Raw genomic sequence first — 68,923 nt, 5'->3', positions numbered from 1 at the left:
ACCAATTCTAAAAGGTATTTCCCCACACAACGTTAGGCAAGACACTTACCTCAAAACATGCTAACTCAATACACTAGTATGCTTTTCCCGCGATTATCCAACTCCGAACGGCTCGAATCTATCTAAAACAACTTCATACCATAAATGCAAACTATATGAAGCTATTCCAAACAATAAAGTTGCAATCTTTAAAGAGAAACAAAAAGTCAACTCAAAAGGCTAACCCTAGGCTCGCATCTCGAAACTCGATCAAAATTACAAAATATGAACACGCATTGGATAACGAGTCCAACCATACAATAATTACTCAAATTCGACTTCAATCTCAAAATTTAGTTTAAGAAGTTTCACAATTTTTCCTCAAATTGTTTAACTCAAATCACTAATTATATAACCAAAATAAACCGAGCTCTATAGGTCCAAAAAATTTAAAACGAGATGAAACCCTCATTTTGATATTCGAATACTACTGCCCAGTCGTCCTCTATCGCGATCGCGGACAAAGACTCGCGATATCGTAGAACAATTCTCCCCAGCTCAATAAATCACTCTATGCAATCCCATGAAGCCAGTCGCGAACGTGATGACAAGCTTCCTCCACCCACACGACCGCATCCCAGGTCATGCGAATGCGATGCACAAGCATGCCTCAGGCCCAACCTTACCTTCTTTATATGCGAACGTAATATACCTCACGCGTTCGCCATTAACAAGCTCAGCAAACTTCGCGATCGCACCCTTACCTTCGCAAACGCGAAGAGTAAAATCCAGTAGTAGTTGATGACTCTACGCGATCGCGAGAGAACATTCGCAAACGTGTAGAAGGAAACCACAACAGAAAACCAGTAGCTTCAACAATTCAATCAAGTCCAAAAATGATTTGATTTCTATCTGACTCACACCCGAGACCCCCGGAACCTGTCCGAATATATCAACAAGTTCCATAACACATAACGGACCTACTCGAGGCCAAAAATCACATCAAACAACATCGAATTTATGTATTGCAACCCAATTCAAGCTTATTGAAACTATGAATATCCGACTTCCAAAACTAACGCTGAATCATACCAAAACAACTCAAATTTTGTATGACGGGCCTATTACAACTTCAAGAATCGGAATTTGACCCTGATATAAATAAAATCAACTCCTGGTCAAACTTCTCAATCTTCCAAATCTTCAACTTTCTAACTTTTGAATATTCAAGCTGAAACAACCTACGGACCTTCAAATCAATATTTGTACATGCTCCTTAGTCCAGAATCACCATACAGAGCTATTGAAACTGTCAAAACTCCATTTCGGAGTTGTCTACACAAAAATCAAACCACAGTCAATTCCTCAAACTTAAACTTCCAACATAGGGACTATGTATCCCATTTCACTTCAAAACTCACCCGAAACCAAAACCTGCTATCCCAAAAAGTCATATAACAACAATACAACATAAAGGAGGTAATAAATAGGGAATCGGGGCTAAAATACTCAATACGGCCGGCTGGGTCATTATACAAGGTATGCCTTCTCGGCGTCCGCAAGCCTTAGCGTCACCTTCCCTTATCCTTAATTACTGTGTATTTTCTTTTAGATAGTTATGTAGTATATATTATAATTTCACTCTCTAGAACTTATGGCTTAGTTCCACCGGTCTTGGGGAGTGTATTGTTGTGTATTCTGATTTTGGAAGTTTATATGAGATATTCAGCTTTGTTTTTAGTATTTTGATAATTATTTATGCCATGTCTTCATTAACTGTTAGGTTTACCTAGTCGTATAGACTAGTTTCCATCACGGCATCTTACAGAGGGAAATTAGGGTCGTGACAACGTGTGGGCGTGCACTATGGTAATTATGATTCAGTTGATTCTGTGACACCGTGTAGTTGTCTAGTCTTGTTTCTATCAGTTAATTCCTATGTGTTAGAGTAATTGAGTTGTGAATCATGTTAGAAATAATGTTTAGGTTATATGCTTATTCTGTTGGGATCCACTGAGAATATTTTTGCTGTTGAGTTATTTTCGTAAGTTGCAATTATGTACTCAGTCATATTCATTCATTTTCATATCATATCTCAATATATGTTATCATTCAAGGTTACATCATGTTATCATTGTTTGGGTTGAGTGGTATGAGATATGTGATCCCGTTATACTGGAAAGATTAATGACTGAGTTGGGGCCTGAGAGCCATGTTATGAGTAATATTGTGGATCGGGTTGCACGTCGCAGCAGGCCATAGTGGCTTTATATCTATTATTTTTATTATGGACCGGCCTACGCGTCGCAACATGCCTCATTGGATTATTTATTATTATTGGATTGGGTTGCATGCCACAGCAGGCTATATTGACTTTATATTATCGCTTGGGTAGGATTCGCCCCTCTAGAGTGCGACATACCAGAAGTGAGCACAGGTACCGTACAATGCTGAGTTATTACTATTATTTTCTTGTTATATTAGTGTTGTCATCATTTTGATTCGGACTGTATCTTTCTGAGCTCGTCACTGCTTTCAGCAAAAAGTTAGTCTTGTTACTTATTGAGTATATTGGATTAGTTGTACTCATACTACACTCTACACTTTGTGTGCAGATCCAAGTACATATGGATGCGGTGATTGCTTGAGTGGTGATAGTACCTGTTCGTAGACCTCGATGTAGCTATAATGACGTCTACAAACCTTGACTCTCCTTTCTTTCATTTTATATCAGTACTATTCTATCTTCTTAGGCAGTTGTACTAGAGTTTTAGACTATGTTGACATTAGTAGCTCATGTGCTCGGTGACACTAGGATTTTAGGATTATTGTAGTTGAGTTGCAGTTGTTTTTATCATTTATTTATGATACTTTCCACTATTGGACCTATTAAATCATGTTTTAATTTGAAATGTGTAGTTATTATGTTATTTTCGTGTCACAACCCAAAACCTAACCCATCGTGATGGCGCCTATCATGATACTAGGCAAGCCGACCATTCAAAAAACACTTTCAAAATTTAACATAAATGATTTAAGACATTTAAAATAACCAGAGTGTTTCATAAAAATGGGGGTAAAACCCAAATAAAACATAAATGCGAAAAAACAGCCCGACATTGGGGTGTCACTAAGTCATGAGCATCTAATAACCAATCTCTAAATGGACTCTACTGCAGTCTGTGCCAAATGCCAATACAAGAGAGAAAAGATAATAAGAAAGGAGAAACAAGGACTGTGGATGCCGGAAGCTACCTCGTAAGTCTCCGATAATCAGCCCGCGCACGAACTCAGTGAGCACTAGAACCGTACACACATGGATCTGCACATGAAGTGCAGGTTGTAGCATGAGTACAGCTAACTCAACAAGAAAATAATTAAATAAAGAACTGAGAAGTAGTGACGAGCTATAAAAATGCAGTTCGTATCAAAAGTTTTCAGTAAATAGTGGACATACTTTCAAATCCAGTGGTATAAGTCAAATCAGTTCGAGCTCAAGCAAAACAAATATGAACCTTCCAAAAATTTCACAACAACAACAGATAACAACTAAGTGCAACAATAAATAAAAGCAAGTACAGCCTCATAAGGCAGCAGTCACTCAACTCATCTCAATAGCACATACTCTCGGCTCTCAGCCCTCAATACACACTCACAATAGGTACCTGTGCTCACTGGGGGTGTACAGACTCTGGAGGGGCTCTTTCAGCCCAAGCGCTATATTGCTGTGGCGCACAACCTGATCTAATATTTATTGCGTCGTGCAACCCGATCTAATATTATTGTGACGTGCAATCCGATCCAATATTGTTGTGGCGTGCAACCCGATCCAAATATATATATATATATATATATATATATATATATATATATATATATAGCCTGAAGGCTTTTTGCGGCGTGCAACCCGATCCATATACTTCACAGCTCGCAGCTCGGCACTCAGTCCCTATCTCAGTCACTAACCTCTCCAGCCTCTCGGGCTCACAGAATATCATAATAACCAGCCCAAGCAGAAAATACGACAAGTATCAACAAGAAATGAGAGGAAACAGAGATATAACACACAAGTAAGAATGTGACTGAGTACAAGACAATAATTAACAGTCAATTCAACAAGTATACGACCATTGCGGGTCCCAACAGTGATATCATATGGCCTAAGCATGATTTTTAACATAAAAAGCAGTCAATTGCTTAAAGACAAGGAAAACAAGTAATAACAATGGCTACTCGACTTTATAGTCTCACAGGACAGACCAAGTCGCAATCCCTCACAGTGCATGCTCGCACGCCCGTCACCTAGCATGTGCGTCACCTCCAAATATTCACATTATACCAATTCTCGGGGTTTGATACCCTCAAAACTAGATTTAAGACCGTTACTTACCTCAACCGCGCAAAAATCCTACTCCGAAATGCCTTTGCCTCACGAATCGGCCTCCAAATACCCTGAATCTAGTCACAAATAGTACGAGATAATCAATATTGGTTACAAGGATCAATTCCACAAACAAACTACAAATATATAGCCCAAACTCCGAAATTGGCTCAACCCGCCCCCCCAGGTCCACATCTCGAAACTCGACGAAAGTCACAAAACCCAAAATCCATTCACTCACGAGTCTAGCCATACCAAATTTATCAAAATCCGACCTCAATTGCCCCTCCAAAACCCCAAAATTTACTCTCCAATTTCCAAGCCCTAATCTCCCAAATCTCACGTAAAACACTCACCAACTAGGTGCAAAATCTGTGCAAAAATACCATTATTGAAGATAAATAGGCACAAGGAACTTACCTCAATGATTACTCCAAAACCTCTCCCAAAATCCCCAAAATCCGAGCTCAAAAATGATGTAAATGGTGAAAAATCTCGAAGTATTCTATTTATAGGTTCTGCCCAGACTTCTCGCACATGCGGCTCCATTTTCGCATCTGCGGAGCCGCATCTGCGGGCAAAGCCCCGCTTCTGCAGAAAAAAATCCCCACGCACTGCCTCCGCTCCTGCGATTAAGTGACCGTATCTACGGTCTTCGCGGGTGCGGGAACTACATCTCACCTGCGGTCCAAACTCGCACCTGCGCCCCTAAATCTGTTTTTGCGACCATCGCAGGTGCGGGAATGCCATCGCACCTGCGTCCTCTGCCCAGATCCTCCTTAGACGCATCTGTGGCTCCTCCTTTGCTTCTGCGGGCTCGCACCTGCGGTTCCCACTCCGCAGGTGCGGTTACACCAGTAGCATCAGCTTCAGCTATAATTCTTCAACTCCCATCAAGCCGTTAACCACCCGAAATCAACCTGAGGCCTTCGGGACCTCAACCAATCATACCAACAAGTCATATACCCCATGCGAACTTAGTCTAACCTTAGAATCACTCAAGACAACATCAAAACATCAATTACACCCGGATTCAAGCCTAAAGAACTTCTAAACTTCCAAATTCCACAAATGACGCCAAAACCTATCAAACCACGTTCGATTGACCTCAAATTTTACACACAAGTCAAAAATGACACCACGAACCTATTCCAACCTCCGAAAATCCAATCCGACCCTGGTATCAAAATTTTCACTACCGTCCAAAATCGCTAAAATTTCAACTTTCGCCAATTCAAGCCTAATTCTACTACGGATCTCCAAATCACATTCCGGACACGCTCCTAAGTCCAAAATCACTTAACTGAGTTAACAGAACCATAAAAATTCAAATTCGAGGTTGTTTCCCACAAGTAGACATCCGATTGACTTTTTTCAACTTAAGCTTCCAATTAAGAGACTAAGTATCTCAATTCACTCCAAAACCACTTCGGACCTAAACCAACCAACCTGGTAAGACATAATACAGCTATAAAGCATAAAAGAAGCAGAAATACGGGAAACAGGGCTATAACCAGCCGGGTCATTATATTTCGGCTTACCTAATAATATGATAGGCGCCATCACGACAGGTTGAGATTTGGGTCGTGATGTAAACTTTTATTTTCCCTTCCCTAGAGATGTTATTGATATAACTAATAATATATATCTTTTTTCTCATTAATCCCACCAAGCATGGTGCCTCTATATGGGGTATTATACCTTGCCAGATACTTTATTGGGTCCTATTATTATATAACTTTGAATAAGATATTATTTTTATTTTATTCGTTATTTTTATTAGTCTTTATTATCTTATCGTTTGACCGACATTATCATCTTACAGTTTCTTCCTTAATTTTATCTTATCCCGCTTTCACTATATTCTCTTTTTATGTCCCTTCATTCTTATTTCACGTGTCCTTATTTTTGTAGAGCCGTTAGGTCGAAGCTCATTCTGGAGTCATTTCCGCATGTATGAAACAAAATATAAGAAGGGGTAATAAATAAGAGAAAGCTAAAAACAAAATAATAACACACACAATACGATTAAATGGCTCCAATATAAAATTTGCAAATATTATTTGCACTTTATTCACTAGTAGAAACAACTGTCCTTATTCATACAGTAAACAACTGGCCAAGAAGGTTAACTAGCTGATGCATAGTAGTAGTACTAATTAAGTACTAGCAGGCTAACTCGTTCACTATAAAATGAGGTTAGGATTAAGTATAAAACCAGTAGGACCTAAACCGACATTAATAAGACCGCCGAAACCGCCAATACCGATATTTACAATTCTCAAGGATGATGCCAAAAGCCCAACAGATGGTAAGCTCGCGTTACATGTTGAGAGTGGAGTTGCAACTACTAAACGACAGTTGGACAATAGCAATGGCAAAGTATTTACACGAGGATCTACCACCAAGGAAAATACTCCCGATCCATTTGTTATTGTACTTGATACCATATTTCTTGTTCCACACCTCAATTGCACTGTTGCATCTGCAAAGTTAAATGATGTTAATATTATTTACGTAATTAGATCAACTTTGCATTTTAGCTGACATGTTGAAAATAAAATTAATTATGTAAATAAAAATATATTATCTCACTTTTTAGACTTTTAAATGAAATGATCATACAGTTTAACATGCTGAAACGTCTTATGATCGGGCCATATGCATCTTATGACTGCGAGTGTAGGATTCATTCGCCTCAAGTTACTCTATATTTATACATCCTCACCCATTGTTATGAAAGGAATAATAGATGTCGTGTTATTTCTCTTACACTTCAAATCATTAAATCTGCATAAATATTAAGAAAGTTTACTTGTAGTTATCTCTTGGATCATCTGACCGTGTGTATATACTCATATATCATAGGTTAATAATGCCACTTACGACATCTATCATAGGATTTAGTGTATATATAGAGCTAATTTATTATTCGATTGGGGAGAGTTCTCTTTTGGTATATATATATATAAATAGGTCTACGTACAAAATAAAAAACTTACTAGAAAAAACTTGGGGGTGAGTCCGTTGATGACATCTAAATTGCCGTTAACGCTACAAAGTACAACCCCACTTATACGTATTGAAACAAGTTGGGCAACAACAGCGGGGGTTGCGATTAATGCAGCCAAAAGGAAAATCATGAACATTTTTGCTAAAGCCATGGCAGTTATTTTGATATGTGATAGTTATTGCTGTAAGAAATTGTGTTGCTCAATTAAGGTGTGTGCATGACTAATTTATAGTAAATATCATCGGCTGAAATTTCAAAACCCCTAATCCACTTGTTGTGAAAGTGGATTATAATGTTATTACGTATATATTTGAATGAACTAATTGAAATTTTAAAAGCCCTAATCCACTTGTTCATTGCTATATGAGATATCGGTGGTCACTCTGGCTATAACTACATACAATTGATGTAAACTTCAATAATCAATAGCAGCACATCCTTTACTTCTAAAAGTTACTTACTTTGAAAAATAATTTATGTTTTTGGCAAATTGTTTTGAAAGTATTTGATAAACAAATTGTGTTTGGTCATGTAATAACCCGATAACTTAAGAGTGAACTTTAAAGTTATTTTGTTAGTTATAATTTATTTAATTTTTATAGGTATTAATATGCATGTACATATATTTTTTTAATTGAAATTATTATTTACTATATAATAATAGAGTGGGCCAAGCCCATCAGTCTAGTTACATGCTAGACCTAGAAGGGAGAAAACTAAAGTAACAAATACTATGTGAATAATTAAATTTAGATAACCAAGAGAAATTCACTACAATGTAAGAGGGCTTTTCGGCAGTGGCATGGAATCTCTTGAACCGTTGGTGGCGTGAACTTAGAGTGCTAGAAATAGTGAAATATTCTTGCAAGTTACAACTCAACCGTGATAGCAAGGTATAGATTTTATTTTATCACTATAGCTGTATTTTTTGAATTAATCTAGGAGAGATATTATTAGTTCTTTTTGTTATAGTGACAAAGATCGAGTTGGGAACAAAGTGGTCATGACAAACAATTTGTAAGGCCTCGAAAATATAAGTATAATTTAGTAATAAGAAACTTACTATTTAGTTAGGGGTGTACATGGACCGGGTTGGTTCGGTTTCTATTAAAATTAAACCATTTATATCGGTTTGGATTGGTTCGACTTTGTCGGGTTTCCAGTATGTTTTTGTTATATAAATTTTATTTTATTTTCTTTTGTTAAATTTTTTATATGTATATATATGTCTAGTAAAAATTAAAAAAAAAAAATAAACATATGATCTATTAAAATAATTTTATGGGAGAATATTTTCAGTAACATATAATAGTTATTTTTTTAACGTCTCACAATAAATTTTTCTTAATGTACACTTTCAAGGTTAACCAGATTTAATAATTAAATATAAAAATTAATATGATACCTAAATTATTTTCTATTTAATTTTAAATTATCGAAATACCACTTCAAATTCAAAAAAGATATACGAATTTAATAGATCTTGACATATTATCACGACCCAAATCCTAACATGTCGTGATGGCACCTATCGTGATATTAGGCAAGCCAAAATTTTCAAAATTTAACAGAAGATGAATAAAAGTAGTTTTTAAAAGACAAAATTCTCATAAACGGAGTAAAAATCCAAAACACAAATGCGGAAACAATTCCCAAATCGGGGTGTCACTAAGGTCATGATCATCTATACGTCACAAGTCTAGAGAAGAAATGTCTATGAAAGTCTGGGTCAAATACAATAAAAGAAAATGATAAGGAAGGAGAAACAAGGACTGCGAACGCCAGACAGCAACCTCGAAGTCTCCAACGATCAGCTGTGCGAAATATCAATACCCACTGTGTCCAGAAACACCTGGATCAGCACACGAAGTGCAGGGTGTAGCGTGAGTATAATCAACTCAGTAAGTAACAATACTAAATAAAGAACTGAAAGATAGTGACGAGCTACACAATTATAGTTAAATTTCAGTAGTCTCAACAAAGAAAGTAGACATGCTTTCTAATCCGGTAATTTAAGTCAAATCAGTTTGTACATGCCAAGTTCAAGTAAAAACCCGGATAGAATATCTCTTAGATGTTTCAAAAAAGTGACATATAGCAGCTAAGTGCAACAATAATGAAGTCAAGAGCATTCTCTCAGAGCAACAGTCACTCCATCTTTCTCAATAGCTTAGCACTCAACACTCGTACTCAGTAGGTACATGCGCTCACTGGGGGGGGGGGTACAGACTCCGGAGGGGCTCCTACAGCCCAAGCGCTATATCCGCACGGACAACTCACGTGCTGCACGGACAACTCACGTGCCACAGTATAAATATCTGGATCCGCACAGACAACACACATACTATGGTATCAATATCTCACAATCAGGCTCTTGGCCTCACTCAGTTATCAACCTCTCTAGTCTCACGGGCTCTCTGAAATCAGGAAAATCAGCCCAAAACAGAAATGATATAATGTATCAATATGGAATAACAGAGACTGAGGTATGATATGCAAGTAAAACAATGACTAAGTACAAGTAGCAATTAGCAGGTAATTCAACAGGTATCACGGCCTCTACGGGTCCCTACAATACCAACACATAGCCTAAACATGATTTCTAACATGATTTACAGTCTAATTTCTATAACACATGGAGAGCATATAACTAACAATAAGTTATTCAACTTTACAGTTCCATGGAATGGACCAAGTCACAATTCCTACAATGCATGCCCACACGCCCATCATCTAGCATGTGCGTCACCGCCAAAACAATCACATAACAAATAATCTGGGGTTTCATACCCTCAGAACCAAATTTAGAACTATTACTTACCTCAATACGAGCCAAAACTATACTCTAATATGCCTTTGCCTCGCAAATCAGCCTCCAAATGTCCCAAATCTAGCAACAAGCAGTATAATACAATCAATACGGGCTAAACGAATAAATTACACAAGAAAAATACGAAATTATGAATCAAAATCCGAAATCAGCTTCAATCCGGCCAAGGGCCCACATCTCGAAATCCAACCAAAGTCACAAAACCCGAAAGCCCATTCAACTATGAGTATAACCATAATAAAGTCATCAAAATCCGACACTAAATCGACACTCAAATCCCCAAAATCAACTATCTAAATCCCTAGCCTCAAATTCCCAAATTACACCTAAAAAACACACTAACTAGGTGGGAACATCAATGGGGAAACATAATTATTGAATTTTTTTTACGACAAGTGACTTACCTCAAGAATTCCTTCAAACTCTCTCTAAAAAAGTCGCCCAATTCCGAGTTAAAAATATTAAAATGAAGCCAAAATCGTGAAACCTAGCATTTATATGTTTGCCCGGTCAAACCGCACCTGCAGTCCAAGAATCTGCTTATGCGGTCCCGCTTTTGCGGTGAAAAATCCGCTTCTGTGGAAGTCACTAATCCCAACTACCTCTGCTTTTGCGCAATCTCAGGTGCGGAAAACCCATCACACCTGCGACCTTTGCTGACTCCCTTCAACTCCGCACCTGCGCTCCACCTGTCGCACCTGCGGCAAAGACCCTCGTAGGTGCAATCACATGAGCAGAAACAAAACATCAACTGCTTCTCAAACTAAATTCCAAGTACGTTAATCACCCGAAATCAACTCGAGGCCCCCGGGACCTCAATAAAACATGCCAACAAGTCCCAAAAACATTATACGAACTTAGTTGAACCTTCAAACCACCTCAAACAACATCAAAAACATGTATCGCAGCCCAATTCAAGCCTAATGAACTTTGAAATTTCCAAATTCTACAAATGATGCTAAACTTATCAAATCATGTCTGATTGACCTCAGATTTTTCCAACAACTCACAAATGACACTACGAACCTACTCCAACTTCCGGAATCCCAATCCGACTCCGATAGCTAAAAGTCCACTCCTGGTTAAACTCTCTAAAAATTTAATTTTTGCCATTTTAAGCCTAATTCTACGACGGACCTCCAAATCACAATCTGGACATGTTCCTAAGTCCAAAATCACCTAACGAAGCTATCAAAACTCCATTCTGAGGTCATTTACACAGATGTTAACATCCGGTCAACTTTTCCAACGTAGGCATTCCATTATGAGACTAAGTGTCTCAATTCACTTCGAAATTTCTCCGGACCCGAACTAACTAGACTTGTAAGTCACATAACAACTGTAAAGCACAAAGGAGCAGTAAATAGGGAAACATAGATACAACTCTTGAAACGACCGGCCGGGTCATTACATCCCCCCTCTTAAACAAACGTTCGTCCTCGAACGGGTCTAGAAACATACATGGAGTCACAAATAGGTGTGGATATCTGCTCTGTATCTCCTCTTCGGTCTCCCAAGTAGCCTCATCCACAGGCTGACCCCTCCACTGCGCCTTTACTGAAGCAATATCCTTTGGCCTCAACTTTCGAACCTTCCGATCCAAAATGGCCCCACCGGTTCCACATCATAAGTCATATCACCATCCAACTGAACTGTGTTGAAATCAAAAATATGAGACAGATCAACGACATACTTCCGGAGCATAGAAACATGAAATACTGGATACACACTCGACAAACTAGGTGTCAAGGAAAGCTTGTAAGCCACCTCCTCAATCCTCTAAAGTACATCAAACGACCCAATAAACCGAGGGCTCAACTTGCCCTTTTTCTCGAACCTCATAACACCCTTCATGGGTCAAACCTTTAGCAAAACTTTCTCCCCAACCATGTTAGAAACATCACGGACCTTTCTGTCGGCATAGTTCTTCTACCTAGGCTTAGCCATGCGAAGCCGCTCCTGGATCAATTTAACCTTATCTAGTGCATCATGAACTAAGTCAGTACCAAATATCCTAGCCTCACCCGACTCAAAAAAACCCACCAAAGATCTACACTGTCTCCCATACAAATCCTTATACGAAGCCACCTGAATGCTCGACTGATAGTTATTGTTGTAAGCAAACTCCGCGAGCGGCAGAAAATGGCCCCATGAACCCCAAAAATCAATGACACAAGCGCGTAGCATATCCTCTAATATCTGAATAGTGCGCTCGGACTATCCGTCCGTCTGAGGGTAAAATGTTTTACTCAACTCAACCTAGGTGCCAAACTCTCATTGTACGTATCTCCAAAACTGCGATGTAAACTGCGTGCCTCAATCTGAAATGATGGACACCGGTACACCGTGAAGTCAAAAAATCTATCAGATGTAAATCTCAGCCAACCGATCTGAAGAATAAGTAGTACCAACTGGAATGAAGTGCTCGGACTTGGTCAGCAATTCCACAATCACCCAAATAGCATCGAACATCCTCGAAGTTTGTGGGAGCGCAACTATGAAATCCATGGTGATCCACTCCCACTTCCACTCTTGAATCTCTATCTTCTGAAGCAATACACCTCGTCTCGGATGCTCATATTTTTTCTGCTGACAGTTAAGACACTGAGCTACAAACCCCACTATATCTTTCTTCATTCTCATCTACCAATAATGCTGCCTTAGGTCCTGGTACATCTTCGCGGCACCCGTATGGATGGAATACCGTGAGCTATGGCCCTTCTCCAGAATCAACTTCCATAGCCCATCTATATTGGGCACACATATTGGACCTTGCATCTTCAACACCCCACCAACTCCAATAGTAACATCTGTGGCATCACCGTGCTGAACATTGTCCTTGAGGACAAGAAAATGAGGATCATCATATTGGCGCTCACTGATGTGATCAAATAAGGAAGACCAAGAAACCACACAGGCTAGAACCTGACTGGGATTCGAAACATCTAATCTCACGAACTGGTTGGTCAAGAATTGAACATCAATTACAAGAGGTCTCTCACAAACAGGAATGAATGCAAGGCTACCCATACTCACTGCCTTCCTACTCAAGGCCTCGGCCACCACATTGGCCTTACTCGGATGATATAGAATAATAATATCATAGTCCTTTAGCAGCTACAACCATATCAGCTGCCTCAAATTTAGATCCTTTTGTTTAACAAGTGCTGGAGGCTCCGATGATCTGTAATAACCTCACAAGACATACCATAGAGATAGTGCCTCCAAATCATCAATGCATAGACAATGGATGCCAACTCCGAATCATGAACATGATAGTCCTTCTTATGAGGCTTCAACTGGCATGAAGCATAAGCAATCACTCTTCCCTCCTTCATTAAGACACACCCAATACTAATCCGAGAAGAATCACAATACACCGTATAAAATCCAGAAACTAAAGGTAGGACTAGAACTGGAGCTGTGGTCAAAGCAGTCTTAAGCTTTTGAAGGTTCTCCTCACACTCATCCGACCACCTAAAAGGAGCACCCTTTTGGGTCAATTTGGTCAAGGGCGAAGCAATAAATGAGAAACCGTGTATGAAGCGACGGTAATAACCAGCTAACCCTAGAAAGTTCTGGATCTCCATAGCTGAGGATGATCTGGGCTAATTCTGAATCGCCTCTATCTTCTTCGGATACACCTAAATCCCCTCACTGGACAACACATGCCCCAAGAACGCCACTGAACTGAGACAAAACTCACAGTTGGAGAACTTGGCATAAAGTTTCTCCTCCCTCAACCGCTGCAACACAATCCTCAAATGTTGGGCATGCTGCTCCTGGCTACGAGAGTACACCAGGATATCATCAATGAATACAATGACAAACGAGTCATGATAAGGCTAAAATACATTGTTCATCAAATGGATGAATGCTACTGGGGCATTGGTCAGCCAAAACGAAATCACAAGGAACTCATAATGAACATAACGGGTCTTCAAAGCTGTCTTAAGAATATCCGTGACCCGAATCTTCAGCTGGTGATACTCAGGCCTCAAATAAATCTAAGGGAACATTATCGCTCCCTGAAGTTGGTCAAATAGATCATCAATACGCGGCAAAGGATACTTGTTCTTTATTGTGAATTTGTTCAACTGCCTATAATCAATGCACATTCTCATAGTGACATCCTTCTTCTTCACAAACAGAACCAGTGCACCCCAAGTGACACACTAGGCCTAATAAACCCCTTAACAAGGAGTTCCTGAAGTTGCTCCTTCAATTTCTTCAACTCAGCGGGTTCCATACTGTACAGAGGAATAGAAACGGGCTGAGCGCGCGGCACCAAGGCAATACCAAAGTCAATGTCCCTGTCGGGTGGCATGCCCGGCAGGTCTGCAGGAAACACATCCGCAAAATCTCTCACCACCGGAACCGAATCAACAGTAGGGGTCTCAGCACCAACATACCTCACAAAGGCCAAATAAGATAAACAACCCTTCCCAACCATCCGCTCGGCCTTTAAGTAAGAAATCACTCTACTAAAACATAGTCTAGAGAACTTCGCCACTCAATCCGTTGCAACCCCAACATCGCCAACCTTATGGACTTAGCGTGACAATCCAAAACAACATGACATGAACACAACCAATCCATACCCAAGATCATATCAAAATCAACCTTACTAAGCAACAAGAAATTAACTCTAGTCTCTAATCCCCCAACAGTCACTACACATGACCGATATACACGGTCCACAACAATACTATCTCCCACCTGCATAGATATATGAACAGATAAAAGTAGGGACTCATGGGGAATATCCAGATAATGAAAAAATATGATGATACATACAAATAAGTGGAACCAATGTCAAATAATACGGAGGCATCCTTATGGATAACTGAGACTATACATGTGATCACTGCATCTGAAGAAATGGCATCTGGTCTGACGTGAAGAGCATAAAATCGGGCCTGGCCACCAAATGATCGGCCTCCTCCTTTAGGGCACCCTATAGCTGACTGAGCCCCACCCCGAGCCATCAGAGCGGGGGAGGGGGGGTAGCTGATGGTGCTGGTGCCATCGGCCGAGAACTCTGTTGTGGAGTCCCACTCAATAACCTAAGGCAATCTCTCTTGATATGACCAAGATCTCCGCACTCGAGACAACCCCTCCTCTGACACAACTACTGCTCTTGATATGCCTAAGAACTACCCGTAGAAACCTGAGCAGACAAGGCATGGTAAGAACTATGCGCTGGTAGTGCACTGAATGAAGGCTGGCCTGAGTGAGCACTATAAGAACCGTGGCTAACTGATGCATCACGAAGAGTTAGTCAAGCTGTCTATGCATGCTTGTAAGGACGACACCTATCATGGTTGAACTGACCCCCGGAAGGAACACCACTAAAACCACCCGATCCACGAGGCCTCCCTCTCAACTCGCTCCTAGCTACAGACCATATTTATATGCCGAGTAATGTCGACAACCTCAACAAAAGTAGTACCAGATACCCTCTCCCGAAGCATAAGCAATCGCAGCTGATATGTGAGGCCATCAATGAACCTCCTGATCCTCTCCCTATTAGTGGGAACCATCCAAACGGCATGACACGCCAACTTAGAAGAACTCATCTTGTACTGCATCACAGACATGTTATCCTGATACAACTACTCAAACTGTCTGCGCAGCTTCTCTCTGCGAGTCTGCGGCACGAACTTCTCCAAGAAGAGAATGGAGAACTCCTGCCAAGTAAGTGATGCTGCACCAACCGGCCTGCGCCTCTCATAAGCCTCCTACCATCTGAAGGAAGCACCAGTGAACTGAAAAGTAGTGAACCAGACCCCACTAGTCTCCAGAAACCTACTATATGGAGAATCCTCTGACCCTTGTCCAAGAAACCTTGGGCATCCTCCGCCTCTGGCCCAGTAAAAGATGGAGGCTAGAGTCTCCCAAACCTCTCTAGTCTCCGCTGCTCATCATCACTCATAACAGGAACCACATGGGCCTAAGCAGCTGCAACCGACTAGGCTTGCAGTGCCCCTGGTGTCTAGAGTCCCTGCATCAGATGCTTTGGTGCATGGGCGGTGGGATTCTGAGTACCTCCCCCAGCCTGAGAAGTGGCTGTTGCGGCTGGAACTGTGATCGCCTGAGCAAGACTGGTGCACATGGTCAGAATCTGAGCTAAGGCCTCCTAAAGGCCTGGGATGACAATGGGTACAACTGGTGAATGATCTGGGCCCACTGGCTCCTCCACAACTGGAATCTGCTCTTTAAATTGGACAATTGGTGGACCTGCAGGTGCTGCCCTAGCTGCTGTACAAGGTGCAACTCTGCCCCTACTTCGTCCTCTACCGCGACCTCGGCCTCTCGCGTCCCTAACTGGTGGTACTGGCGACTGTCCATCCTGCCCAGTAGTACGTGTCCTAACCATCTGTGAGAGAATAGAATAACAGAAGTTTAGTTACCAAAGTCAACAGATTCGCACGACAAGAATTCAAGAATCCTAACCTTGCTCATGAATCGTGAGACCTATGTAACCTAGGCTCTGAGACAAACTTGTCACGACCCAACTCCTAACCTATCATGATGGCGCCTATCGTGGTACTAGGCAAGCCGACATTTCCAAAATTTAATAGAAGATGAATAAAAGCAGTTTTTAAAAGATAAATTTCTCATAAACGGAGTAAAAATCCAAAACACAAATGCGGAAAACAACTCCCAAATCGGGATATCACTAAGCTCATGAGCATCTATACATCACTAGTCTAGAGAAGAAATGTCTATGAAAGTCTTGGTCAAATACAATAAAAGAAAAGATAAGGAAGGAGAAACAAGGACTGCGAACGCCGGGCAGCTACCTTGAAGTCTCCAACGATCAGTTGTGCGAAATATCAACACCCAACATGTCCAGAAACACCTGGATCTGCACACAAAGTGCAGTGTGTAGCGCAAGTACAACCAACTCAGTAAGTAACAATACTAAATAAAGAAGTGAAAGATAGTGATGAGCATAGTCATAGTTTAATTTCAGTAGTCTCAAAGAAAGTAGACATGCTTTAAAATCTGACAATTTAAGCCAAATTAGTTTTTACATGCCAAGTTCAACTAAAAAACAAATATAATATCTCTAAGAAGTTTCAAATCTATGACATATAGCAGCTAAGTGCAACAATAATGAAGTCAAAAGCATTCTCTCAAAGCAACAGTCACTCAATCTTTCTCAATAGCCCAGCACTCGGCACTCTACACTCTTACTCAGTAGGTACCGGCGCTCACTAGGGGTGTAGAGATTCTGGAGTCTCTCTTACAGCCCAAGCGCTATATCCGCATGGACGACTCACGTGCTGCACGGACAACTCACGTGCTATAGTATTATATCAGGATCCAGACAGATAACTCATATGCTACAGTATAAATATCTGGATCCGCACGGACAAGTCACGTGCTATGGTTTCAATATCTCACTACCAGGCCCTCGGCCTCACTCAGCCATCAACCTATCTAGTCTCACGGGCTCTCTAAAATCATGGAAATAATCCCAAAACATAAATGATATAACGTACCAATAAGGAATATCAGAGACTGAGGTATGATATGCAAGTAAAACTATGACTGAGTATAAGTAGCAATTAGTAGGTAATTCAACAAGTATCACGGCCTCTGTGGATCCCTACAGTACCAACACATAGCCTAACATGATTTCTAACATGATTTACAGTCAAATTTCTATAACATATGGAGAGCATATAGCTAACAACAACTTATTCAACTTTACAATTCCACGGAATGGACCAAGTCACAATTCCCACAGTGTACGCCCGTCACCTAGAATGTGCGTCACCTCTAAAATAATCACATAACACATAATCCGGGTTTTATATCCTCAGAACCAGATTTAGAACTGCTACTTACCTCAATCTGAGACAAAACTCTACTCCAATATACATTTGCCTTGCAAATCGGCCTCTAAATGTCCTGAATCTAGCCACAAGCAATATAATAAAATCAATACGGGCTAAAGGAATCAATTTCACAAGAAAATATACAAAATTATGAATCAAAATCCAAAATCGGCTCCAAGCCGGACCCCAGGCCCACGTCTTGAAATCCAACAAAAGTCACAAAACTCAAAAGCCCATTCAACTACGAGTCTAACCATATCAAACTCATCAAAATTCGACACCAAATCTAGCCTCAAATTCTCAAAATCAACTCTCCAAATCTCAAGCCTTAAATCCCCAAATTACATCTCAAAAACACACTAACTAGGTGGGAATATTAATGGGGAAACATAATTATTGAAGAAATTTAACCACAAGTGACTTACGTCAAGAATCCCTTTGAAATTTCTCTCAAATATCGCCCAATTCCGAGTTCAAAATGTTAAAATGAAGCCAAAATCGCGAGCCCTAGAATTTATATATATTCTGCCAAGTTAAACCGCACTTGCAGTCCCGCTTTTGCAGTGAACACTCCGCTTCTGCGGAACTCACTAATCCCAGTTGCCTCCACTTTTATGACCCCTTACCCACATCTACACAATCGCAGGTGTGAAAAACCTATCGCACCTGTGACCTCTACTGACTCCCTTCAACTTCGCACCTGCACTCCACCTGCCGCACCTGCGGCCAAGACCCTCACATGTGCGATCACACCAGTAGAAACCAAACTTCAGATGCTTCTCAAACTAAATTCCAATTCTGTTAACCACCTGAAATTAACCCGAGGCCCCCAGGACCTCAACCAAACATACCAACAAGTCCCAAAATACGATACGAACTTAGTAGAGCCTTCAAACCATCTCAAACAAGATGAAAACACGAATCACACTGCAATTTAAGCCTAATGAACTTTGAAATTTCCAAATTCTACAAAAGATGCTGAAACCTATCAAATCACGTCCGATTGACCTCAAATTTTTCCCAAAAGTCATAAATGATACCACGAACCTATTCCAACTTTCGCACTGAAAGGTTGCTGCGAGTGCAGGAATCTTAGTCATATGAGAAGATCTTGCCCCAGGTTTCTGGGCAAGGCAGAGCAGCACGGCTAGTAGGGCCATCAGCCTATAATGTCTGCACCAGCTACCGCACCGACCATCCGGCCTGCCGAGGATGAGGGAAGGTGGGTAGGGGTCACCCTAGAGGTGGAGGCCAGGCAGCTAGCGCTCCATCTAGGTTCTATGCTATTTCGGCAAGACCAGATGAAGTAGCCTTAGATTCTATGATTGTAGGTATTATGTATGTCTACAGTAGGGATGCGTTAGTATTATTCGTTCCAAGGTCTACCTATTCATATGTTTCCTCCCTATTTTCTCTTATCTAGATTTCCCTTATGAGTCGTTGTGTGTTCATGTTTATTTGTCAACACCCGTGAGCAATTCTATTGTGGTGGATCGGGTCTACTGGTCCTGTATTATGACTTTTGGTGGTTATGAGACCCGAGCGAATCTTCCGTTGCTCGACATGACAGACTTTGAGGTCATCATAGGCATGGATTGGTTGTCTTTGTATCATGCCATACTTTATTTCCATGGTAATACTATTACCTTGGCGTTACGAGAGTTGCCTAGATTAGAGTGCAAGGGTTCTTCCATCAGTGCACCCAGTCGGGTTATTTCATTCTTGAAGGCTCGACACATGGTCGAAAAGTGTTGTTTGGCTTATATAGCATATGTTCAGGACACTTCTATAGAGATCCGGAGGATTGATTCAGTGCTCGTAGTGCGGGAGTTCTCCGATGTGTTTCCTTCTAATATATAAGGCATGCCGCTAGATTGTGATATCGATTTCAGCACCAGGTACTCATTCTATATTTCACCATACTGCATGACTTTGAAAGAGTTGAAGGAGTTGAAGGAACAACTTGAGGAGTTGCTAGCATAGGGGTTCGTCAGACTGAGTGTGTCGCCTTGGGATGCACCCATTTTGTTCGTGAAGAAAAATGATGGGACTATGCGGATGTGCATTGATTACTGCCAGTTGAACAAAGTTACCATTAAGAACAAGTACTCGTTGCCGTGTATTGATGATTTGTTTTACTAGTTGTTAGGTGTCAGAGTGTTCTCTAAGATCGACTTGAGATTTGGGTATCAACAGCTGAGGATTCGTGATTCGAATGTTCCGAAGACGGCCTTCCGGACTAGATATGACCAATATGAGTTTTTGGTGATGTCCTTCGGCTTGACTAACACCTCGATGACGTTTATGGATTTGATGAACCTAGGTGTCTTGAGTTACTGAAGGACTATGATATTACCATCCTTTATAATTAGGTCAAGGGGAATGTTCTTGCAGATGCCTTGAGTTAAAAGGCTTTGAGTATGGGTAGTTTGGCATTCATTGCAGTAGAGGAGAGGCCATTGGCTTTGGAAATCCAGTGCTTGGATAACAAGCTTGTGATGTTGGATATTTCAGAGCCCAGTTGAGTTCTTGCGTGCATCGTGGCTCAGTCTTCATTATTTGAGCGGATCAAGGCTCGTCAGTAAGATGATCCACACTCGTTGGTTCTCAGAGAGACAGTACTACAGGGTAGTGCCAAGGAGGTTACTATTGGTGAGGATGGTATTCTGCGGCTCCAAGGTCGCCTATGTGTTCCTAATGTTGATGGCTTGAGAGAGAGAATTCTAGAGGAGGCACATAGTTCTCGGTATTCTATTCATCCAAGTACAACGAAGATGTATTCTCGACTTGAGGCAGCATTATTGGTGGCGGCGCATGAAGAAAGACATAGTTGAGTATGTGGAGAGATGCCTAAATTGCCAGTAGGTCAAGTATGAGCACCAGAGGCCAGGTGGCCTACTTCAGTAGATGGTTATGCCTGAGTGGAAATGGGAGCACATTACTATGGACTTCGTAGTTGGGATGCCGCGAACTTTGAGGAGTTTTGATGTAGTTTGGGTCATTATCGATAGGTTGACCAAGTCGGCACACTCTATTCCGGTTGTGACTATGTATTCTTCAAGGAGATTGTCCCAGATTTACATTCAGGAGATTATTCGGTTACATGGTCTACCTGTTTCCATCATTTTAGATAGATGCCCTCAGTTCACTTCACACTTTTGGAGAGCAATTTAGAGCGAGTTGGGTACCCGGGTGGAGCTCAAAACAGCCTTTCACCTGCAGAATGACGGGCAGTAGGAGCGGAAAGTTCAGATTCTTGGGGATATGCTCAGAGCACGTGTCATTGACTTTGGAGGTCAGTGGGATAGATTCTTACCATTGGCCGAGTTTACTTACAATGACAATTATTAGTGCAGCATTGAGATAGCTCCATTTGAGGCTTTATATGGTCGGTGATGTCGTTCGCCCATCGGATACTTTGAGCCTATCAAGGCTATGTTATATGGTACTGATTTAGTGAAGGATGCATTGGAAAAGGTAAAGTTGATTTAGGAGCGGCTTCGCACAACACAGTAAAGACATAAGAGTTACGCGGATTAGAAGGCCCGTGATTTATTATTTATGGTGGGCGAGAAGGTTCTCTTGAAGGTCTCGTCGATGAAGGGAATCTTGAGGTTCGGGAAGAAGGGCAAGTTGAGCCCAAGTTTTATAGTTCCATTTGATGTGTTGGGGTGAGTTGGGGACGTTGCTTGTGAGCTTTGTTTGCCTCCAGTCTATCAGAAGTTCATCCAGTCTTCCATGATTCTATGCTCCAGAGGTACTATGCCTATATGTCGCATGTTCTAGATTACCGCACGGTTAAGCTAGATGAGAGTTTGGGTTATGAGGATGAGCCAGTTTCCATTGTTCACAAGCAGGATAGCTAGATAAAGCAAGATGATTGTTGCGGTAAAGGTTCTGTGGTGGGGTCAACTAGTGGAGGAGGCGACTTGGAAGTCCGAGTAGGACATGCGGAGAAGATATCCACACCTATTCGGCACTCCAAGAATGATTCTAGACCAGTTCGAGGACGAACGTTTGTTTAAGAGGTGGAGAATGTAATGACCCGACTAGTCATTTTGCTTTCTAGATCCCTGTTCCAATAATTATGACTCCCCGTATGTTCTTCTACTATTTTATGACTTGAGAGGATATTTAGTTCGTGGTTTGGAAGGTTCGGGTTGAAATCGAAACACTTGGCTCCTTAATAGTGGCTTAAAATTGCTAAGTTTGACTTGAGTCAACGTTTTGAGTAAACGACCCCGAAACCAGGATTTGATGGCTTCAATATGTTTGCATGATGATTTTGAACATGTACGTATGTTCGGATCAGGTTTCGGGTGACCCGGGAACATTTTGGTGCTTATTATTGAAAGTTAGCGCATTGAAGGTTTTCAAATTCTTTAAATTTAGTTTGAAGTAGGTTTTGGTGTTATTGAGGTTCGTTTGGGATTTCGAGACGAGGAATAGTTTTGTATGGTGATTTATAATTTGCACGCAAAATTTGGTATCATTCCAAGTAGTTTAAGTATGATTCGGCACATTCGGGTTAAGTTGGAAGAACTTTAAGTTCATAAGTTGATTCGATTTGGTTTGGGTGTGATTCTTAGTTTTGATGTTGTTTTACGCGTTTTGAGTGTTCAAGCGAGTCCATCTTTTATTTGTGAACTTGTTGGTATGTTTGGGCGAGGCCCTGGGTTCATCAAGTGCTATTCAGATGATGTGCGGAACATGCTTGGACATGGAATCATTGCTGATGCAGCGGCAGTTCTGGTGCATTCGCACCTATGAGAAACTAGATACAGGTTCGAGCCAATGAGCGCAGGAGCGGCTGGGAGTGGACTAGCCAGTGTCCGTAGAATAGGACTCGCGTATGCGATGGGTGGATAGCAGATGTGGAAGGGAGGGCAGATTGGCATGGTCGCAGGTGCACAAGGCGAGTTGCAGAAGTGGACTCGCATATGTGGAGTTTTCCTGTAGGTGCGACCAGTGTTGGATTATGCGTGTTCCGCAGAAGTGGACATTTGCCCGCAGAAGCGGCGAAGCTGCCGCATGTGCAAAATCGCTAGAGGCAGTGTGGTTTATTTAATTCGGACTTAGGCTCTTTTCTTTTCCATTTTCACTTACAGAGGTCGACTTTGGAGCTCTTGGAGAGGAGTTTTCGCCTAACATCGTGCGGTAAGTATCCTACTTAGCGTGAGTTTAATACGCGGATTTTGGGTAGATTACTGTTGGCTTGCCTAACAGAAATGTTGGGCGCCATCACGGACTATAGTGAAAATTGGGTCGTGACAAAGAAGGCTTTTTATATGGGAGATGGTGTCGTTCTCCACTTGGTTGGTTTGAGCCGGGAGAAGCTAAGTTATTAGGCACGGATTTGGTTTGAGATGCCTTGGAGAAAGTCATGTTGATCTAGGATCGGCTTCGTACAACCCAATTTAGGTAGTAGAGTTATGAAGATCTGAAGGTTCGTGATGTTGCATTCATGGTTGGAGAGCGATTATTGCTCCAGGTTTCGCACATGAAGGATGCGATGAGGTTCGGCAAGAAGGGCAAGTTGCGCCCTAGGTATATCGAACCTTTTGAGATCCTTGAGATAATTGGGGAGGTGGCCTACAAGCTTGCATTGCCACCTATTCTATCTGTAATTCATCTGGTGTTCCATGTTCCTCACGCGATCGCATAGCACAAATTTTTCTGCCCAGAAAATAACCCAACGCGATCGCATAAAGTCCCACACAATCGCGAAGCACTAATTCCGCAAACCTACACGATCGCAAACCTCCTCACGCGATCGCGAAGCATTAAGCACGTGGCCAAGCTCCTCCCTAGTTTCCCCTACGCGATAGCAAACAACTACACGCGATTGCTATGCACAAGGTGGCCTAACCTATGCGATCGCGGACATGCCCACGGGATCGTAGAGAACAAATTCCAGCTACCCAAATTACTCTACGCGATCGCGTATAAGAAAGTCAGAAGAACATTTCTAGCAGCTATCAGTAGTCTTCCAAAGGCCAAAAGTGATCCACTAGTCGTCTGTAACTCACCCGAGCCCCTCGGGACCTCAACCAATTATACCAACAAGTCCCAATACATCATACAAACTTAGTCGAACCTTCAAATCACACAAAACAATGCTAAACCTATGAATCATCCTCCAATTCAAGCTTAATGAAACTTAAGATTTCCAACTTCTATATTAGGTACCGCAACCTATCAAATCAAGTCCGATTGACCTCAAATTTTGCACACAAGTCATAAATGATATAACGGATCTATGAAAATTTTCGGAACTGAATTCCGACCCCGATATCAAAAAGTCAACTCCCCAGTCAAACTTCCAAACTTAAATTCTAGTTTTAGCCATTTCAAGCCTAATTTAACCACAGACTTCCAAAAAAAATTTTGAACACGCTCCTAAGTCCAAAATCAACATACGGAGCTATTGGAACCGTCAAATCTCGATTCTGGAGTCGTTTTCTCAAAAATGTTGACCGAAGTCAAACTTGGCCTTTTAAGGCTAACTTAAGGAACCAAGTGTTCCGATTCCAACCCGAACACTTCCAAATCCCCAACCAACCATCCCCGCAAGTCATAAATCATTAAAAGAACATACGGAAGTCTTATTTATGAAAACGAGGTTCTAACAGTCAAAACGACCTGTTGGGTCGTTACATTCTCTCCCACTTAATTATACGTTCGTCCTCAAACGTGCTAAGGACTGTTCCGGAGTTGTCCAAAATCACAGTTTAACACTTCGAGCACCTATCCGTGCTACCACACCCAATTGAGCACATTAGCTTGAGCCAATCTGAAGATTCTCCCCTTTATTTAGGCGATTAAGCCTTAGAGCCCAATTTTAACATCCAGAATTCTCCACCATGCCTGTTTCCAACCTATGAACACCATATCAATCACTACACGATGCACCAATACAGGGTTGCATATCTTGGTTGAATTTAGACCATACGAATCTGATGTTCACAACACACCTCATGATACATATAATTCCTGTTCCAACTCTTGAAATGCTTCCACGATGGAAGAAATGTGTAGAAATTCATAACCAACTACCGAGTAAAAAAATTATTGAGTTTCTCCTTCTGACAAGAACCATTGCCTCATTATGGACTAAATAATACTATTTGCTCTTTACTATACTTCATATAATCCGATCGCACTGATCCCAGATCCAATAATGTCGTCTCACCCAATATAATATGCCCAGGCAATAAGCCACCTCATACACGATCAAAAAGCCTCATATGATGCCAAGCTATGAACTCGATTGCGATACATAAGGAAAACAAAGTCTGGAAAGGATTATTCAACCTACGTGACTAATTAGACAACTGAAAAGGTGTCATGAACCTTCCTCAGAAAATGGGACACAAAACACACAAAATAGAATATAGGGGACTGTACACGACATCACACTGTTGAGGCGTGCAACCCGATCCAAACAACATACCCGTGGCGGCGTGCCACCCGATCTGCACAAAAAGAATCTATAAGGAAATACTTACCGAGCTAGAATGCTCATTACTGCAAAATATCAGAATATCGGACACAAGCACGTTAAGTGCATGATACCATCCCTGGGAGGACTGACAGCGCCATACGCTACAAAACTCTAGCACAACTATGGTATGATATATGATCTAAATCTCGAGAGCCATCCTGCTCACATAACACCATCGCTACGTGGAACCACAACACATAAGAAATTTATCAAGCCGTTTCACAACTCACACGGCACAATATAGTATTATATGAAATAACCGATGACGAAACAACATCCAACGTTCGAATACTCCTCCATAGGGAGCTCTTATACTGAAATGAACACATCCGGCCTGATATAGAGCCCATATTCATATTTAAGTCCATCCACAGATCTCAAGCCGATTTTGATCGCACCGTACTAGGATAATAACCTTTCAAGGATCCATAATAACCCCTTTTACCATAACACACAAGAACATCCATCATAATCGGAACAAACTTCCACAGTCCACAACCAAATGAACCTAGCGCCCTCCAGGCATAAATTCTTGAATCAGCGATATTACCACAATCTTCATACTTGGTTTCAATCTTCACTCAATCAAGTGACTACATGCCACTATTACACAATCTTTCCGTGGGACGCACTTCCACGACCTTCTGCACCAGGTGACAAGTCTGCACATCCATGCCACCGGTCACACTAATATTGTAAAGCATATCAAGAATCCACAAATCAATACACAAGGTCTCTTACACCTGACATCGATCATAGGTGACGCCGAAAACAATACCATCTTACTTTAAATATCTAAATCCTTTTCCTGCTCGTCCTAGCTTGTGACATTCTTGTCAAAACCGAACTGCAACCTCGATCCTCAACATCCAAATTCCCATGCCATTCCCTATACCTAGCATGCCAATACGCAAGATTACAAGAATTCTATCATAACTCTTGAACCACTAATTGACCCAACACGTCATCATATAGCAACCTTTTGCTTCACTCAATTCAGGAGAATCACTGCAACACGCGACTGAATTCCCATATCCGCAGGAAATAAACTCCTTAAGTAGTGGTCTAAACCACCATAACTCTCTCGGAATCCATCTACACATAACATGCCATAATACTTGAATTCCTCCAAATAAAAATCAATTACGGCAGTCGTCAAGCCTCACACGTACCGCCATAAATCACATGCATAACTCAATGCGCTGAAGGAACTGATCATTGCAACCATCATGCCAATTCAACCATTGTTAGCCGACCCGTATTTTTTTTTTCTCAATTTATTCTCAACGTGCCTTAGAAATAATAATAGCTCCATTCATTACATCACGAACTCAAATCCGCACTCATCCCGAGTGACCTTATTTCACGAGACCACGCTGTTTCAAAACACACGAATCATCTCATACCCCTCCTTGTGCGCACTTTTACATCTTCAACTGGTACACACATTCTGATACTTCTTTTATGAATCCGAAGTTATTTTTCTTCCATTTCTCTAATGCTACACCACAACCTGAAGATAACGCAGAGTACTCCAAGTCCCGTTTCATAATCTGCTATAAAAGCTCGATTGTCAACCATACTACGGACTCGAGATCCTTAGGCACCGCACTTAAATTTTTTTTTTTTGAACACACTAAGACCGTTATTGAGAGTCACTTGCTCTGACTTGTTCCCAAACATTATCAACTATAAGGCCCTGCTATCACATGGACACTTTCTCAAGGAAACATCCGACTGTCTTACTTTCCCTGTGCATTACATCTACCCGAAGCATAAACTTTGAGTCTTCCCAAAGCCCAAACATGAATCGATAAGGCCAAATATGGCGCACATTCCTCAAATCATTTACTCATATTACCGCCGATGTTTTCTTTTCTTAATCGTGATGACCCACCAATACACCGATAACCAGAAATCGCACAAGTAGACACTACGTAATCCAATCATAGACGGTGGTGATCTCCCACTAAGCTTGAAGCTATAATTACAAAATTATGGAATCCACCGAGATTCTTTCTTCATCGTTGACATAATCCTGCACACGCAACTCGCCAAATTTTCTCGAAATCCTTCTATTAATCTTTAATAAACACTCCGAACCACTAGCCACATTTACATATTAAATCTCTTACCGGGTAGCCAGTCAAATTCTTCACAGATGCTTTGTCAATACCACGCGACCGCTAACCTGCTCACAGGACATAACCCACCTGTGTAAATTACATGCGACATATTCCAATGTCGCTGCACTGGGTGCAATTACTATGAAACCACTATATCATCCTGAGTCCGAGCTCATTCACCAACTACACCAGTCTGTTCACTCCTCATGGACGTCAACTAGAGGTGCGACAATACATTCCAATCAAAAGTCATGTTGTATCCTTCTTCATATCAAGCAACTCCCTCCTATTGTATCAATCTTCCTCAATATAGCAGCTAATATTACAACTTAAGTTCGTAGACCTAGTCACTGTCCATTCTACATCCCAAATCACACCAAACTTTCCTCAAGACGTGTAATCATCCTACCACGTAACCCATGTGCTACCTTGCCACTCTCCCACTTTGGCCAACCATCTCCTTTAAGGAACTACTCGACTTCTGTTTTCTTACACTTGGCCTTTTCGGAACCTAACCACCGCAAGGAACCTTCTACAGGTCCTTCCTCATCCTTCGCTGCCCAGTTGTTAACTTAACTCAAAATCTGTCTCTGTAGCACTTGAACCAATAGGTCATTACCAGCTTTAAACCTTTCTGAGGATCATCAATCTTGAGCCATCAATACTAGGAACGCTGCTTCGATCCTGAATCACTGCTCACCGCGATCTCTAACGACTTCTTCCCTTATATAAGTTCCTAACACCCAGCCGTGAAGGCGAGTTGAATAAGACCATAACACCGGCAAACATTATCGCATTTAACAAGACGATGACACCACATCAAAATGTCTAAGTATCGTGTAATTATTATTATTATTAAGCACGATTTCTGCCGAGGTCGTACGACCCGATCCAGTGTTTCGTGTACATTGCCGAGAGACATACGGCACGATCCATAGATGCATCTATCCTGCCGAGGCGTTCGGCCCGCTCCACAAAAAAGGTGGACATTTTCTTATGTACCTCCGGAATAAGAGTATTTATTGTAAGATAAATTCAGGAGGATGAACAATTTCTCTTAGCAATTAGTTAATTTAAAAATAAAATCAAGCATATGAGATTTCCATCCTTTAATATCTTTATCTATCTATATATATACATACATACATACCCAATAATATTAATTAAACAAAGAATACAATTTACACAAGTAATTCATGCTTTGAGTCCTAAACTACCCGGACTTTAGCATTAATAGTAGCTACGCACAGACTCTCGTCACCTCGTGCATACGTATCCCCCGCAATTAGCAATAATTATTCAATTTAATCCATATGGGGTAATTTCTCCCTCACAAGATTAGACAAGAGACTTACCTCAACTTACTCCAATTTAATCCACAGGTAGGCCTTTTCCTCGATTATCCAACTCTGTACGGCTCGAATCTAGCCAAAATAATTCGATACAATCACTAAAAATTATAGGAATCAATTTCATAAGAAAATACTATATTTTTCAATAAATATCTGAAATTGATTCAAAAATGGTCCGTGGGGCTCATGTCTCGGAATCCGGCGAAAGTTACAAAATATGAACGCCCACTCAACCATGAGTCTACACATACCAAAATCACTAAATTCCGATAAACAATTCAGCACTCAAATCCTCAAATCTATCCAAGAGGGTTTTCAAACGTTTTCCAACTTAATTCACCAATTAAATGATAAAAACAGTGATGGATTCGGGTAATTTAATCAATATTGAGTTAAGAGCACTTACCTAGTTGTTTTCTCTGAAAATCTCCCAAAAATCGTCCAAATCCGAGCTACCTAGAACTTAAACTCTCTGCCCAGTGATTTCTTCTACGTGATCGTAGACTTCCTCATGCGATCGCGTAACACAAATTTTTCTGCCCAGAAAATAACCCTACGAGATTGCATAAAGTCGCATGCGATCGCGACACACTGATTTCGCAAACCTACGCGATCGCGAACCTTCTCATGCGATCGCAAAGCATTAAGTGTGTGACCAAGCTCCTCCCTAGTTTCCCCTATGCGATCGTAAACAATGACACGCGATCGCAATGCACAAGCTGGCCTAACCTACGCGACCGCGGACATGCCCACGCAATCGCAGAGAATGAATTCCAGCTGCGCAAATTACTCTACACGATCGCAGACCAACTTACGTGATCGCGTATAAGAAAATCAGAAGAAACTTTCCAACAGCTATCAGCAGTCTTCCAAAGGCCAAAAGTGATCCATTAGTCGTCCGAAACTCACCCCGAGCCCCTCGGGACCTCAACCAATTATACCAACAAGTCACAATACATCATACGAACTTAGTCAAACCTTCAAATCACACAAAACAATGCTAAAACTATGAATCATCCTCCAATTCAAGCTTAATGAAACTTAAGATTTCCAACTTCTACATTAGGTACCGAAACCTATCAAATCAAGTTCGATTGACCTCAAATTTTGTACACAAGTCATAAATGACCTAACGGATCTATAAAAAATTTTGAAACTGGATTCCGACCCCGATATCAAAAAGTCAACTCCCCGGTCAAACTTCCAAACTTAAATTCTTGTTTTAACCATTTCAAACCTAATTTAATCACAGACTTTCAAATAGAATTCTGAATATGCTCCTAAGTCTGAAATCACCATACATAGCTATTGGAACCGTCAAATCCATATTCCGGGGTCATTTTCTCAAAAATATTGACCGAAGTCAAACTTGGCCTTTTAAGGCTAACTTAAGGAACCAAGTATTCCTATTCCAAACTAAACACTTCCAAATCCCAAACCAACCATCCCCGCAAGTCATAAACCATTAAAAGCACATACGGAAAGTGTTATTCAGGGAAACAGAGTTCTAACAGTCAAAACGACCGGTTGGGTCGTTAAACGACCAGTCAGCACGGGCTAGCCATTTTTCGGACTGGTATTCGAAAAATAGCCAGCATTTGCAAACTCATTAAAAAATAGCCATTGTTTTGGTGAAACACGGAAAGTTCCATCATAATATGCTGGATTATAGAGCTCCTACGTATAAACTTCCAGTATATTATGTTGGAACTCCAGCACACTGGAAAGTTCCAGTATAATATACTGGATTATGGAGCTACTGAATTTAAATTTCTAGTATATTATGTTGGAAACTCTAGCACATTATGAAATTCCAACACATTATGCTAGAATCTCATATGTAAAAAATTCAAACTCCAGCATTTTATGCTGAAAAAGTTTTGGTTTTTAAGGGTGTTTTTGTTCAGATTTTATCTTTATATTAAAAAGTGGCTAAATTTCGACCACTTTTGAAAAAGCGGCCAAATTTTTATTTGAAGTTTCATTGCCTTATAAATTTTCATTGAAATATTGGCTTATAAATTTTGGAGTAAAATCCACTTTACCCCCTTAACCTTTAAAGGTTGGAAAACAATACCCCCTCACATTTTAAATGGATGATTTTTTTTTTTGGTGAGAGTTTCTTTTTAAAGTAATTTCTTTTTATCTTTCTATCCTTTCAAAGGTGAAGTATAATATTTTTCATCCAAACCAATACTTGAATTTCGTCTTTCTTGCTTGTAAAGTTTAAGATATTTTTCTATTATATTGAGGTTATATTGAGGCCATTGTTAAAAAATTTGCCATAAAGAAAATAAATTTGCATATTCAAGAAATATTTTGAATACACATTCACCATGGATGCTTTAGCATTTCATGAAAGGAAAACAATACACCGAAATAGTAATTTTGCTGACATATATTAGATGAAAGAATTGTTGTTATGAGTAAACAACAGAATATAAAAAGAATATTAATTAAAACAAAAACTAATGATATGTTTGATTAAGATAATTAAAGTAGTCTGAATAATGAAGTATAGAAGAAAATCTATAACCCTAAGTGAACGTCTGAGACAACAATTGAGATACTATCCGATCTCCATCAAAGAAAGACAAATTAGAAACCGTAAATATAAAGAAAGGAGAATAAGATTACCCTTAAGAACCCAAGTCTTGAAAACAGGTAATCCAAAGTCGAACCCGAACTAAAAGGTTCCTAAATGTCTCTCAAGAGTTTTTTTATGTCAAAAATATACTAAGTGGCTAATAAAATAACACTAGACTATTTTAAATACCCAATGAGTAAAATAGGAAAAGTTTCAAAGTAAATTTTCCAAAAACACTCGTCAGGACAAATTGTAGCCTCAACCATAACCCCAACCGTAAAACACAGCTAAACCATGTCAAATTCGAGAAGCTTATTTTCTTCAGCACTTCAGGCCCCTCTTGAACCGTAGCCAGCGGTTGGTTAAACTGTGTCACACTATTTGACTTGGGCTCTGATACGATCCGAGATAAACAAAGCAGCCGAATATGAAAATAACAATAATTAAAGCAAAATCTAATAATAGGTTTAATAAAGATAATCAAATGTAGTCTGAATAATGAAGTATAAAAGAAAATCTAGAACCCTAAGTGAACATCTCAAGAAACAATCGAAATACTATACGATCGCATCTATAGATCGACAAATCAGAAAACCTAGATATAAAGAAAGGAAAAGAAGATTACCCTCAAGAACTCAAGTCTTGAAAACAGGTAATCCAAGTCGAACTCGAACCAAGAGGTTCCCAAATGTCTCTCAAGAGTTTTCTTATGTCAAAATATGCTAAGTGTATAACTCTAGGCTGTTATAAATACCCAATGGATAAAATAGGAAAACTTTCAAAGTAAATTTTCCAAAAAAACTTGTCAGGCCAAACCATAGCCTTAACCGTAACCCCATCCATAACACACAGCTGAATTTTCAAACGGTTTGAAACGTTTTCAAACGGTTTGACCAACCTCTCATTCCAGTCTCTCCATTTTTGTCTACACATTCAACATTATTTTCAAACGTTTAATGACTAATATTATTGATATCTTTTATATTGTGATGTAGTTCAAGTCTTTGTATATTGCATAGCGTATGCATGATTTTCGTAATGGAGTAGAGAGCACTAGTCCCTCTAGGACAATTGATAAAGTTGAAACGATATGTTAGAAATTAAAGACATTGATTTACTTTCTTTCACTAGTTTAACATATAATTAAATAAATAAAAGTGAAATTTTAACCGTTTTAATTTCTATCTGACATGATCAAACACTTTCAAATTATATATATATATATATATATATATATATATATATATATATATATATATATATATATGCGCGCGTGTGATGCTCTACAATTTGAAGTAGAAATGTTTCCTTCAAATAGTTAATAGAGTGATTTAGTAACTACGGTCACTAAAATATTTCAAACTCGTTCATTATATATTATGATTCAAATATTGATTAATTCAGACCTTTATCACTATGACTTTGCTGCCTATTGGAACTTGCTAGATAAAACATATATAGTATAAATTAAGGCAGACAAAGTTGAACTTTTTCTTTTGTTCAAGATTGGTTACTTGGAACTCTAGCTCACCAACTGTGGTGATAGGTTTTCATTAAGCCATGTTGCTCTTAAAGTCCTTTGCAAAAAGACAGACAAAGCTGTGGTTCAAAAATGTGCGTGTGTTTTTTTCTTCTCTTGCAACATCTAATACATGTGTTTTCAATTTTATAAAACTCAAGTTGTCCGTAAGAAATTCTAGTTGAGAGGTTTCTCAACGCGAAGCTTATAAATTTAGCAAAATTAAATGTTATAATTCATCTTTATCTTTTTGTTAGTTAGCTGCTAGTTTAATAATGTTCATCCTTCTTAATATATGTTAAAATAATATTAAATTTTAGAAATAAAAACTTTTAACCATACAATATTCACAAAAAGGAAGAAGAACAAAGTACACATTTTATTCTTCTTCATACGATTAATTTACTTTATACTAAAAGCACCAAAGGACTTCATATTCACTCATAAATATGAAACAACTTAAATTTCATCTCTTTTTTTTATTAATAAATCTCCTTATAAAGCAAAATTTAAACTATTACTCCCACGTAAAAAGAAATTAGAGGAGGTTTAATTATAAGGATTTTCATGTGACATGCTATGCAGTAGTATATATATGAGTTCGTTTGATATATCTGAACCTAGAACTTTTAATCTAGACCCGAATCTATCAATGTAAAATATTGAAATTGCTGAGAATATTGTACTATGCATTCCGAACTCAAATAAGGTGATTGGTCCAGTGATTGGAACCCCAGAATTACAATCATGAATCCGCCCATGTAGTTATGCATCAGTTTACGAAATTACGTGCTAGAAAAATCAACCCCACAAACTGTACTATGATATTATTGAATCGTACCAATTTTTTTGATAAGTCACTGTCGTCGAACTCGTGGTTTTGGGTATGAATATTAATTAGAGTTAATGAATAATTTAATCACACCTATGAAGCAATACAAGTCAGTTCTATGCATTACGACAATTGACACAATTAAATGGATCTTCCTAAACATTTGACCTAATTATTTACCGGGGTCGGCTCTAACAGTGTATGGGGTAAGGCCATTGTCTTAGGCCTCCAATTTTGGGCCCACATTTTTTAGAAATAATATATATTTTATAGGTTTTAAAAATATATATATGTGTGTGTGTGTGTGTGTGTTACTTTTGTACTTTTCATATAAAAGAAAAGAAAACCTTTTAGATATATTAATAAAGTAAAGATTTGACTTAATTAAAAATAGTAAAAACACGTTGGGATAGTCGTATTGAAAGTATTAAAGCAATAAGATTTGATTCTTTTCCAAATGCTTATATTGCTTATAGAATAATGTTATGTCATGACCCGAAATTTCCACCTTCAGGACCGTGATGGCGCCTAACATTTCACTTGCTAGGCAAAATAATTTTAAATTAATTAATAACAAAGAAACAAATGCGGAAATAAAGTCTGAAATAGAGTGAATAATCCATAATAATAGCGATAATTTGTGAACGCGAACTGGTGTCACAAGTACACGAGCTACTAGAATAATACAAATAAAGGTCTGAATGAAAATGAAGTTGTCTAAAAGAAATACACAACTACAATAAAGTGGAAGGGTACTTTAGAACTGCGAACGCGATGCAGTCGTACCTCAAGTCTCCTGCGAATAGCTGAATCCGAGCAAATCTACTGTACGTCGCTGCGACCAACTCTGGTATCTGCACAAGAAGTGCAGAGTGTAGTATGAGTACAACCGACCCCATGTACTCTGTAAGTGCCGAGCCTAACCTCGACGAAGTAGTGACGAGGCTAAGGCAGGCCACTTACATTAACCTGTTGTCACGACCCCAAATTTCCTCCGTAGGATGTCGTGATGGCACCTAGTCTCTAAGACTAGGTAAGCCTATCAATGCGGAATAATAATAAATATCTGAAATAAATAACCTACAATTCAAATAATTTTAACTCCCCAAACCCGGTAGAAATAAGTCACAAGTTTCTAAGAATTTATTCTCAATGTCGATATATAACAGAGTCTAAAAAAATAAGGAAGCAACATAACAATAATAGAAGGGGATTCTGGAGTCTGCGGACGCTGGCAGATATACTTCGACGTCTCCTTGCACAATATACCTCATCGTGCAACCCGCTCCAACAATATAAACTTAAAAAATAAATCCGCTGTGACGTGTAACCCGCTCCAACAATATAATTAAACAATTCTTAAATGTAAAAATACTCCAATAAATACCATATTTAATAAGAAATTATTAGGCAACAAAGCATACAATTATTATGATTTATTTAGGAAACAGGTAATGACAAGTAGCAATTAATTATGAAAATCAGGGAGAAAATAGGTAATTTCATATATAATATGCTAAATGTCAAGTAGCAATTACGACACATAATTCAAATAAGCATGTAGCAATTATAGCATGGATTTAAGACATAATATTGAACAAGGAATTTGAGAGAAATAATTAGTGTAATAATTAATTCATGATTTAAAATAATTTATGATTTTCAGACAGTTATGCAAACAATCAATTTGATGACGTATAGGCACTCGTCACCTCGCCTATACATCATTACACTTGAAATTCACTTAACAAATAATTTAAGGGTTCTATTCTCTCAAGTCAACGTTAACCACGACACATACCGCGCTTTGTAACCAAATTAAAGATTTCAATAAACCTTTGCCTCGCAAATTAGAGTCCGAAAGCTTTAAATCTAGTCACAAACAATTCAATATACTCAACACGACTCGTAGGAATTAATTCCATAATAAATTACTAATTTTCAAGATTAAAATTCGAAATTTATTTTAAAAATCGACAGTGGGACTCACGTCTTGAATACCAAAAAAACTCACAAAATTCGAATAGCTCGTTCCGATACAAGTTCAACCATACAAAAATTATCGAATTCCGACATCGGATTGACCTTCATATCTTCATTTTATATTTTTGAAAGATTTTATAAAAAATTCAATTTTCTTCCATCTAAATCCAAAATAAACGATGAATATAAGCATGTATTTATGAAATATAATCACTTTCGGGTATAGAACACTTACCCAAGTCGAAGTCGTGAAAAACCCCTTTGGAATCGCTCAAATCCGAGACTCAAAACTCAAAAATGAGTAAAAATAGCTAACACCCAATTTTTATGTGTTATGTCCAACATTTTCGCATATGCGGATAGATTTTCGCATATGCGGACTTGTTCGAAATACCAGAACCATAACTGCAAGTTTTAACCAAAATGGTTTGAAACACGTCCGAAACTCACCCGAGCCACTCGGGACCTCGTTCAAATATTCCAATAAGTCCCGTAACATAATACGAACTTACTCGGGTTCTCAAATCACGTCAAATAACGTCGAAATCACAATTTACACTTCGATTCGGACTTATGAATTTCAAACATTTTAATTTACAAAACTCGTGTTGAAACATGTTAAATGAATCCGTAATGAATTCAAATTTGGCACACAAGTCATAAATGACATAACATAGCTATTCAAATTTTTGGAATCTCAATCCGAGTCTAATATCAATAAAGTCAACTCCGCGGTCAAACTTTTAAAATCTTTAGTCTTTAGATTTCTAGTTTCCGTTAAATGGTGATAATTTGAGCTAGAAACTTCCGAATCCAATTCCGGGAATATGCGCAAGTCCCAAATCACTATACAGACCTACCGAAACCGTCAAAATACTGATCCGATTCCGTTTGCTCAAAATGTTAACCAAAGTCAACTCAATTGAGTTTTAAAGCTCTATTTCACATTTTAATCAAGTTTTCACATAAAAACTTTTCGAAAATTTATACGGACTACACACGCAAATCGAGGAATGAAGAATAATGCAATTCGAGGTCATAGAACATAGAAATGAATGTTTAAATTAAAGATGACATTTTGGGTTATAACATTCTCCACCTCTAAAACAAACATTCATCCTCGAACGGAATTAGAAAAGTACCTGAGCTGGGGAAAAGATGTGGATATCTACTTCACATGTCCGACTCGGACTCCCAGGTAGATGCTTCTACCGGTTGACCTCTCCATTGCACTCGAACAAAAGGATAACTCTTAGATCTCAATTGTCGGACCTGCCGGGCTAGAATAGCTACCGGCTCCTCTTCATAAGTCAAATCCTTGTCTAATTGAACTGAGCTGAAATCTAACACATGGGACGGATCACCATGATATTTTTGGAGCATGTATACATGAAACATCGGATGAACTACTGATAAACTAGGTGGTAGTGCAAGCCTGTAGGCTACTTCACCCACCCTTTCTAGAATTTCAAAGAGTCCAATATACCTAGGGCTCAATTTTCCCTTCTTTCCAAATCTCATTACACCTTTCATAGGTGAAACCCGGAGCAATACTCTTTCTTCAACCATGAATACAATATCATGAACTTTACGGTCGGCATAACTCTTTTGCCTAGACTGAGCTATGCGAAGTCGATCCTGACCTTATCCAAGGCATCATGTACCAAATCGGTACCCAACAACCGATCCTCTCCCGATTCAAACCAGCCAACGGGCGAACGACATCGCCTCCTGTATAATACTTCATATGAAGCCATCTGAATGCTCGACCGGTAGCTGTTATTACAGGCAAACTCTGCAAGTGGAAAAAAGTCACGAAATTCGAACACCCCATTCCGATACAAGTTCAACCATACAAAAACTTATCGAATTCCGACATCGGATTGACCTTCAGATCTTCATTTTATATTTTTGAAAGATTTTATACAAAATTCAATTTTCTTCCATCTAAATTCAAAATAAACGATGAATATAAGCATGGATTTATGAAATATAATTCGATTCCGTTTGCTCAAAATACTGATCTGATTTCGTTTGCTCAAAATATTGACCAAAGTCAACTCAATTGAGTTTTAAAGCTCTATTTCACATTTTAATCCAGTTTTCACATAAAAACTTTCCGAAAATTTATACGGACTACACACGCAAATTGAGGAATGAAGAATAATGCAATTCGAGGTCATAGAGCACAGAAATGAATTTTTAAATTAAAGATGACATTTTGGGTCATCACATGTTAACAGTTCCTATAACAATTGCTTCACCAGAAAGAAGTTTTCAAAATCAAAATTGATAAAATCTTACCTAAGATCAACAATGTCTCAAGAAAGATTAAATGACTTGGATATATTATCAATTGAAAAGGAATTATTAGAAAAAAATTGATTAAAAAAATTTATTAACAAATTTGCATCTCAAAAAGCTAGAAGAATAAATTTTAAATAAAAATATATATTATAACGTTCTTATAAATACTTAGGCCCTATATTAAACTTTGACCTTAGGCCCTACATGCGCTTTGGCCACCCCTGTTATTTACGAACTGAGAGACACAACGCAACTCACAGTTGTTGTGACATGACGATGAGAAGATATTTTTCAATTATCAAATTACAATGTAAGAAATATGAAATAAATTGTAATATTTTGTCTTATGTTTAATTTCTCAAACGTGAGATTAATTTTTTTCATGCTTAGCATAGATTCCCTTTGTCCTAATTTGCGTGGCACTGTCGAATTTCGAAAGTCTAACTTATTTTGACCGTGAATTCGGATATAGAATCTTTAAATTTCTTATAATAAAATTTACATATTTGAAAATTATGTAAAAAGTACTTTTAAATTATAATAATTAACAATTTAAAATATTTAAAAGGCATATGAAAAAATAACGGTCAAAATAAAACTTGTTTGACTTTCAAAATTCAAATGGCGACGAAGAGAATAATTCTGAAACGAAGAGAGAAACAAATACAATGTCTTCCAAATGTACTTAATCCTGAGATTTTTAATTTTACTGCTTTATCCTGGGTAACTTATTCTGGTATTATTATTCCACCATCTGGTATGTATAAGTTATCCAGGTACTATTTTTAATCTTGGAATAACTTGTCCGATGATTAGTAACCAAACAAATGACCCCTTAGTATATATTAAAGTTATGGATTCATAACTTTAGTCCAAACCATGCATGTATTAAAAACAATTACTATATAAGTATAAATAACAGATTTCAAATCAAGTAAATCAAATAGAATATAGTAAAATTTTGCAATTTCGAATTCACAAAGTTTAAAATTTTGAATCTGCCTCATCTTAGTACTAAATGCAGGAATAGGATACCAGTGTTTATTTTAGTAAGGAAAAAAATATATATTGGATGGGTCTGTAAACAAAAGACCCATGACCTTATCTTAATACTCCGTCCGTTTCAATTTATCTGAAGTTATTTCCTTTTTAGTCCGTGCCAAAAAGAATGATCTCTTTTCTTATTTGCAAACAATTTACCTTTATGAAAAGATTTATAGTCACACAAAATATATGTGCCTTGTTTTACTCCACTAGTTCAAAAGTCTTTTATATTTTCTTAAACTTTGTGTCCAATCAAATAGATTCAAAAGGGACGGAGTATATACTATATCACAGGCTAAGTAGTAAGACAGAATAGCGCCCACTCTTTGTTTCCTTAGTTCCACTTGGTTTTTAGTTTAGTGTCTTTTTTGTAGTGAGCCAACCAATCCTCACTAGCCTTCGCCTTTGCTTTTGCATAGCAGCAGTGAATAGAAGTTAGGGAGAGTTCAGTACTGTGACAATATTGGTTGAGTCTGCTAAATATTTTATTTTCCACAAATAAAGGAGAATACCATTCCTTTAATTCCATGTATTTGTCTCCATTATCATTAAGGTATGGGTTATCAGTTTACTCTCTTATTAATTATATGGCTATGCATTCTACGGTTTACAGTTCTATATTTCATCTAAACTATTTTTGCAGAAGTAGGGAAAAACATGAAAGTAGCAGTAGTTGGGGCAGGAATAAGTGGACTTGTTTCTGCATATGAATTGGCAAAAGCTGGTGTCAAAGTTGTGGTTTATGAGAAGGAAAATTATCTCGGCGGCCATGCCAAGACTGTTACTGTTGATGGCGTTGATCTTGACCTTGGTTTTATGGTCTTCAATCGGGTACGTACATTTCCTAAGTACAAATATAACACATGGATATGGTTCTTGTTCAACATATGTAAAAAGTGAGGTCTCTAGATTTTTTCTATTTATGTACGTAGAAGGGGAGCTTAGATCAGCTGTTATTGGTCTCCGCGTGATTTATAGGTTGTGGGTTTGAGCCGTAGAAACAACCAATAATGATGGCATTAGTGTAGGTCTGTAACTTGTATAAATCACACTTCTTGAAGTGCGACCTTTTTCCGTACCCTACGTGAATATAAAATGTCTTGTGCACCGGACTAACCTTTGCTTCTATTTATCCTGTGTGAGAGATGATAGGTTTAAGTTTAAGTTTCAATGATGACAATATTATCCTATGTTATATTTGCAGGACTGATAAAAAGGAAAGAATGGAGATCCTCAGCAAGATGTTGTTGTTACATCAATAGTCAATCAAGAGAAGTAAATTTATTCGTCCTCAATCAAAGGAACTCAGATTGCCAATCTCGCCAGCAATTATTCTGTGTCTAGAATTAAGCTCACTCCGGGGGTAAATGGCTCCTTAATTCAAGCGCTGAGAAGGAAAGTCACAATCGAATCTGGACTCTTCAAAGAGCAGGATTCGAAGAGGCACCCCTTGGGTCAAAACCCTTTTGCAAAGATCTCGTGCCTCTGATTTCGCTGAAGACTCAACGACTCTTTTCTCTCCTATAAGAAGGCTGATACTTTCAAGAAGAAGACTTGCGCAACTACATACATTGTATTCTAAGTCCGTCTACTTTTTAGTTCAAACAACGTAAGTTATCAGTGTCTCAAAAGATAGAAAGATCTAGAACACAAAAGAGAATTGTGTCAATTACTCAGAACTCAAGGTGTGATACTGTTCGTTGGTGGTGAACGCGTTAAAACCATCTGTGTTGTAACATTTTCAAAGATCTTAAGGGAACCCTTGTGACCCAAGGGAAATAGGATGTAAGTACCACAACGGTACCGAACCAGTATAAATTGTTGTGTGTTATTTACTCTTCTTTACTGCTTACTTTCATTCTGCATTGTGATCAGTCAACTAATACTTGTGTTAGTCGACTAATTTTTAAATAGTCAACAATTCACCCCCCTCCCCCCCTGTACGTTCAATTGGTATCAGAGCAAGGCTCACAATCTTGCTTAATCGCTAGTGAGGAAAAGATCATGGGATCCAACACTGTTGTTGGTGCTCTTTTTCAAGAAGGAACCTCTCAGGTTCGACCTCCTTACTTCAACGATCAACATTTCTCTCACTGAAAAGTTCCCTTGGAAATATATACTATGTCATATGATATCAAAGTATGGTGTGTGATCAAAAAGGAAAATCTTCCAATTCCTCCCAAGAAAGATGCAAACGGTCAAGTCATCGTATCTACTGATCATCTTGACTTGGATGATTACACTGATGAACAAGTTGTTGTCATCACTGTTAATGAAAAAGCAAAAAATCTACTATATAATGCTATCAGGGGAGAATAATATAAAAAGATATCAAGTTGCGAAAGTGCAAAAGAAATGTGGGACAAATCACTTACGAAGGAACCAACAAAGTGAAAGAGACTAGGATAAACCTCTTGGTTCGGGACTATGAGTTATTTCAAATGAAGGATGCTGAATTAGTAGAAGAAATATTTTTCAGGTTCAGCAAAATACTTGGAGACCTCAAATCATTTGGAAGACCTATTAAAAATGGCGAACATGTCAGAAAGATTCTCAGAAGATTACCTACAATTTGGTAGCCAAAGGTCATTGCGTTGGAATGTCAAGATCTGGACAAAATTTCTTATGACGAGCTCAGAGGTGATCTAATTGCCTTTGAGAAAACTCATCTTGACAGACAAATTCAAGAGAAGAAGAAAACTGTTGCTTTCAAGGCAACTGTGGTTGAAGAAGAAGAAGAAGAAGAAGAAGAAGAAGAAGAAGAAGAAGAAGAAGAAGAAGAAGAAGAAGGACAACAAGATAAAAACATTGCAATGCTCTCTCAAGTCGTAACCAGCATGATGAGAAGAAACAGAAATAACAGAAGAGGGAAGTTCAACTTCAGGAAAGGAAGGATGAGCAATGAAGCTGATAAAAATGATGGAAGGTGTTACGAATGTGAAAAGTTTGGTCACATTTAAGATGACTGACCGGAATTAAAGAAGAAGCTTAGCAGAAATATGCAAAAGAAGAAAGCTTTCGGAGCATGGAGTGATGAGGAAGAATCTGATCATGAGGAAATTGCTAACATATATTTCATGGCTCTAAGTGACAATGAAGATTCAGGAGAACTTGGACTAATGGCATACAACAATGATGAGGAAGACGATTCAAGAGAACCTCGTTCAATGTCAGATGAAGGAACTAGTGAGGTACGTACTCATTTATGCCCTAATTGTTATGAACTTCAAGAATTTATTTATATTTCTCTTGCAGACATAGAAAAACTAGTAAATGAGCTCAGAAGAACCAAGAGAGAAAAAGAGAGAGAGAAGAAAGATCGGGCCTTCAAACTAGAAGTGTGCAAAATTGAGCGTGATATGCTTCAAGATGAAGTAAATGAACTCAAGATTCAATTGAATGGCTTGCAAAAGACCACGAGTCTCAGTCCAGTCAAGTCAAATCAGACTGCTCATCACAAGAAGAAAATTGCTTGTTCTTTTTGTGGTAAAAACGGCCATAGTACTAACCATTGTAGGAACAGAATTAGAGCTGAAAGTAGTACTGGTAACTCCAACAACTCATCCTGCTCCTATTGTGGTAAAAGAAGTAACACCTCAAATCATTGCATGTTCAAAAACAATAGGAGATGGGTCTGGAGACCAAAATCTGCAAATCAAACTAACACTCAGCAGTCTAACCATTCAGGACCCAAGCAGGCTTGGGTACCTAAAAATGAGTAATCTTGTTTTGCAGGAACACCGCAAGAAGAATCAAAAATGAAAATGGTATCTCGACAATGTGTGTTCCAGACATATGACGGGTGACAAACAACTGTTCAAATCAGTCACCAAGCTAGATGGAGGAACAGTTACTTTTGGTAACAAATCCAAAGGAAATGTTATTGGTATTGAAAAAGTTCCTCTAAGCTCGATATGTGATGTAGATGAAGTCTACCTAGTTGATGAACTTGTATATAATCTTCTCAGCATCAGTCAACTATGTGACAACGATTATGAGGTTCGTTTTAAGAAACATGACTGGTTTATAGAAGACAAATCTTGTAATATCATTCTCTCGGGTAATAGAGACAGAAATGTCTTCACTATCAAGAACTTAGAAAACTTTGGGGATCAAATCTGTCTTACATCTATGATTGAAGATCCCTGGGTTTGGCATAGAATACTTGGCTATGCAAGCATGCATACTATTCAAAAACTGTCTAAACATGATCTTGTTATTGGACTCCCAAAACTAGATTTTTCAAAAGATCATATTTGTGATGCATGTCATCTAGGAAAACAAACTCGCTCATCTTTCAAAGTCAAAAACATTGTTTCTACCTCTAAACCTCTTAAATTGCTTCATATAGAGTTATTTGGTCCTACTAGAACTGTTAGTATAGGAGGTAAGAAATATGATTTTGTTATTGTAGATGATTTCTCCAGATTTACCTGGGTTATGTTTCTTAGTCATAAAGATGATGCTCTAAAGAATTTTGAAGTTTTCTGTAAGAATGTTCAACGAGAAAAGGGATACTACATCTCTACTATCAGAAGTGATCATGGAGGAGAGTTTGAAAGCAGAACTTTTGAAAATTTCTGCAACGATTAAGAAATCTCTCACAACTTCTCTTCACCAAGATCACCACAGCAAAATGGAGTAGTAGAGCGTAAAAATAGAACCTTGCAGGATATGGCAAGAACCATGATCGTGGAAAACTCTCTACCTTATCATTTTTGGGCAGAGGCTGTGAGTGCATCATGTCACATCATCAACAGATGTCTAATTCGACCAATTCTCAAAAAGACTCCTTATGAACTGTGGAATGGTAAGAAACCAAATATCAGCTATTTGCACCCCTTTGGATGCAAATGCTTCATCCATAATAATGGGAAGGATAATCTTGGTAAGTTTGATCCAAAAAGTGATGAAGGTATATTTCTTGGTTACTCTCCTTCAAGTAGAGCTTACAAAGTTTATAATAAGAGAATCTTATGTATTGAAGAATATATTTATGTTATTTTTGTTGATACTAACCTTCGTCCAAGGAATGAACATATTCCTGAAGAAGAGGAAATTTCCTGTGCTCCTAAGTAAGTTATTGTAGGTAAGGATCATCAAAATGAGTCAGCTAATCAACAAGCTCAATCAGCTGAAATACCACCAGAAGGACCTTCCCTAGCCAGATCAGTCGACTACCGAAAAAAGGGTGACTCTAGTAAATACTCCAAATTAATGGAAGATTGAACCGGGATATCATCACAAATTAATTATAGGAGATCCATAGGAGGGAATAACTACAAGAAAATTTCAAAAGAACAAATCTCATGTAGCTCTCATTTCTCAAATTGAGCCCAAGAAAGTGGATGGAGCTCTAAAGGATTCTCATTGGATTAGTGCTATGAAAGAAGAATTAGATCAGTTTGAAAGAAATAAAGTATGGGAATTAATTCCAAAGCCTCAAAACTCTTCTGTTGTTGGAACTAGGTAGGTCTTCAGAAACAAATTGAGTGAATCAGGTCAAGTTGTCCGAAATAAAGCAAGACTAGTGGCTCAAGGCTATTCTCAACAGGAAGGAATCGATTATGATGAAACCTTTGCGCCTGTGGCAAGACTTGAATCCATTCGACTACTACTCGCCTTCGCTGCTCACAAAGGATTCAAATTATTTCAAATGGATGTTAAAAGTGTGTTCCTAAATGGTTATATCTCTGAAGAAGTATATGTGAAGCAACCACCTAGCTTTGCAAATGCCACCTTTCCAAATCATGTATACAAGCTGACTAAAGCTCTTTACGGTCTCAAACAAGCTCCTCGAGCATGGTATGAAAGGTTAAGCTCTTTCCTTTTAAATCAAGGTTTCAAATGAGGTAATATCGATACAACCCTTTTCATTAAGCAATCTAGTTCAGGTAATCTTATTACTAAAATTTATGTAGATGATATTATTTTTGGTAGCCTTAACTCTGTTCTTTGTGAAGAATTTGCTCTTTCCATGAAAGGAGAATTTGAAATGAGCATGATGGGAGAACCGACCTTCTTCCTTGAGCTGCAAATCAAGCAGTCCCCTAAAGGGATTTTCATCTGCCAAACCAAGTATACCAAGGAGCTTATCAAAAAGTTTGGGATGGAAGATGCTAAGGCTATTGGTACTCCAATGAGTCCAACTACCGTGCTAGATGAAGATAGCAATGAAAAATTGGTTGATTAAACCATGTATAGAAGGATGATTGGATCTCTACTATATTTAACTGCCAGTCGACCAGATATCATGTTCAGTGTATGCAAATATGCTAGATTCCATTCGGCTCCTAAAGAATTCCATCTCTCTACTGTTAAACGAATTATTAGATATTTAATTATTACATCTGAACTAGGACTATGGTATGATAACTCTAACAATTTCTCTCTAAGAGGCTTTTCAGATGCTGATTTTGCAGGAGACAAGATTGATATGAAGAGTGCCAGTGGGACATGTCAATTGTTAGGAAATGCATTAGTATCTTGGAACAACAAGAAACAAAATTGTGTTGCACTATCAACGACTGAGGCAGAATACCTAGTTGTTGGAAGCTGTTGTACACAAGTTCTATGGATTATGTACCAACTTCTTGATTTTAATTTATCTCTTACATCCACTCCTATCTTTTGTGACAGTACTAGTGCTATTTGTTTATCAAATAATTTTGTGCATCATTCTAGAGCAAAGCATATAAAAACTAAACATCATTTTATCCGAGATCATGTAGCAAAATGTGACATTGTTTTAGAGTTTATTAGTACAGATTCTCAATTTACTGATATTTTTACAAAATCTCTTTTGGAAGAAAGATTTTGCCTTCTCCAAAAAAAAGATTTGCATTGTGCCAAATTTGTAAATCAAATATTTCCTTGAGTGTTTAAAATATTTTGCCCTATACTAGAATATTTTATTTCCTTACTTATATGTGATCTAATTATTTTTCTATGTAAGCGTAATTATTTCAAGTACCGCCGATCAGTCACTTTTGTACCATCTCTTCCGTCTGAACTTCCATTAACCAAGGTGTCTCTCCGATCTTCCTAAAATCTTCAATAAAAACCCCCAGTCTCCAATACTCCTCTCATTCTCTCCCAAACAACCCTTCATATCATGGCCAAAAGAAATCCCTCCTCTGCAACCAGATGCAGTCGAAGATTCCAAAAACCTTTAACACTGAAGAGCCTGTAGATGTGGAGTCGTCCATTGACTCAAATTTTCTCAGAACAGACAATGAAAGCAACAATTCTTCTGAAAATCCTCCCATTAGCCAGAAAAAGGCCGGCAAGAGATCCATGGAGCAACCTCCCCAAAAGGCGGCATGCAAGAAGGGTAAAGTGGAACGCTTGAAATTTGATCCTGAGGACAAGCTAATCTTCTACAGCCCCAGTGAAAAGGCAAGGTTTGAGTCCTACAAGTCAAAATCCATGGCTTATGGACGCTATGTAAGTCTCTCTCTTATGAAAAGTCTTCATTGTGATGTGACTGCAATTATTGATTCTCAGCACCTTTCCCCTCACTTTGACACTATTGGAAACTCTGTGTATGAAGAACATGTTAGAATGTTTTATGCAAATTTTTTCGTGAATGATAAAGATGATTTAGAATCTATGATTTTAGGGACTAGAATTGTTTTGGACTCGTACCTATTTGAAAAGATCTTTTCTCCCAAGTTTAGTGGGTATGATGTGTTTGTCCAAAATTCTTGGCCCAAAAACTTGGAAGTGTCTTTTGATGAAGCAAAATCTTTTCTGTCTGATAATCCCCCTGACATTGGCCCAAAAAATCTTAAGTTTGAACATCGTGTTTTGGCCTACATGATTGCCACTACTCTCCTTCCCATATCTGGGTCCCTTAGCTCTTTGTCCACTAGAGATGACTTTGTCCTCTACTGTCTGGTTAATAATAAATATCTTGATTGGTTTGTGTGGATTAGTCATTATATGCTTGAGAGTGGCCTTTTTGTATAAATCACATTTCTTGAACTGCGACCTTTTTTCGTACCCTACGTGAATATAAAATGTCTTGTGCATCAGACTAACCTTTGCTTCTATTTAGCCTGTGTGAGAGATGATAGGTTTAAGTTTAAGTTTCAATGATGATAATATTATCCTATGTTATATTTGCAAAACTAACAAAAAGGAAAGAATGGAGATCCTCTTGCTACATCAATGGTCAATCAAGAGAAGTAAATTTATTCGTCCTCAATCAAAGGAACTCAGATTGCCAATCTCTCTAGCAATTATTCTGTGTCTAGAATTAAGCTCACTCCAGGTGTAAATGGCTCCTTAATTCAAGTGGTGACAAGGAAAGTCACAATCGAATCTGGACTCTTCAAAGAGCAGGATTCGAAGAGGCACCCCTTGGGTCAAAACCCTTTTGCAAAGATCTCGTGCCTCTGATTTCGCTGAAAACTCAACCACTCTTTTTTCTCCTATAAGAAGGCTGATACTTTCAAGAAGAAGACTTGCACAACTACATACATTTTATTCTAAGTCCGTCTACTTCTTAGTTCAAACACTGTAAGTTATTAGTGTCTCAAAAGATAGAAAGATCTAGAACACAAAAGAGAGTTGTGTCAATTACTCAGAACTCAAGGTGTGATACTGTTCGTTGGTGGTGAAAGTGTTAAAACCATCTGTGTTGTAACATTTTCAAAGATCTTAAGGAAACCCTTGTGACCCAAGGGAAACAGGATGTAAGTACCACAACGGTATCGAACCAGTATAAATTTTTGTGTGATATTTACTCTTCTTTACTGGTTACTTTCATTCTGCATTGTGATAAGTCAAACTAATACTTGTGTTAGTCGACTAATTTTTAAATAGTCAACAATTCACCCCCTTGTATGTTCAAGAGAGAGATGTAAAGGGCCAAAAGCTTCCACGTTTGATTATTAGGTGGACTAGATACTTCAAAACTAATGACAGTACTTTTATTACGACATATATTTTTTATTATTAACCATTTTGTAGCTAGACGTTGTTTTCTTGTGAATTTCTCGAACTATTGGAAGGTAATAGAAATTGAAAATGGATTAGGAATAGGGAAAAGAAATAGCAGACTTATCGCTAAATAAGGGTAAAACTACCATAGTGAAGGTCTCGAACGTGACAAATTGCCTATGCAATAGCCAACAGCACATAAATGTCCAGTGCAAAGTACAAATATCAGTTCCCCCCATTTAGGATATCTCCCATATCAGACACCGTAGCTCATTAGGATGAGATGTTAAACATGCAATCAAGAAGCAACAAGAAATTCTCCCCCATCGGAACGGGATGGGATGGGGAAGTTGGTCTCCTTATATATATAGCTTGAGCAATCCTTATCAGTTAGGATTTTGGGGTTGAGTTAGACCTAATATCTATTTTTTTAACATGGTATTAGAGTCGGACCGGGTGTGCGAGAGAGGTATTAAGTGCCCCACGTTGGTTGAGGGATGAGCCATTTGTCTCTTTTTGTAATATGGCCAATATTTTAGTTAATGTAGTCCATCTCACATAAGCATATTTGCAAAGTAGACTTTGTTGGCAATATTCTTTGGGACCCAAAAGTATTGCATTGTGTGGTGGATATCATTTGCATAAGTTGTATCTTTTCTTTTACAACTAAGAGGTCAATGATTGTTTTGCCTATGAAAGGAGAGGCAATTAGTTTATTTTAAACACACCAACAAGACTTGAATCTTCGTTTCTTATTTCTTTCTTTTCTCCTTTATCAAGGGTGTTTTGTATGAGAGTTAAGTGTTGGGAAGCGCTTGTGTGGACCCTTTCTTTGGAGTGATCTTGTGAGGTTATTCCCTTAGGGTATTTGGGATTGATTTGAGTATTTACTCTAATTTTGTACTCTCTTTTGTACTCTTAAAGGTATAGTAAAATTGCACTTCTCCGCTTGTGGATGTAGGTCACACTCACCGAACCACGTTAAATTGAAGTCTTCTTTATATACTTTAATTGCTGTTATTATCAACTTGCATTGTCTTTGTTATTGTCATTATAACGTTGTTGGCTAACTTCCGCATGACCCGGTTTCCCGATCCTAACACTTTTTATGGTCTTGGACAATCCTCACCTCTTGAGCTAACTTTTGGGGTTGAGCTAGGCCTAAGATCCATTTATCAACAAATTCCAAATTGTGTTGAATTTTTGTCTTGATTGTTTCTAAGATTCTTGAGCAAATCATTATCCTAATGTTTCTGCTCTTGGTATGTTGTTTTTGGCATTCAGCTGGAACTGTTCATAGCTAGCGAGTCCATTTGGTTTCAGCACTAATGTATGTTGAATTGGTGTATTTGACAGGTAACTTATCCAAACATGATGGAATTTTTTGAGTCTTGGAGTTGATATGGAGATGTCTGATATGTCATTTTCAGTGAGCTTGGACAACGGGCATGGTTGTGAATGGGGTAGCCGAAATGGACTCTCTGGTTTGTTTGCACAGAAAAAGAATGTCTTGAATCCATACTTTTGGAAAATGATTAGAGAAATCATCAAGTTCAAGCGGGATATAATAAGGTACCATTACATCCTTTAGCTTTACTATCAGTTACTCCCTCTATTTCAATTTAGATGATACAATTTTCTTATTAGTCCATTCCAAAAAGAATGACACATTTCTAGAATTGGAAATAATTTAACTTTATACTGTTCATTTTACCCATATGAGAAGCTTTAAGACCACACAAATGACATGGCCCCATAAAGCTTTTACCAGGTGCATATCTTGCTCGGATCTTCTTCCATAATTGTACGGAACAATAGCATCGTTGGGGTAGATACACAAATCACCTTAAATGTCTTGCAGTCAAGATCCCTTCTGTCTTTGCACTCGAGGGACAATCTCCCGGCCCGAGGAAACCTTTGCACGCCTCCATTACCTTTTGGGAGGCCTACGCCCCATAGAAACAGTCTACCTGAGACCGTCCCTTGGCCCGGCCGGAAGGACTTCTAGTCTATTAGAATCCCCTAGAGTATTAAAATATATCTTTAGTTCATTTCATATATAACTATCACTAGTCAATATCTAATATCACATATACATGTCTTTCTTCCATAACGTAAACCAAACATTCTTAGGATCACAAGTTTCAAAAGTCTATTTTTTTCTTAAACTCTGTACCTAGTCAAATCACCTCACCTAAATTGAAACGGATGAATAATAAATATAAATCCCTTTGATGTTGACGTTTCATTGTTAGAGCACAGAGTATTCTTTGGTTGTAAAGGACTAAATCATTCTGTTTTGCACCTGTGCTGTATTTTGTATCAAAAAAGAGTTGTCTTTAATGTAGTTTATGTTTCCGACTCCATTGCAGTTACCTTGAGGCACTTGATAACAATCCTGACATTGATCGGAACGAAACGTTAGGACATTTTATTCAGTCACATGGCTATTCGGAGTTATTTTAGAAAGCTTATCTGGTGAGACTTTCGTTCTGTCATAGTTCTTGATTTTGCTACATGCATAGGCCATTTTGTTTCATTCAAAAAATTGATCTTTCTATAAGCAATTCACAAATATGTTTTGACAGATTCCAATATGTGTTTCAATTTGGTCCTGCCGCTCGGATGGAGTAATGGACTTTTCTGCTTATTCCATTCTTTCATTCTGTCACAACCACCATCTTTTGCAGGTAGTAATGAGCATATTTTTTGTATAGCTTATAGCCAATTGCTAAATGTAGTCCATAGCAGATACTGAATTTGAATGCTTCTATATATCATTTTGATGTTTTGAGTGCTTTCATTCTTTCTTTACAGCTCTTTGGTCGCCCTCAATGGCTCACTGTTAGATGGCGATCACGTACATATGTAAACAAGGTGGTATATTATTTTCCATGTACCACAAAGTCCTAGTAATTACCAGTTATTTGCTTTCTTGAGCGATTTGTTAAGCTTCTATCGTCTTTCTGAGTTATATGATGGGTGTTCAAAGCAGGTTAAGGAGGAGCTGGAGAAGAGAGGCTGCCAATTAAAGACTAGTTCTGAAGTAAATTCTTTATCAACGAATGAAGAAGGTCCGCTTTGGTTTTAGCATTTTAAATACCTCTATTTTCTCATGTCTATTTTAAATCCCACAGTTAGGAACTACTGATGATTCTAACTGTAAAAGAAAGAGCGTTTGCAGGTTGTACTGTAGCTTGCACTGATGGTTCCAAAGACGTATGCGATGGATGCATAATGGCTGCACATGCACCAGATACTCTGAGAATGTTAGGCAAAGAGGCAGCATACGATGAAACAAGAATACTTGGTGCTTTCCAATATGTTTATAGGTACTTTCGCCTTCCTTTTCTCATTCTTTTTTACTCTTTTTTTTCCAAACAGCTCATGCTTAGACTGAAGGGGAGCCTTAGCGTAACTGGTAAAGTTGTTGTCATGTGACCAGGAGGTTACGAGTTCAAGCCGTGAAAACAACCTCTTGCAGAAATGCAGGTTAATGCTGCGTACAATAGACCCTTGTGATCTGATCTTTCCCCGGACCCTTGTGATCTGATCCTTCCCCGGACTCCGCGCATTGTGGGAGCTTAGTGCATCGGACTGCTCTTTTTTTTTTAGTTCATGCTTAGACTGATACAGATGATGTAGTTATCTTCCTCTCAGAAATGGCCATAAATGTACGTCCATGTTAGATAAGTAGTATCTGTTACTAGGGGAAACTATAGTCAACTAACACAACTCAACCTACTAAATTTCTAAGGTTAATCTGAAAGTGTTTTCTGAAGGCAGAAATAAAGCTAGCAATACTGCCTCTGAAATTAGTGAATGAATTCTAATGAATGCCGCGTGAAGGGCAGAATATAATGTTGAAGAGAATGCATAAAAGGGCAGTCCGGTGCACTAAGCTCCCGCTATGCTCGGGTCCAGGGAAGGGCCGGACACAAGAGTCAATTGTACACAGCCTTATCTTGCATTTCTGCAAGAGGTTGTTTCCACGGCTCAAACCCGTGACCTCCCGGTCACATGACAGCAACTCTACCAGTTACAAAGATTTTATGATGTCAAAATGCACACTCATTTCTATTCCTCTACGACAGTGATATTTACCTTCTTTGTGACAAAACTTTCCTGCCTCGCAACCCAGCAGCATGGAGTGCGATGCATCAGAACCATTCTAATGTTGTTCAGCGGAAAAGTCTTTTCTCTTGTTAACTGTCCTCTTGTCTTTGAAATGTATAAACCTACAGAATCTTGGTGAGACAGAGCGACCTTACTGTGTAACTCTTAATCCTCCTCACACACCTGAACATACGATGCTTAAGTGGACCACAGGCCACCCCATACCCTCAGTTGCTGCATCAATAGCTTCATCCGAGCTAGATCAAATCCAAGGAAAGAGAGGAATATGGTTTTGTGGAGCATATCAAGGTATGAATCTTTTTCTATATAGATTACGGAGTTGCTTCAAAGTGGATGTTCCTTGTAACCTCCTACAGTACACAAAGTGTATAGCTGCTTTGGCTTTCACCGGTTATTGAAGTTATATTTTTTGCAATATTTTCAGGCAATGGTTTCCATGAGGATGGACTAAAGGTAGAACTATTCCGCTAAATCTTAACAGATTTTAACTTGAAGCATGAGACATATTCCTAAGAGAACAGAAAATATTAATACACATAAAGTTTTCAGCAAAAGGAGGAAGGAAATCCATGAGCACAACACAATGTGTCAATAATAATCTACTTTTTCTCCTTCTCAGGCAGGCGCGATTGCTGCACAAGGTCTGCTTAAGAGAAACTATAGTGTCCTGAACAATCCAAAACACATGGTACCTACCTGGACAGAAACAAGAGCACGCATCCTCGTTACTAGATTTCTCAAGAGTTTCATTTCAACAGGATGCATAATGTGAGTTATAACAGTTTCACCTTGTATAGTTCTAATCCCAAAATGGTTATATCTAACAACATGGTATTTCTATCAATCCAATTTCTCATCTTACAACTGTGATGACCCAAAAGTTCATCTTATATTTTAGAACTCAAATCTGCGCTCTTAAGCCTTAAAAATCTCATTTTTACCCTCCTCGATTTGCGTGCAGATTCCGGGCAGATTTCCGGAAAGTTTTGATTTTGAAAACTAATGAAAATAAGAATTTTTGCCTTAAAAGTTGATTTTAGTTGATTCGGTCAATATTTTTGGTAAACGGGTTAGGATTTATGGGACCTGGGCGTATGCCCGGAATTGAATTCGGAGGTCCCTAACTTGAGTTATGAATTTTTGATGAAAATTAAAAGTTTGAAAATTATTTATTTTTAAGAATTGATTGATATTTGGCATTGTTAGTATCGGGTCCGTATTTTGGTTTCGGAGCCCGGTACAGGTTCATTATGATATTTAAGACATGTCTGTGAAATTTGGTGAGAAACGGAGTTGGTTTGACGTGATTCGGACGTCCAATTGAGAAGATATGAATTTTAAAGTGTTCTGGAGAATTTTATTTGATTTGGTGCTAAATTCGTAGTTCTAGGTGTTATTTTGGCGATTTAATCACGCGAGCAAGTTCGTATGATGTTTTTAGACTTGTGTGCATGTTTGGTTTGGAGACCCGAGGGCTCGGGTGAGTTTCGGATAGGCCACGGGATGTTTTAAACTTAGAAATTTTGCTGGTATAACTAATCTCGCAATTGCGAGATCAGGCATCGCAAATGCGAACATAACAGGGTCCACAATTGCGAGGCTTTCATGGAAATTGCAATCAGAAGCCTGGCCAGCAGTTCTCGCATTTGCGAGGTTACCTTCACAATTGCGAAGGGAGTCTCGGAAGGGCTGGTTCGCAAATGCAAACATTTACTCGCATTTGCGAGGTTCAGTGGTCGCAAATGCGACACTTTTCTCGCATTTGCGAAGGCAGCGAGATTGTGAAGGGCATCGCAATTGCGATTGTTCCTTCGCATTGCGAACTTCGCATTTGTGAAGCTCAGGTCGCAATTGCGACACCTGCAGCTGAGTAAAAGGGGGTTAGACAGGATTTTTCATTCATTCTTCATATTTTCAAAACCCAAAACTTTAAGAGGCGATTTTTCAAAGACCAAATCTTCCCCAAATCATAGGTAAGTGATTCCTAACTCTTTTCTTTCAATCTTTTACATCTTATAACAAGATTTCAAACTAGAATCTAGAATTTTTATGGTGAAATTAGGATTTTTGGGTAGAATTAAGTGGCCTTCGGAGCGAGGTAAGTGTTGTATCTAACCCTGACTTGAGGGAATTAGGAACCTTAAATTACTTGCTAAGTGAAATTCGTGTGAGCGGTGTATATGTGAGGTGACGAGTACTTATGCGCCGCCAATTTACCTATTTTTTATGTTTCTCAATTTTTCTTATATTGTCTCATTCCTATGCCTACTTGCGATGTGTTATACTAGTGTTATTCAATTTATCGTTCTTATCATGTTTACAGATTTTCTGGTGATAATTGAGTTTTTATTTCAAAGTTGAGATTGATGTTATGGAACCAAATATTGAAGTAAGGTTTGTATTTGTTATTCTATCTCCATGTTGATATTAGTGCATTGTATTTTGGTAAGGGAGAGTGTTAATGCACGAAGGGTGACACAGTGCCATATTATGAGTGTTAATGCACGAAGGATGATGCCGTGTCATAGTGTGAGTGTTAATGCACGAAGGGTGCCGTGCCATATTGTGAGTGTTAATTCACGAATGGTGATGCCGTGCCATGATATTAGAGTTAATGCACGAAGGGTGATATCATGTCGTTTCTATTTATTTTATGGTGAGATTGAGAGTAAAAGCACGAAGGGTGATGTCGTGCATTTTCCTTACTGTATTCACTATTCCTGTTGATTCATGGCATATTGACTGCTCTGGTGATTATTCTGTTGTAGTTCTTTATCTTGTGTTCCCCTCAGTATGTTCCCCTCCCAACATTTCCTGTTTAGTTCTTCATTTATGTTATTCGCATATACACTGTTAAATTGTACAAGTTGATTTGTAGGTGCCTTGCCTTAGCCTCGTCACTACTTTGTCGAGGTTAGACTCGACACTTACCAGTACATGTGGTCGGTTGTACTGATACTGCACTCTGCACTTTCTGTGCAGATTTTGATACTGGCTCGGGTTGATCGAGATTTTGCTATTGGTCTGCTCTCCGGAGACTCAAGGTAGATCTGTCGGTGTTCACAGACCTTGAAGTCCCCGTCTATCTTTTCTGTTCTACTGTTTCTTTCATTGAGACAGTCGTATTTCTTTCAGACTATTACTTGTAGTAAATTCTAGAATGCTCGTGAATTGTGACTCCAGATCCGGGTGGCAGTAATTAATACAGTTTTATGATATTCCGCACTTATTATATTTCATCTTAGTTAATTATTGTTATTTACTGAATGAAAATAAGGAATTGGTTTAACGATTTTCTAACATTGGCTTGCCTAGCAAGTGAAATGTTAGGCGCCATCACGATCCCATCAGTGGTAAATTTCGGGTCGTGACAATAACACATGTTAAGAAGCCAAAACTATTTTATTGAAGAAGTATTCCTCTTTCAACGAATCCTGTTTGTTTATAATTTCCTGTTACTTTCTGTTCTCTTATGTACTTATAAACACAAACGAATCATTCGTACATTATTTTTAGACTATATGTTTTCTGTGCTCAGCTTGTTAGAAGAAGGGGGCACGATGTTCACCTTCGAAGGATAAAAGCTCTCTTAAAGTTTCTCTTAGAGTTCATAGTCCGCGGTTTTACTGGAAGGTAATTGAAGTTCTTTGTTTTTTTCCTCTCGTACAATTCCTCAAGCCAATAAAAAGAAAATTTCAAAGAATTCTACAATATGGATAAATTTTTTAACATAAAATAATCTCTTACAGGTTGCAACTCAAGGTGACTTAGGCCTTGCCGATGCTTTTATTCAAGGGGATTTTTCTTTTGTTGATAAGAATGAAGGTCTTCTTAATCTTTTCATGGTGAGGAAATGACTCTATTTCTTTGTAAATAGCTATTTGTTGGTACTTGGCATCCTGAATTCTTTTACAGATTTTCGTTAACAACAGAGATTTGAAAGCATTAGTGACAAGGTCTAGTAAGAAAAGGTAAGTAGTTTATAGAAACTGAAATCAGGAAATTGCAACTTACGTTCATATGTTAAAGGTTTTTCGTTACCTTTGCTCTCCAGAGGCTGGTGGACACCATTGCTTTTTACAGCTGCAGTATCGTCTGCAAAATATTTCGTTCAACATGTTTCAAATCAAAACACCCTGACTCAGGCTCGTCGGAACATCTCTCGTCACTATGACCTGGTAAATAACTTGTTTACTGTATCACCCAAAGCACCTACTGATGTCAAGATCACTAATGAAATTGAAGTTCTCAATGCATATGGATTTTTGCCTGCTGTTTTCGTGTAACTTTCTCATCATAAATAGGTCCATGGCTTCAAGTGTAAATTGATAAGTATATTTGTTGCTTCTTTTCCAGAGTAATGAACTCTTCTCGCTATTTCTAGATGAGACAATGACATATTCATGTGCAATTTTTAAGGTAAGAGCTCGAATTTCAAATATTTGCAACGTCGTCTCCATATCTTAGGCAATCTACATTTCTGTTCTTTAATCTCATTTTTATGTTGATCTATTTTTCCTTTATACTTGTTCTAGAGTGAAGAGGAAGACTTGAAAGTTGCACAGGAGAGGAAAATTTCTCTTCTCATTGAAAAGGTAAGTCATCAACAAAGTAAGTAACCCCTTATTTCGACATAATTTTCAAGCCTAACCTGATTCTGATGCTAATATTTTTAGGCAAAAGTTAGCAAGGAACATCACATTTTAGAGATAGGATGTGGTTGGGGAAGTTTGGCTGTGGAAGCTGTTAAGCGAACAGGATGTAAATATACCGGTATCACTCTCTCTGAACAGCAACTGAAATATGCACAGTTAAGAGTTCAGCAAGCAGGCCTTCAGGTATATAACTTCAAACATCAGTGGAAACTCAAGATGCACAATTCTTTTGTTCTATTCTAAACTACCTAAAGATCGAAAACAAGCAAGGTCTAAAGTCGGGCTAGAGAAGTTATATCATACAAAAACATGCTTTATATCTGTTAAACACTTGAAGCCAATTTTGGAAAATTTTAATAAATACTAAGTTCAACCATTGATGCTTGCATTAGGGTAGGCTGCCTACATCACAGCCCCTTGGGTTGCGGCCCTTCCCCGGACCCTGCGTGAATTGGATGCTTGGTGCACCGGGCTGCCCTTTTACTACCTAAGTTCAATGAAATATATTCACAGGATCACATAACATTTCTCCTATGTGACTATCGGCAATTGCCAAATATGTCGAGATATGACAGGATTATATCATGGTAAGTTTTGGCCTACTAAAATTAGGTCATTTCCTATTACTCATTACTATGCAGTGTGATAACTGTACTAATAATCGTTTTCAGTGAGATGTTAGAAGCTGTTGGTCATGAGTTTATGGAGGAGTTCTTTACTTGCTGTGATTCCGCACTTGCAGGAGATGGCCTTCTTGTTCTGCAGGTAATGATCCTCAACACATTCCACTTTTTTCACTTTTTCCCTTCAATTTTTTTGCTGATTTTTCACAAGTGTTTGCTTTCCTTAGTTCATTTCAATACCAGACGAGAGGTATGACGAATACAGGCAGAGCTCTGACTTCATAAAAGAGTATATATTCCCAGGTGCATGCTTGCCTGCACTTAGTCGAGTAACATCAGCCATGGCTGCAGCGTCCAGACTAAGGTAAGAACGAGTTGATTTTTGATTTTGCACATAACATGTTATCTCTTATTAAAAATCATGTTTTAAATCATATGAAAATGTTGTAAATACAGTGTAGAGCACCTAGAAGATATAGGAATTCATTACTATCAAACACTGAGATGCTGGCGGAAAAACTTCCTGCAAAAACAAAGGTAAGTAAACCAACATCAGTTCTATTGTGTTCAACCTATTTCTCGACTCTGACACTTGAGCATTAATAACTGTGTAACTAGCCAAATTCATGCTTTGGGATTCGACGACAAGTTCATCAGGACATGGGAGTACTACTTTGATTACTGTGCTGCTGGATTCAAAACGTGCACACTAGGAGATTATCAGGTATGTTGAGAATTCTTTGAATATAAGGGCAAAGTGGTCTAAAACTTATTAGTTCTAATCAAATGGACCTTGATCTTCACTTTAGGATCTAAGATCAAGTGACTATGAAATAATAATTAGGATATTGACTCTAACTACACATCCCAAACTTATTATGATACCATGTTGAATTATGTGAACTACTTATTATGCAATTGGAAAGCACGATTTTATTTACCAAATTATGTAAATACATGCATTTATTCAAATTTTTACAAGAAATCTTGAAATTGTCTTACCGAATTTGAGAAGTAAACAACTCAAAGGGGTACTTCAATTCTTGTAGATTGTATTTTCAAGGCCAGGGAATATTGCAGCATTTGGTGATCCTTTCAGTGCAGTGCCTTCAGCTTGTTAGAGTTTCTTTGTTTGGAATATTCGAACTCTGTCTTTGCAAATAAATTGGTTCCTCAAAAATACAACAACAGAAACCTAATGAAGTCATGTGTCATTGGCTCATACCACTTCTCTCTTTTGTAATCTTTGGACTTTTTTCAGTTACCAATTAAAAGTTATTGAGGAATTTTCATAAAGTATTACAGTTTAGAGTTTAATTACCATAAGTAATTATAGTTTACCTAATTATCATTTATAGCTATTGTTCAATGTTAACAACTTGCATCACTTGTATTCATTCGCTTTAAATGGTTGTATCAATCAACACATACAATACACTAAAATACAGTACTACATACAGTTATTGTATCACCATATGTGACTCCATACACAATATACATTGTATTTACTGTTAGGATTTTGCTACCAAATACAATGAGTAGGTACGAGTTGTGACTATTTCAAAGTGTATTTATGTATGGTAAATATAGTGCATAAGTTAGTTAAATAGGAAAGGAGAGCTCAGCAATTGACCGAGTATTCCATTTTTGTGAAGCTTAAGGAAATAAACCAAGATATATACTATTTGATTGGAAAGATTGAAGAAAAAAATGTGCTAGAAAATTAGGCTACATCAATAAAATAGTCGTGGTGTGTACAAGCTAGTTGGATATCACCGTCGAAAAAAGAAAGATTAAAACAATAACTTTAAAACAGGAGGGGAAATAAAATTACAGAACGGTAAAAAAACATGTTGCATGCAATACAGTTTTGAAATTACGGTACTTAAATTCAACTCTCTGACTGTTACATAAAAATATATTATTGAGATGAATAGGAATTACTCTGGTAAATTGATCACTTGATACGAATTAAATCTACGTACCAATTTTTCGTTAAGCCACAATCCCAGCACACGCACGTGATTTTTGAAGAAAATGTGTGGCTTGACAAAACCAGGGATTTTGGCTTGTGTTTTTCGAGTTTTAATTTAATTGACTTTGTGTACTAATATTATATATTTGTTTTTTTACATTGTTAGATTGAGTCGGCCTACGACAATGTATAATAATTCATAACAAATCCACTATGCTAATTTAGCCTAAAAAATATGAATGATATAACTGATTAAATTGCATTAAACATATATAATAGTTTTTTTATAAGTACTATCAGTATATATAAATTAAATTAGTTTTTTTTTACCATTGTAAATATTCAATATTTTTCTTTTATGTGGGGAAGTGGGGCCTACTGTTTGGGAGGAACTAATTCTCAACAAAACAACCATAACCTTATCTGAATATCACAAGGTAAACTTGTCACGACCCAAAATTCATTAAAGGTCGTGATGGCGCCGGACATCGCTGTCAGGCAAGCCAACAATAAATACTTAATTTGGTTCTCGTTTTAATATTTTGAAATCATATTTTCCTTCCATTAAATAGTAAAAGATGGAAATTACAGAGTAAATGATAATATTTTCAACAATTTCAATACAGAACAACTCGTAATCACTCCAAAACCCGGTGTCACAAGTGCATGAGTATCAACTAAGAAGTAAAAATAAAGTACAATATCTGTCCGGAGTACAACTTAGACATGAAAAATACAAATAACTCTGAAAGAGACTCTGCTGGCTGCGGATCATAACCTGAAATGCAGCTCGCGGCAAGTCCCCACATCATCTGTGCCTCCGTGCTCAAAGGACCACCGGACATAAAAGTACCTGAACACAAATGTGCAGCAAGTGTAGCATGAGTACGTAAATCCACGTGTACCCAGTAAGTATCTAGCCTAACTCCGGAGAAGTAGTGACGAGGGGTCGACATCGACACTCACTAGTGGTCCAATAATCCCAGTATAATACGGAGGTGAACAAATATGAGGCAAAGTAAATAAATGAAATATCTGTAAATATTTTCCTGATTCGAATTATAACAACCTATTTGGTGAGGTCCATTATACACATATATATGCTCCGGTTGATGAGGAATTTGCTAATTAAAAGCTTGAGTTTATTGTAAGGAGGATAATTGTACCACATATTTAACCCTGGCTTCTTTCCAAATATTTCACACGATTCCATGAGGATATTTTATTAAAATGTGGAGTCATACGACCCGATCCAACATAATTATTAAACTGTGCACTGCCGAGGGTCGAACGGCACGAACCATAGATGCATCTATTAAACTACCGAGGCGAACGACCCGCTCCCATGAGAGTGTGGTACATAAATCCTGCCGAGGCGACCGACCCGATCCCATTAGAGTGTGGTTCATAAATTCTGTCGAGCCGAACGGCCTGATCCCATTAGAGTGTGGTTCATAAATTCTGCCGAGGCGAACGGCCCGATCCCATTAGAGTGTGGTTCATAAATTCTACTGAGGCGAACGACTCGTCCCATTAGAATAAGAAGCCGAAATAGGTCCTTGACCCCCACTAATGAATAAACATGTGAGTTATAATTTTTAAGGAAAATTGTTCGATGAAAATGCACAATGCGTGAGAAATCCGTAAGAGGAACACCACTATTTCGTGGAAAATCATGAAACCCTCAAAAACTCTACAATAACAAGTCTATCACTCTACACATGTCTTGTCTCAAGTCATAATGTGAAATAAAGAATTAACGAGCAAGGATAATCCCTATAGTACAAGTACAACATGATGTAAATCTAAATCTACCCGGACCATAACATGAGTAACAACGTACGGACTCTCGTCACCTCGCGCGTACGTAGTCCGCGCAACAAGTTACACACATCAAATACATCACCTCCCCCTCATAGAGTTAGATAGGAGACTTACCTCGCTTCGAAGCTCCATAACCGGCTCCAAAGCCTCTCTAACACCTCAAACCAATGCCTGTCGCTCCAAAACTAGTCAAACAATGTGCAAACCCATAAAAATATACTCTAATACTCATAACAAATCAATTTAAACAAATTCCCACTCCACTCGAAAAATCGATAAAGCAACCCTCGGGCCCACATGCCCAGATTCCGAATATGTTCGAAGATAAGCATTACCCATAACATTACGAACTCAAATATATAATTTATTCTCAATTCCATATCCAATTTTGTGGTCAAAATCCAAAAATACCGATTTCTAGATTTCTTTCAAAATCTCACAATTTCTATATATTTTCATGCTTGAATCCATATAAAAACCATGTATTTAACTCACAGTATGTGGGAATTACTTACCTCATGAAGGATGATAAAATGGCACTCCAAAATTGCCCCCAAGGCCTGCTCCAACGAGAGAAAAGAGGTGAAATGAGCCAAAACCCGATTTGGCTAACTTATGCATTCTGCCCAGGCGACTTTCGCACCTGAGAAGCCAAAGGCCGCTTCTGCGGCACCAAGACTGCTTCTGTGGGAAAACACTGAAGGCCGCCCCTTCATACCTGCGGACAACGTCCAGCTCATGCGACATCGCAGGTGGGCAAATACACCTCGCTCCTGCGCTCCACTCCGCTTCTGCGCTCCAAGAGGCCACATCTGCGCCATCGCAGATGCGGAAAAAGTCTCGCACTTGCGGGCACTGCCCAGCTCGCCCAGGACCACTTCTGCGACCCTACTGGCCGCTTCTGATGCTCCGCACCTATGGCCAAAACCTCATAGGTGCGGTTACACCAGATGACAGCAGCTCCAACATTCCTCCAAGCCCAAACTCGATCTGTTTACCATCCGAAATCCTTCCGAGGCCCTCGGGACCTCAACCAATTATACCAACACATTCCAAAATAAAATATGAACCTAGTAGAAGCCTCGAACCACGTCAAACAATATCGAAATCACGAATCATGCCTCGAATCAAACTTACAAATTTCCAAAATTTAAAATTCTATAACTTGTACCGGAACCCATCACATCAAGTCCAACTGACCTCAAATTTTGCACACAAGTCATAATTGACATTACAGTCCTACTCCAACTTCTAGAATCAGAATTTGACCCCAATAACAAAAAGTTCACTCCCGGTCAAACTTCCAAAAACCTCCAACTTTCAACTTTCGCCAAATGACTCCGAAATGACCTACAGACCACCAAATCCACATCCGGCCGTGATCCTAAGACCAGAATTACCATACAGAGCTATTTCCAGGCTCAGAATTCCAAATGGACACCGATAGCATTAAATTACGCTTCAACCCAAATTTATGAAATTTTCCCAAAATGCCAACTTCCCACAATAGGCGCTGAAACACTCCCGAGTCATCCAAAACCCAATCCGGACATACACCCAAGTCCAAAATCATCATACAAAACTGTTGGAACTTTTAAATCCCGATTCCAAGGTTATTTACTCAAAAGTCAAACCTTAGTCAATTCTTCCAACTTAAAGCTTTCGAAATGAGAATTTTCCATCCGAATCGACTCCGAACTTCTCGAAATTAAATTCCGATCAGACGTGCAAGTCACAATACCTAAAGTGAAGCTTCTCAAGGCCTCGAACCACTGAACGACTCACTATAGCTCAAAATGACCGATTATGTCATTACAGAACTGGCACAGACACACTCACCACTAGAGGCTGTCAATTGTCACAGTGTGGTAAGTATCATTACATGAACAAGATTCATGCTCCCCCGGGGTATCTTTACGTTTCTCATTCAACTTTTCTTGTGTCATGCTCTCATAACATTGCAACATATTATTCTTATGAGAAGAAGAATCAACAAGTTTAAACTCACTCATTAAGGAAGTTCTTTCAACAACACAATCATTACTATGAAGTTGAAACAAATAATCAACAAAGTCATGGCCATTAGTACTTTGAGTTATGTCTCCACTTAAAGCATCAATCCCCTCAAAATAAGGTGAACATTCAACTTTCCCTCCTCTTTCAAATAGATTATTTACAAAGTCACCTCACATAAGACCATTGAGTTCAAACTCATATGAGTGATTATTATCTGACTATTGAGATCAACTAGTGAATCATCACAACAAACTTCATGATTTGTAACAAAAAGTAAAGATTCACTAGGCTCACAAGAATCACAACTAACATAAGCACTTAAATGAGAAAAATATTCTCTCCAAGAAAAGGAGTTATGATCGGTGATTATACTTTGAGTTACTCCTAGAAGTTTTTCTTTACCTTTGTTTATTATGCTTAAGAATGAATCATTATTCTTTAATGTTGTATCCTCTGGATTTCCCTGGCCACGTGAAATAGTGGCATCTTGTATGGTTTACTCCAATTTGCCAAAGGTATCCTTTAAGGCCTGCACATTAGAGAAATGCACACTAGACAAAGAAGGCGCTAACAAGTCAGAATGAAGACAAGAAGGATTTTCACTCAAACTTTCTTTTGCAACACTCTCTTCTTCACTTTCGCTCGAATTTTTCTCTTTTGACATCTCTCTCACATTACTCCTCTCAACCTCTCTATTCGCCTCTATTAAATTGTGAATTGTCACTCCCTTACTCCTCTCTTTATTTTGTCTCGCTTGCTCACTGTTGTTTATTGTAGATGGAGTTAAACATGAAGAAGAATTTTCATTAGAAGATCTCCTTTTGGAAGGCTTCCATGCTTTGATGTTCTTGGGTAATCAAAAGAAATAGATTTTCCCCTCATGGAAGTCTCATTCTTCTTGTGCCCCATATCTTTTAAACTCAAAGGTGCAAACTTGCTTCTCAAAAGAAACTTCATTGTATCCCAAGTCTCAATGGATGGACATGAAGTGTTTTAGAGGTAGTTTCATGGTTGTACCACCACAAAGAAGCATTGCAATGAAGTGCTTTAGTAACCAACTCTAATCTTTTAGTTTCCTAACATGGATATGATGCAAAGACATCGTCCACCTTGCTCTCCAAATTAAGGTAGGCATTCAGACCATGAATTCCTTCAAAGAATGGTATCGATATCTTATAGTTTTCAAGGATCAAACTTACCTCACTACCCTTGTAAAATATTTTTTCATGTTTTTCTTTCATGTTTCTTGATTCAACTCCATATCTTCCATGACTAGAATGATGGTTATCATACTTGTTAGTAATTATCACGACCCAAAATCTCACCTGTCGTGATGGCGCCTATCTCACTACTAGGCAAGCCAACGATCTCAATAAACCACCATATCTTTTAAATGCGAAAAACATAATAATTAAATTCAGCGAAAGAAACTCACAATTTCAAATACAATACTCCAAAAACCCGGTGTCACTGAGTACATGAGCATCTAATATGAATACAAAGTCTGACTGATAAAATCACTGTCTGAAAATATAGAACAATACAATAATTTAACATGAAGGGAATCAAGTCTGCGGACGTCAAGCAGCTACATTGATAGTCCCCAACAGAATGAACTTCGAAATCTAGCAGTCACCGTATCCGGGAGCACCTGGATCTGCACACGAGGTGCAGAGTGTAGTATGAGTACAATTAACTCAATAAATAACAAGACTAACCTCTGGGCTGAAAGTAATGACGAGCTCCGCAGGTATAGTCCAGTATAAATAATGATACAAAAATGTAGACATGCTTTCAAATTTAACAGTTAAACTCAGTACAAGTGAAATAAATCAATACTGCATGATATGAGGAATACACATTCTCAGTAGAAAGACCTCATGTAAATACTGGTCACAAATTATCTGGTCACTCAGTAGTGTTTATGGTCAATCTAGCCCAGGGGTGTTCCAACCCGTATATAAATACACATCGACTGAGAGTCAGTCACTCAGTACCGTATAAGGCCAATCCAACCCTGGGTTAATTTATCCCCAAATGTAAATGATACGGACAATATCCATGTCCAGGTAAATTTATTACAATATAAATAAGTAAGGCAAGTCCATGCCTTGGGAAATCCATCCCGAATATACATAATCATCTACGCTGACTAGCGGTGTGTATAGACTCCGGTGGGGCTCCTTCAGCCCAAGCGTGACATAAAGAATATATGGCCTACTGCAGGCTGGAAGTGCCAATCCGTATAATAACAAAGCCTATAAGGCCTGCTGCAGGCGAGTAACCCCGATCCGTATAAAATAGTAAAACATATAAGACCTGTTGCAGGTAGACAACCCCTATCCATATAATAATAATATATAAAGCCATTCTGGCCTGCTGCAGGCGGGCATCCCCGATCCATTTAATGATAACATATATAAAGCCAATATGGCCTTCTACGGCGCGCAGCTCAATCCCATAAATATCCTCCCAATAGACGAATATGACTGAGTATTAAATGTATATTTTTGAAATAATTAATTCCACAGCAACACGACCCCATGGGCCCCAAAATATTGGCGCAAAGCCTAAACACGATATTTAGTAAGAGCCTCGGCTCAATTTCTCTAACACGTGGAACATGTTCAAATAATAAGATGATTCTTTAATTTTTTAACTCCACATAATTTATTCAAGTCACAATTTCAATGGTGCACATCCACACACTCATCAACTATCGTGTGCGTCACTTCCAAAACAATTTATATAACACAAATTCGGGGATTCATACCCTCAGAACCCAGTTTAGAAGTGTTACTTACCTCAAACCGTGTAATTCTTTACTCCGATATGCCTTTGCCTCGTGAATTGGCCTCCAAACGTCTAAAATCTAGCCACAATTAATTTGATTCAGTCAATAAAATTTATTGGAATTAATTCCATAAGAAAATACTTATTTTCCAACAAAATCCAAAATTTAGCTCAAACATTGCCTGTGGGGCCCATGCCTCGGAATCCGACGAAAATCACAAAATCCGACAACCCATCCAATTACAAGTTCAACCATACCATTTTCACTCAAATTCGACTCCAAATCGGTGTTCAAATCTCGAAACTTCATTTTATGAAATTGTAGAAATTCCTCCGATTTCTCTTGAAATATCAATAATTTAATGCCGAAAATGAAGATTAATTCATGGAATGTGTAATGACCCAACCATTTATTTTAACTTTTAGAACCCCGTTCCCTAAAATAAAACTCCCCGTATGTGCTTTTATTCATTTATGACTTGTGGGGATGGTTGGTTCGGGATTTGGAAGTGTTCGAGTTGGAATCGGAACACTTGGTTCCTTAAGTTGGCTTTAAAAGGCCAAGTTTGACTTCGGCCAATATTTTGAGAAAACGACCCCGGAATCAAGATTGGACGATTCCAATAGGTTCGTATGATGATTTTGGACTTAGGCGTATGTTCGGATCAGGTTTTGGATAACCCGGGAGCGTCTCGACGCTTAATAGTAAAAATCAACTATTTGAAGGTTTAATGTTCTTTAAATTTGGTTTGGAGTAGGTTTTGGAGTAAGTGAGGTCCGTTTGGAATTTCGAGTCTGGGAATAACTCCGTATAGTGATTTAAGACTTGCACGCAAAATTTAGTGTCATTCCGAGTAGTCTAAGTATGATTCAGTGCATTAGGAGAATTTGGAAAACTTGAAGTTCAAAGTGTGATCCAATTTGGTTTTGGGGTGTGATTCTTGGATTTGTTGTTGTTTTACGCATTTCGAGAGTTCGCGTAGGTCCGTATTATGATTTCAGACTTGTTGGTGCCTTTGGACGGGGTCCCGAGGGGCTCGGGGTGTGTTTTGAACCATCCGGAGCTAAGTCGGAAAAACCAAAAAATTCCAGTTCTGGTTTGCTTCTCTGCGAACGCGTGAGTTCTCTCGCATTCGTGATGAAGGAAAATGGGACTGGGCAATTGCCCTTCACGTTCGCATGAAAGGCGACGCATTCGTGAAGTGTTGGGTTTTTACCCTTCGCGTTCGCGTGAAAGGTGACGCGTTTACAAAAGAGGACTGGGACAAGGTGAAGTTTCCTTAAGCGTTCGTGAAGGTGTTCATGCGTTCGCACCAGGAGCCTTCACGCTCACGAAGGGAAATTTTAAGGCTGGGGAAATTAGCCTTCGCGAATGCGAAGCCCTGACCGCGTTCGCGAAGAAGGAGCCTACTGTTCTGGGCAGAATGTCTTAAAAACGGGATTCCACCATTTTTAACCATATTTCTTCCATCCTTGGGCGATTTTGGAGCTATTTGAGAGGGTATTTCAACTATAAATTTGAAGATAAGTTAATTCTACACACTTTGAGTTAAATACATAGATTATGGGTAGATTATAACTTGTAAATCTTAGAAATCAAAGGTTTAAATGAAAAACCTAGATTCTTATAAAAACGAGATTTTAACCACGAAAATGGTTATGAAATTGGATAGAAATTATATATTTGAGTTCTTGAGATTATGGGTAACGTTTTCATCCAAAAATTTCCGGAATCCGGGCACGTGGGCTTGGGGTGAATTTTAAGAATTTTACCATTTTGGGTTGGGTAATTTATTTAATAGCCTAAATTTGAATTATTGAACATGCATTAATTATTTTGTATAACATTTGGATAGTTTCGGATTGAACATGCATTAGTTATTGAACATGCATTAACACAACGTGGTGATCAGAAAGTGGATTTTGAGACAAGGTAAGTCTGTTGTCTAATCTTGTGAGGGGAAAATTATCCCATAGGTGATTAAATCAAATAATTGTTGCTAATTGCTTGGGCTACGTACGCACGAGGTGACGAGAGTCCGTGCGTAGCAACTATTTATGCAAAAATCCGGGTAGTTTAGGACTCAAATCATGAATTACTTGTGTAAATTGTGTTCTTTATTTAATTAAATTATTTGATATATATTGTGAATTGTTAGAGAAAGATAGTAAAAGATGGAAATCTCATATGCTTAATTTCTGTTTAAATTAATTAATTATTAAAATAAATTATTCATCATCTCGAATTAATCTCACTAAATATACTCTCATTCCGGAGGTACATAAGAAAATATTCTCCTTTCTTGTGGAGTGAACCGAACGCCTCGGCAGTATAGATGCATCTATGGATCGTGCCGCACGTCCCTCGGAAGTGTACACGATACCATGGAATGGGCCGTACGACCTCGGCAGAAATCATGCCTAATAATAATAATAATAATTACACGATACCTTGTTATTTTAATTGCAGCTTGTGGGTTTAATTAATAGATTATTGATGAATTTGAAGGATTTTTATTATTTCTGTTAATTGAATAAAATTATTGTTAACTCTATGAATCATGCTGATTTGAATAATTCTATTCTGTTCTATTTATTATTTTTGACCCTTAGTGAGTGTCAAAGTCGACCATCTCGCCTCTACCTC

General features: G+C 38.4%; 1 protein-coding gene and 1 pseudogene across 1 annotated transcript; one reads left to right on the top strand and one right to left on the bottom strand.

Moving 5' to 3' along the window:
• Window positions 1-6,388: 6,388 nt before the first annotated feature.
• On the bottom strand, window positions 6,389-7,630 carry LOC138899468 (phylloplanin-like). Its single transcript, XM_070185949.1, has 2 exons — window positions 7,359-7,630; window positions 6,389-6,845 (listed from the first exon to the last, which is right to left on the bottom strand). The coding sequence occupies exons 1-2, from the start codon at window positions 7,522-7,524 to the stop codon at window positions 6,547-6,549; spliced, it is 465 nt and encodes a 154-aa protein (XP_070042050.1). The 5' UTR covers window positions 7,525-7,630; the 3' UTR covers window positions 6,389-6,546.
• Window positions 7,631-39,642: 32,012 nt separating this feature from the next.
• Window positions 39,643-58,841, top strand: LOC104086361 (uncharacterized; annotated as a pseudogene).
• The last annotated feature ends 10,082 nt before the right edge of the window (window positions 58,842-68,923 follow it).

The sequence above is a fragment of the Nicotiana tomentosiformis genome, chromosome 9 (genome assembly GCF_000390325.3).
Source record: "Nicotiana tomentosiformis chromosome 9, ASM39032v3, whole genome shotgun sequence".
Lineage (NCBI taxonomy): Eukaryota > Viridiplantae > Streptophyta > Magnoliopsida > Solanales > Solanaceae > Nicotiana > Nicotiana tomentosiformis.
Note: the sequence above shows the minus strand (reverse complement) of the source record. Positions and strands in the feature narration are given on the sequence as shown.

What these genes read in the sequence shown, in the direction of transcription:
- LOC138899468 (XM_070185949.1), bottom strand. Translation starts at nt 7,524, where the DNA reads ATGGCTTTAGCAAAAATGTTCATGATTTTCCTTTTGGCTGCATTAATC. An exon ending in CCCCAAGTTTTTTCTAGTAA is followed by an intron (nt 6,846 to 7,358) that starts GTTTTTTATTTT and finishes TTAACTTTGCAG; the next exon opens with ATGCAACAGTGCAATTGAGG.